We start from the raw sequence: 71,382 nt of genomic DNA on the forward strand, positions 1-71,382 counted from the left end.
TACTAATGAAGACACCAGAAAGAACTCCCAAGAGCAGGAGGAACGCCAGGGAAGAGAACCAACGTGCTGCCCTGCCCAGCGGCCTGCTCACAGGGCTTATGGTGGGAACTGAATGTAGACTGAGGCCATCATTTTTGTTGATCTATCATGGATTTAGTCTGCAGTGGTCCCACATACTTTATGCATGGCCGCTCAGCCCAACCAAAGAATCAATCAAGTACATTACTGGTCACATATGCAAATGACTAGCTCACGATCTACCCCCATTACTGTCTGAGGGGAGCTACCTCAGTGAGACAGTAAAACTAGTCCTTTTCCTGAGGATAAAAGTGTTGACAGAGCCTCAGGTTACCTCCAGTCTCAGAGAGTTTTATGTTGCTAGAAGTCATGCTGTTACAGAGACTTCTTTTTTTTTTTTTTTAAGATTTATTTATTTTTTTATTTATTTTTTATTTTTTTGGTTTTTCGAGACAGGGTTTCTCTGTGTAGTCCTGGCTGTCCTGGAACTCACTTTGTAGACCAGGCTGGCCTCGAACTCAGAAATCCGCCTGCCTCTGCCTCCCAAGTGCTGGGATTAAAGGCGTGCGCCACCACGCCCGGCTTATTTATTTATTATATGTAAGTACACTGTAGCTGTCTTCAGACACACCAGAAGAGGGCATCAGATTTCATTACAGATGGTTGTGAGCCACCATGTGGTTGCTGGGATTTGAACTCAGGACCTTTGGAAGAGCAGTCGGCGCTCTTAACCACTGAGCCATCTCGCCAGCCCGAGACTTCTTAATATACATTTTAAAAATTAATTTAATTGATTTAATGTGTCTGAGTGTTTGCCTGTATGTATGTTCATGTGCCACATGCCTGAGCCCAAGGAGTCCAGTGGACATCAGATGCCCTGAACTGTAGTTATAGATGGTTGAAAGCTGCCGTGTGGGTGGTGGAATTGGATTCAAGTCCTCCAGCTGTAGAGCCAGGGCTCCTAACTCCTGAGCCATGTCTCCACACCCTCTTTTTATACATTTAACAAAAACTTCTTATTTATTTATTTACTTACTTATTTATTTACTTGTGTGTGCACATGCCACGTGCACATGGGTGCCCAAGAAGGCTAAGAGAACATCAGATCTCCTGGAGCTGGACTTCGAGGCATCGTGGGCTGCCCAAAGTGTGTGGGAGGAGGCATACTCGTCTTCTGGAGGAGCGACAAACGTCCTTTGCTTCTGAGCCATCCCTCCAGACCTAGAGACATTTTGATTTTCTGCTAAGTCCAGGCCCAAGAGAAATGGGAGAGTTCTTCTGCTTCAGGTATTCTGATTAGAGAACACTCTGAGGGAACAGGAAGGGATTTGGCATTAGATAAAGGCAACACTGTAGGTTTGAGAGGGTGCCGCTGGGGCTGGAGATGGTGCAGAGGTTAAGAGCATCAGCTGCTCTTGCAGAGGACCTGAGAGTGGATCGTAGCATCAATGTCATGTGACTTCCAACCACCTGTAACTCTAGAGACTGCAATATTCAGGCTTCCGTGGGTGTTTGCACACGTGTGGAGCTGGAGAGTACACACGCTCACACACACATCAATGATTTTTTAAAGTCTTTTTGAACTGGGTGTGTAAATACAACTTCTTTAATTAATTAATTAATTAATTAAAGGCACATGCCTTTAATCCAAGCACTCGGGAGGCAGAGGCAGCTGGATTTCTGAGTTCGAGGCCAGCCTAGTCTACAGAGTGAGTTCCAGGACAGCCAGGGCTACACAGAGAAACCCTGTCTCGAAAAAAAAAATACACAAACAAACAAACAAAACCAAAACAAAACAAAACAAAAGCCCCACAAAATCCAACTGACGAGCCTGCATTAGAGACATGAAATAATGCCTCATATCCGTACCACTTAACTTCCGTCTCCTGACTAGACACATGCTGTGATTGGTGGGATCCGACTGTGCTGCTTAGAATTTTGCTAGCACTTTCTTTTTGTTTTTTGTTTGTTTGTTTGTTTTTCGAGACAGGGTTTCTCTGTATAGCCCTGGCTGTCCTGGAACTCACTCTGTAGACCAGGCTGGCCTCGAACTCAGAAATCTGCCTGCCTCTGCCTCCTGAGTGTTGGAATTAAAGGCTTGCGCCACTTACAATTACTTTTAAAGATAAATAATAAAATCATTGCTTCTTTCTTTGTAACTGCACATTGTTGCCTGCCAGTAAGAGAAACTGGCTGAGGCAGTCTCCTTGCTCACACTTTGTTAATGTATAACAAGTTGCTTAGTTACAAATGTACCTGGGTTCTTGGGAATAATTTGTTTTCTTTACCTTTACTGTGATGTTATTTCTTGTAAAGGTACTGGGAACACACTGTTTTTTCACAATCAGTCACTAGAAGAAAACTAAAACGTAATCACATTGTAATTGTATACTGCTTGAAAGATTTTGTTGGGATATATAAGCTGTGGGAGAAAAAAATAAAATGGTTGGGGCTTGTTGAAGCTTTGCTCCATTCACCAAACGTGTTTATGTGTGTGTGTATGTGTGTGTGTATATGTGTATGTGTGTGTATGTGTGTATGTGTGTGTGTACGTGTATGTGTACGTGTATGTGTATGTAAAATGGTTGTAGCCAGCTCATTGGGAGTCTGCTCCATTCATCAAAAGTGTGTAAAATGGTTGGAGCTTTGCTCCATCCACTCAATATGTAGATGTGTATATGTCTGTCCATCTGTCTGTCTGTTCATCTGTCTGTCTGTCTATGTGTGAAGTTGTCAGTGCTTTGCTCCATCCATCAATCTGTATGCATGTATGTGTGTGCATATGTATGTATGTAAAGCTGTTGAAACTTGTTCTTTGGAGTTTGCTCCATCCATCAATTGTGTATATGTATATATATGTGTGTATGTATGTATATATAATATTTATATACAGTATGTATATATGTGTGTAAATACTATACACACACACACATATGTAAAATAATTGGAGACTGCTTGTTGGAGCTTGCTCCATCCATCCACCTTATCTGTTTGTCTGTATATATGTATATATGTGTGTATGTGAAGTTGTTGGAGGTTGTCTTGCTTTATCTACTCAGTGTGTAGAATGGATTGTGTGTGTGTGTGTGTGTGTGTGTGTGTGATCCTCCCTCCCCATTTCTTTCTTCTCCTTCTTGTGAGCCCCCAAAGAATTTAAAGAGTTCAGAGAGTTTCTTGCAGGTCACAGGGAGTGCCGGCCCCAATGAATCAAGCTTGATTCCCTCCGAGAAAAAGTCTGCTGGGTGATTACTCTAGCTGCTGGCTGCCATTGGCAGCAGCCTCCTTCGGTTGCTATCTGACCTGACCCCATCAGCTTTAATGCTTGCCCCAGCTGGTGGCTATTAGCACTGACCCCAATCACTGACTCTATACTCACCCCTCCTCACTTAATCCTGTGGTGTCAAAGCTGGCCTTCCACATACATGCTTATTAATTTTTTGTGTATGTGTGTATACATGTTTGTATGTGAAGATTCACTGTCTAATTGGCACCTACCATCAAGGTTACTGATCAACCATTTTGTTCTATGATAAATAATTCAAGGAATAATGATTTATTCCTATGGGGCTATCTTCTAGATCACTTAATATCCTGCCAGCACATAAGAACGTCATATACCACCATGGTCAGCCTAATTTGGTTTATTTATTATAAACTGTTAGATATTCAAGATTATTGGGAGACTAAAAGAAATGTGATAGGCCTTAGGCCATGAGTATTCCCAGGACCCACACTTCATCCCAACTGCACGAAGATGATTTCAGTTGGTAAAAATGAACTTCCACCTGCAGGAACAAATCTTAGGAAGTTAAAGATGCAAAATCTAGCATCTTCATTCTAGAGTTCCCCTTTCAATGGCCAATGTAAGACAATTCGAGGAGGGCTGGAAAGATTTACAACTTCCTGTACCTCCAGCTCTAGGGATCCAATGCCTCTGACTTATGTGCACAGATATATATGTGCACACACACACACACACAAGATAATTAAAGGTAAAATAAAATCTTTAAAAATTAAAAATAAAGACAATGCAAAGAATGTTAAATCACTTTGCACTGCACCTAGCATGTTTTTCACAGGGTCTTGAGCATATCATCATGGCCTGTGAGCTCACTTGGAAGAAACTACGTGTAATTCCATCTCTCTGTTGCATAGCTGATGAAATACTGTATATGGGCTGTGATCAGATCATTAACCACTAGGGCCAGTGCTGTTTCGTGGCTGCTCCTAACTGAAATTACCAAATAGGTGGTGTGAGATGACTGGGTATTACTGAGGTCAACAGGGTGGGAAGAAAGAGAGAGCAAAGAGTCTGCTGACCTGGATAAGCGATGGAGGCGACTTAAAGCACAAATAAAAACCACACCCTTCTTCACAGGAGATGGATGGGGACCATTATGAAATACATAAATATTATCCAGAGAGATTTAGTATACTGGGTCTCACTATATTGGACAGTCAGCTATATATTTCAGGGGAAAAAAAGCTTCAGAAAGTGGCATTGGGTCCCTCAAACCCTTAAATACAACTTCTAGATGTAGCTTTACCATTCTTAAACTGAGATCAAGCAGAGGAGAAAGATACACATCTGAGTTGAAAAGGCTGATCAAAGGCTAAGAAGAGGCCAATAAAGTTTTATCCTGCCTTTTGAGAAACCATGTCACCTCTAAGGCAGATAGGAAACACAGCTCTGAAGGCACCAAGGAAGGAGGTCACTTTAACTCCCAGCAGCCTAGACATCGGAGGAAGGACTACCTCAAGGACAGCCGTCACCAAAGACCTCTGCATCACCTTCAGGCAAAGTGGGGGCACGGTAAATAGGACTGCATTTGATTGTGAAAAGCTAGAATCAGCCCTAGAGGGGTAGTCATTAGCCACGTCTGACTGAAGTGGCCAAATGCCCTCTGCACCGAAGCGTCTACATTGTGGGGGGTTGGAGTGGTCCCTAGATAGTATTGTGGCCTGTTCAGTAGGTCTCCTCAATTCCTACCTATACAAAGGCCACCCAGTTTTATTCTCTCTGTTTTCACCTTATTATTAAGGGGTCTGAGGCGGGGCTTTGGTGGAATTTAAGTCTATCTGTTTACTGTGTCTGGAGTGATTACATAGTTACCCATCAATTTCTGATCATTCCTGAATGTTCTGTTCCCTTACCAAGGAAAGGCTTCTTGCAGACTGGCTATTAGCTTTACCCTACCAGTCAGGGATCCCATTACATAAACTTAGTTAATTTATGTGTAAACACTGCTGAGCCCGAACACCCTCCCCTCTAGTGACAGATGAGCTATTCCAAGAATTATGGAACACCATATGCAAATACACACAGTTCACTTCCGTTCTTGGAAAGGCCTTCCAGATGGGTGGCCTTTAAACACATCTGAAGGCCGGAGTCCCTTTGCTGCAAAACCAAATCAAACCAAACCAAACCAAACCAGAAAACAACAACAACAACAAAAACAACAAAACAAACAAAAACACACCCTCCAAACCCAGTACTCTCAACAGCCAGAAACAAGGATGTCAGCTATTAGTAGGATATCATCCATTAATTTATACATTTCTCAAATATATTTTAATTGGGTCTTGTTTCTGTCCATATAACATTCTCATCCTTTTCCTGTAAAAACGTAGTGGGGATTATCACCAAGCATAAGACCTTGCTGTATTCATTCTTCCTGGAGAAAGACACAGTTGTCCAGTCACAAGCTAGAGAGATGGCTCAGTGGTTAAGTGTGTTGGTAGCTTTCCCAGAGGAACTGGTTAAATTCCCAGTACCCACATGACAGCTTACAACCATCTGTACTTCCAGTTTCAGGGGATCTGACACCTTCTTCTGGCATCCGCAGGCATCAGACATGTATGTGGTATGGTGCACAGACATATATGCAGGCAAAACACCCATGTACATATCATAAAAATTAAATCAGACGAACAAACCAAAACAAATAAATGCCTGTTCACCTCAGATAGGCACAAAAACAGACCAAAGTGCTTCATATCAAAGTCTAGGTTGGTGAGGCTGTAAGGTTCCAAGGAGACCTAGAAAAGTCACTCAGCACCTGTGGTTCTTTCCAGCCCTTCCCCCTCCCCTACCGCTCCCGCCCCCACCCAGGGACTGGGCTTCCCAACTTCTCTTTCATATATAACCCAGCCATTTGGGCCACATATTCTCTTGGTGTTTCTTCCTCCCTTGGTCCTCCGCCCCTGGCTCCCAACTTGGTCCATTTGTCCTCTCTGTCCCTGCCCTTTTCTTCTGCGCTTGCTCCCTCCTCCTCTCAGGTCCATTTCAATCTGGGCCCTTCCAGATGCCTCTGGCTGAACTCTCCCTCGTCATCTATAACAAAACTGTCTCCTCATGTCCTCATTTTTATTCAGAGACTAAAGAGTTTAATGGACTTACTTATAGATGTAGGGTGAAGGATTACCTACAGAGTGTGGGTGATCAGCAGCATCACTCCCAAGTCCCATCCCATTATGGACAGTGACCTTCTAGAAACTGCACCATTGGGCCCTGCTGTCAATTAATCTTGTGTTTTCTATATAGCCTTGTGGCTCTTGAGAGAGCTTTCAGATGGGGAGGAGGCAAAACAACAGCTAAGACCTTAGACAAGGGTCTTTGACTCTCTTTATCTCCATCTACTTGAGGGAACTAATAGTTCCATAACCACCACCACAGACCTGGCTACCACTGTAATGCCCTGCTGTGGCTGTCATGGCTACCAGGGCAAAGTCCAAGATGCTGTCTTGTTATGACCCGAGAGCAGTAAGGAAAGCGGTTTCCCCTGGAGTTCCCAACTACTATGTATTCTCACACAAATGTTCTTTGACACCATGTAGCTTAGTGTCTTGGGTCTAAAAGAATGGGCTGATCCTTAAACTAACATCATGCAATGATACCTTTGAACAGTCCTCCTTCAGGGATCCTAAGACAGCCTTTCTCTTTTTAGCAATGGCTTGGCTCAGGAACTTGGAGCTGCATCTTAAGGGGTGAGCCTGTCCTGATTTAGTTATACCAGAAACATAAATGAACTTATTTGTGCCTTTCCACAATGCCAGAATTTGTTGAAAAACAACATATTCAAAACGGACGGCTCTCTGCTTCCTGTATTCTAATGAAATGTGATCAGCCAGCTTGCTCCTGCACGCTGCCTTCTCCGACTATTCCCATGTCTTCCTTACTATGATGAGCTCTGTCCCCCTGGAATTAAAGCCATTGAGGCCAGGGAATGTATGGCAGGGTTACACTCCCTGTGAGGAGGCCCTGTAAGGTCACTGTATGGCGCTATAAAGGTGGAGCCTTGGTTGAAGTGAAGACCCCCAAGATGTCATGAGACCCCTGCCAAAAACTGCATAGAGGGTAGAATCAGATCAAGAGAATGAAATATGTTACAGGCACTAAAGTTGGAGGGCCAGAACCATCTAAACCTTTGATACTGAAACCCCAGACACTGGACATGGAACTATAGGATTTGGTGTTTGCTCTAAGTTTTGGTCTTGCTTTGGGTCAATATTTCCTCATTGTACCTCCATCTCTCCCCTTTGGGATGAGATGTGATGTAATCGTATGTTGGAAGTATACAATTCGCCTTTTGATTTTACAGAAGGATCAGAGTTAAGAAACTGCCTTGACTTTCAGAAGAGATGTTGGACTTTTGAAGAATGTTAAGACTATTCAAAACTATAGGGACTTTGAAATTGAACTACGTGCATTTTGCATCCTGGGATGGCCATGCTTATGGGGACCATGGGTGGAATGTGGCGATTTGAGTGAGAAATGCCCTCCCTAGGCTCCTCACGCATTCAAACACTTGGTCCCCAGCTGGCGGTGCTGCTTGGGAAGATTACAGAATCTTTAGGAGGTGGAGCTTGACTAAGAAGGTGTCTGTCAGGAGTGGGGGAGCTTTGAGGATCACAGCCTAGCCAGTCTGTCAGGAGTGGGGGAGCTTTGAGGATCACAGCCTAGCCAGTCTGTCAGGAGTGGGGGAGCTTTGAGGATCACAGCCTAGCCGGTTTACTGTTCTCTCCCCACACCCTTCTCCTCTGCTTCCTCCGTGTAGATGAAATTTGACCATCCAGCTTCCTGTTCCTGCAAGCATGCTTCCCTGCCTACTGCCTTTTATTCCTCTCCATTACGGACTCTTGCCCCTATGAAACTCTAAGCCAAAATACATCGTCTCCTCTGCCCAGTAAGTAACAAAAACAAAACAAACAAACAAACAAACCCCCAAACCACAGTGCAGTGGTTTCAATGACAGACATTTTCCAGAGAATTACACTTACATTAGCAATCTGGCTGAGGCTAATGCAGGTTTTAAAAATTCTATTCATAATTATTAATATTAACTATCAATTAACACAGGAAAACTCTCTTTATAGGAAGACCTATCTATCGATAGAGATAGCTATAGATCTACCTATGTATCTATTATCTATCTATCCACCTACCTATTTGAAATGAGTCCAGCTTCGAGCTGAAAGGTTAGAACTGGGTTGGAACACGGTGAATGGTGTGTTCAGGTCCAGATGGGCAAGCAGGAGGGACAGTGAAATAGGCTGTGTCAACAGTGGGAACCCAGCCAAGCAGAAGCCTTGACGACAGTGGGGGGTTCTCCGACTGTCAGTCCTTGCTTACACACCAGGTGTCAGATGAACAGTCGGTGGGGGCGGGGCTGTACTACGTAGCCACACTTTATGGGGTCCAGGAGAGGAAGCTACATTCTTGTCATTCTGACAAGTCTGATAAAGTCTTGATCTTAGTTTCCCTTCTATGATTTTAAACATTCCAGGTGTCCCTACAGTCCCAACTCAACCTGATAGGTTTACAGGGTGGCCCCTATTCTATTCCCAGGAATAAGTCATCTATCAGCAAGGGTGATACTGGGCAGGTGGTGGTGTTTACATGTCAACCCAGGCATGCAATTATTTTCCACCCTCAAGTGAAGTCTAAAGCTGCTTATAAAATGGAGGGTCTGAGGACAAGGTGTGGCCTGAAACTCCACTATTTTTTACAACATGGAGTAATCTAGATGACCTATTCTCAGCATGACCTTACTTAGTATGAGATAATATTCTTTTCTGAGACCTCTCAAAGAAGGCTCCACAAACTAATACAGTCGTGGTCTCTATTTTCTTTTAAAGCTTTATTTATTTAATGTGTGTGGGTGCGCATGCCTTAATGTATGTATGTGTACTACATGTTGACAAGTTGGATCCACCAGAGTTGGAGCCACCCGTGGGTGCCGGGAACTGAACCCAGGTCCTTTGCAAGGTAAGTAAGTGTTCTCTTGGATGCTGAGCCATCTCTCCAGCTAGCAAACACACAGAGTTTAAATTTACAAGAGTATAAATTCTTCCCAGCCAAGTTCCATATACTGGGAAGAGAGCTGTCTTCCAAAATTGTATCAGAGATCCTAATACCAACTCCTCAAAAACTAAAAGGCAGTTACCATCATTCTTGGAAATAGTGGGATTCTATTAAATCTGTAGCCCCAACTTGAAGTGGCTGCTCAGATCCTTTATCAGGCTCTGGATGGGAGAGGCCAGGGATCTTTTCTTTTGGTGCAATTTCGTTCTGTTGACACAGGGTCTTTCTACGCAACCTGGCTGGTCTCAGCCTCCTGCCTTAGCTTCCTAGCTGGTTGTTTCCCATATGTGCTACTACGCTGGGCCTGATTAGTAAATCAATGCTATAAGCAGCATTTACTAAGTTAACGCATTAATAAGTTCTTCCCCAACCCTTGGGCTGCCAGACTCAGAGTAGCCCTGCTTTGTAGTGGAGACACAGGAAGTGGGACTAGGGCTGCTCACTCCGAAGCTGGGCAGAACCCCCAGGCTTTGACTTATTTCTGTAGACAGCTAGATTCAGTTGTGTAAGGATGGCCTAGATAATGGAGAATATTAACCACCAACACTTTAATAGTAGAAATCACTAAGTTAGTCTTGACAACGACACTAGAGGTATTACGTCCATATCAAAAATCAAGCTGTGATACAGACTAAAGGACTTCCATGGATGACTGGGGCGAAGCGAACAAAGTCATAGGCCTTGTTATTAGCTATCTGTGAAGCATCCTCGTGGGGGTGGGGTATACACCGGTGAAGGCTGCTTGGACATGGGTTTAATCCAGAAGAAAGTCTTCATTAGCTGGCCATGGACTACATTGGGTGTCTGGGATCCCAGTGTAGCCCAAGCCTTTCTCAGGCTGAGATTTTTTTAAGCACAAGAACCATGTCCTAGGTTAACATAGTCACTTAACAAGAACAACTGTTCTTGTTAAGCCAGAAGTGGAACCAGGGAAGCCAAGAAGCAAGGTTTGTGCATTTAGAGATTTTCCCATAACTGTGGACTTTGCCTTTAGAGACCTTCCCATAACTGTGGACTTTGATGGATTGGGTCGTTGTCTTGGTTTTGGCCGGCGCTGGCTGCTGTTTACCTGCTGAGTTCTACAGCCTGACTGTAAACCTGTGAAGCGGAACGGAGTTGGTCAGTTGTGCTAAGGTCTGGGGCCTTTTACCTTATGACAAGCTCTTCCTGCCACTGTCAGACAGACCTCTCTCACTCCTCTGTGACAGCTGCAGAGTAGGTTCCTGCAGGAGGTGAGACTTAAAGGGCCAGCCTTTGAGCAGTCTGCAGGAGGTGAGACTTAAAGGCCAGCCTTTGGGCAATTCATCTCTTATATGGCTTAGGATGGAAATAGTGGGATAAAATACAGTTTAAAAGCTTACAGGAGGCTGGGCGTGCTGAACACATCCTTAATCCCAGCCCTTGGGAGGCAAGAGGCTGGCAGATCTGTGAGTTCAAGGCCAGCCTGGTCTACATAGCTAGTTCCAGGGAAGTCAGGACTACATAGAGATCTTGTCTCACAAACAAACAAGGAAAAGAAAACTGAATAAATAAAAACTAGCAGGCTTTGTGCTGTTTGACTTCCATCTTTCTATGGAAACAGGACCATTACCACCTGGAGCCTCGGCCCTAACCTGTCTCTGGCTTTGAAGCTTGTGGTGGGTTGAATGAGAATGCTTCCCCACAGGCTCACGTATTTGAACACTTGATCTCCACTTGATGGCACTGTTTGGGGAGGTTTAGAACAAATGCTCTCGCTGGAGGACCTGTCACGTAAGGGTGGGCTTCAAGAGTTCATGCTTTCTGCTTTGCGCTGGCAGTTCAAGATCTGAGGTTTCACAAGCTGCTCTTACAGAACACCAGAGTTCAATTCCCAGCACCCACATCAGGTGGCTCACAACCACTTGTAACTCCAGTTCCAGGGGATCTGACTGGCTTATGTGGGAACACATGCAACATGCACACACACAATAATTTAAGATAAATAGAACCAAACCAGATGTGAGCTCTCAGCTCTCACGCCTGCTACCTTTCTTGGCTCCTAACTAAAAAAGCTGTGGTTTTCTCCATTCCCTCCCTCCTCGCAGCAACTGCTGAGGTTTACAGCTTGTTTGTCTTGTTGTTTTTCTTTCAAACTGTAATAAGCTGTCCTTGAACTTCCTTCCTTCTCTATTAATATTAACAAGAACCCCAAAGGGACTCTAATTTCCCAAGTAGGATGTGGTGATCATGAAGGACCCTAAAGAAGTTCTTGAGAGAACTCCGCAGGCAACCATCTTCCAGGACCTTAGGCAAGTGCCTTCTGGTGGACTCCACGCTAGCTCAGCAGAAATAGCGAACACTGTCAAACATAGTTAACACCTATTTAGAACTGTGTGTCTCTTGTGCGGTGCTCCTGTAGGCTTAGCTTTTTCTAAACCTACTTTGTTTAGGTTCTAGGTTCCCTTCTAGGCCACCAACCGGAGGTAAGGAAGGAGGTTAATAGGAAAAGATGGTCGTGGACCCATTTAGATGTAGCTCTATGGGGCGATTACACTCTTTGTGGTCAGGATGCCAGTCCAATAGCAAACACCAAAAAACGAATCAGGAGCTGTGGCTCAACTCAGCAGAAACCACAAATCAGCATGAGTCAGCAGAAGCGGCCAGAATCAGCTGGAATGTTGACATGTTTCTGCCTACGAAGTGAAGACCAGCGAACATAGAATGCAAGAGCAACCTCCCACTTAGACTCTTTCCAAACATCACACCTCTCTCGTGTCGGCCCAGTCAAAGCATCACATGTCCTCTCACAAGACAGCTTCCAGAAGCTGCTGAAAAAAATAATAATAATAAAAAAATAATAATAAATAATAATAATGGAAGTTCAAGGACAGTTTATTACAGTCTGAAAGAAAAACAACAAGACAAACAAGCTGTAAACCTCAGCAGTTGCTGTAAGGATACACAACTGAGTTTCCAAAGAAACCAGAAATTTCCACTTCATGCTTCCATTCAGAAGAGCAACTTCCTGGGCCCCTTGGGATGAGGCCCTCATGCCGTGCCCTCCATGTTGGTCAGAGCTGAGAGCCCAACCTTTCTAGAGTATTTTGTTGCCTTCTTTTCCCCACCTTGAGCAGAGCCATCTCAACATTAAGCAACGTTATTTCTGCTGAGCCAGCATGGAACTCTTCTCGTCTCACTTTGCCCAGGCTGCCTCATGATGGTTATGAGGTGAGGTTGTCCCTGGGGGAGCTTTCTCCTTCCTGGTCCGTGTGTGTGTGTGTGTGTGTATGTGTGTGTGTGTGTGTGTGTGTGTGTGTATCTGGGCCAGGATCATAGAAAGCCCCAGTGTGCTGTGAAGGTGGATGTGAGTGTTCAGGGGTTAGGGTTTGAAAAGTGCCTGAGTAGACACAGAGTGGAAGACAAAATGGCATTCCCTCCGTCACTTCAACCCGTTGAGAGCTTTAAATTTTATAAGGTCACGAGTACATGGCAACCAGACCAACTGTTTGAAAGCCTGTATATAGAGCTGGCATGTGTTTACAAGTGGAAGTGGGCAGCCTGAAGATTTTAATACATGAGTGCTCTGATCTATATAAAAAGACAATGCTGTGTTCAATGTTTCCCTCTGAGGCTACTTTTTCCATCCTCCAATCTAAGTTCAGGCTAGGTTTGAGTGCAGAAAACATCAGATGTTTCTGTTTTAAGGTCTGGGTCACTGACAGTCTAGGGGACTGTCTTAGATACTGTTCTGTTGCTGTGAGGAGACACCATTCGCAGGGCGACTCATAAAGGAAAGCATTTAACTGGACTGGCTCGCAGTCTCAGAGGGTCGCTGGCAGCTGGTTGGTTGCATTGGCCCTCAGAAAAGGTAGCTATCAACTATCTTCTTCAGGTCTACAGTTACAAGGTGGAGCACACATTATATTGTTAAGTTGTCAGATGCTGTTTAAGCTCACTAAAAAGTTGACTCTCAGTGTACAGTTTGGCAACCCCTACTTCAGATCTGAGCTTATTTGCCCCAGAGTGCCCTCCAAAACTTGTCCTAAGTCGGGGGGGGGTGTCCCCTGGCCCTGTAACAGGAAGAACAACAAGCAGCCCAAGCCGCACTGTGTCCTTGAGAACAGCTAAACGGTAAAGCATTTCCACAGAGGCTACTATTGTTTTCCCATCATATAAAAATGCCTGTCATGGGAATAGCTATGATGGGATGCATCGAATGAGAAGATGCAAGGCGCCTTCTGCCTGGACATCTCTCAAGTGGTAATACCAGCATGATGGTTTGAACAGGGTTTCCTCAGTTGGCTGCTGATCTGATACTTTGCTGTCTACCTGTGACTTGCTATTTACTTATTGTACTTTTGCTTAATAAGTTATACTTATTGTACTTATATATGTGTATATGTGTGTGTGTATATATATATATATATTAATTATACTCAGACAAAAGGCCTATAAATGAACAATGTATATACAGATAATCTTAATTTATATTAAGCCATGTAGTTTGGACTCAACTCTCTTCTAATATGATGGTAAATGCATTGTTATTATGTCTTATAATTCCAAAAAAGGAAATGAAACAAAAGGGGGCCAGCAAGTAGAAGAAAAAGTGTTACAAGGATGTAGGAATAAGGATAGTTTTGGTAAATAAGGATTTCTGAATGGTAAGACTTTAACCTAAAGATAAAGATCCTAGATTCTTCCAGAAAAAGAAAAATAAAGCAAAGCTAGAAAGCCTACACACGTCACGAAATGTCTGAATAAGTTATATAAGGTATGTGATAGCTGAGACTTGGAGACGGTATATGAGTGACATTAAAATATCTAAAGGCAAAGTTCAGCACAATAATGACAAATTGTTATTGAAATCAACAGATTTCTCTTATTGATTTTTCTCTTGGTAACATTTACCAAATAAAGTCTAGTAAAAACTGTGTTTAATCAATATAACTCCTTGGGAAACTGAATCTTAATAAAACTAAGATTAAAAAGTGTTTGGTTATTATCAAAGCTTTATCAAAATGTTCCATGTACTGGCTGATTTTGTGTGTCAACTTGACACAAGTTAAGAGTCATCACAGAGAAAGGAGCCTCAGTTGAGGAAATGCCTCCATGAGATCCAGCTGTAGGGCATTCTCTCAATTTGTGATCAATGGGGGAGGGCCCAGCCCATTGTGGGTGGTGCCATCCCAGGGCTGGTGGTCCAGGGTTCTGTAAGGTGGCAGGTTGAGCAAGCCATAGGGAAGCCAGCCAGGAAGCAGTACCCCTCCATAGCTGCTGTATCAGCTCCTGCCTCCAACTTCCTGCCTTTTCGAGTGCCTGTCCCGATTCCCTCCAGTGGTTGGGTATAAGTTTTGTGTGACTATGGACTTCTGGTACCCCTAACTCCTGAGTTAAAGTCCCATCCCAGGAAGGAGAGAAAGCTTCCATGAAACTGTGGGACACTGATTCTCAACCTGTGGGTCAACAGGTGTCAACTATCCCTTTCACAGAGATTACCAAGACCATAGCAAAACATACTTACATTATGATTTGTAACAGTAACAAAATTAGTTATGAAGTAGCAACAAACTAATTCTATGGCTGGGAGTCTCCACAACATGAGGAGCAGTATTAAAGAGTCACAGCAGGCAAGCTGAGAGTCACTGGACCTCACTTTCCTTTGTCACCTAGAAAAAAGGCTCCTTTCTTCTTCTCAAGTCTCTAAATGTCCTTTTGTCTTTCTATCCCGCCTCAGGTCTTTGTTGGGGGGTGGGTGGGGGAATGGGTCTCATGACCCAGACTGGTTTTGAACTCCTAGGTTCTGTTGTTTCCACTTCCCAGGTGCTGAGATTATAGGCTATGCTAGGCAAACGCTCACTTTGGTACAAACTACGAACACTGGCACCCCATAAACCACAAAGATGTTGGGGTGGTGTGCTCAATGCAAAGACAGGAGAATCCACTCCAGTGGGGAGCCACTTACAGTGGGGAACTGTTGGGGCTGCATGAGGAAGACAGGAGACCTTACAAGGGATCCACAGTGGCTCTCTATGAGGTTTTATAAATGGAGAAGGGCTTTGAAAAGCAGGCTGGCTGGTTTCCTTGGAAGGTGGGGACATGCTTGCTTCAGGAAAGCTAGCTTCCTGTTAGCTCCTTTTGTGTTAAGGATTAAGACAAAACTTTTTATCAAGTAGGCAAGTCTGGGAGATTTTGGCTGTTACCACTTTAATTCAGATCTGTAAGAGCAGATAGACATTTTAGTTTCATGTTGGTGACTTTGATTCTCGTTTGATTTTTATTATCTTCTTCATTTACATTTCAATTGCTATCCTCTTTCCTAGTTTCCTCTCTGAAAGTCCTCTATACCCTCCTCCACCCCTCCCCCCTCCTGCTCTCCAACCCACCCACTCCTGCTTCCTGGCCCTGGCATTCCCCTGCACTGGGGCATATAATCTTTGCAAGACCAAGGGCCTCTCCTCCCATTGATGGCCAACTAGGCCATCCTCTGCTACATATGCAGCTAGAGACACAGCTCTGGGGGTACTGGTTAGTTCATATTTTTGTTCCTTCTATAGGGTTGCAGACCCCTTCAGCTCCTTGAGTACTTTCTTTAGCTCCTCCATTGGGGGTCTGTGTTCAATCCAATAGATGACTGTGAGCATCCACTTCTGTATTTGCCAGGCACTGGCATAGCCTCACAAGAGAGAGCTATATCAGGGTCCTGTCACCAAATCTTGTTGACATATGCAACACTGTCTGGATTTGGTGGTTGTTTATGGGATGGATCCCTGGGTGGGGCAGTCTCTATTTTTAACCTGGCTTTTCAGATAGTTTTGAAACAATGGCCTCCTGTAATTCTTAAAACCTTAAAACCACAAAAACAAAACCCTGACACTGTACTCCTGCTCTGCAGTTGAGGGTCATTTTTTTCAAAAGTTTATTTGTGTGTGTTTCCTCAGAGGCTAAGAGGTCATTGGATCACCTGGAACTGGTGTGACAGATGCTGGAAGTGAACACTGGTCTTCTGAAAGATGCCTCTTCACTGCCGTGTCATCTCCAGCCCTGCTGAGCATGATCTTGAACTCAGCCCTCCTGCCTCCAGCTCCTGGGATTAGCGGCATGCATGATCTCACCGCTAAGCCTGATTTTATGCAATGTTTGGGATTGAACCTGGGGCTTCATGTATGTTATTAAGAATTTTACCAACTAAACTACATCCCTAGCCTGGCCTCCTGCATCTTTCCTTTTTTCATCAGAGGTTTCATTTGGGTTTATAAGGGAAAACGGTGTGTGGGTTGCTGGGGATCGATTCCAGGGCTTTGTGCATACTGAACACATACTTTACCAGTGAATACTTGCATCTCTCCCACCCCTCAAGCCCTGAAAGTTCATGAGAAGTTTTTTGAAGTGTCGTTTTAAAGATGGTTTAATCTGAGTGTAAGCGCCAAAGTGATATATACACAGGGGAAGGCAGTGGGCATGCTCAGTCAGGACTGTGGTTGGAGGCAAAGCTGGAAAAACCCAGTGGGAAAGCCTGGGCTATAAGGCGGCAGAGTACTGGGCTACAGGTGCGGTAGCTGGCAGGTAGCAGGTCTCAGTAAAGCATTACCGCTCCACGTCCCTTTCAACTTTGCCCTGTGTTGACGCCAGGATGATTTACTTATAAAGGATGATGGTTGGGGCCAGTGAGTGTGATTCCTGCACATTCACAGATCTCTGGCTGGAAGAACGGACAGCAGAAAGCCTTCTAGGAGTTTGTTTTGACCAACCTACTCTGCCCTCTATGTTCTGTGACAGAGATAAGACACCAATGGATATGTGTAAATTCTAAAACCAGTGCAGTGGAAAAGCAGAGTCAGTTATGTAAGCTTAAGAGAAATAATGCCTGTGTGTTCTTACACGTTTGGTGAGTCCCTTTCCACATGGTCTAAGTCATATGTTGATTGGTTAGATTCATCCCATTTTATGCAAAATAGAATTGGATATATATATATATATATATATATATATATATATATATACATTACAAAATTTAAAACATGAGATACATGAAAATATCAAAGTGAGGTCATTGTTTTGTATGTTAATTGAAGAATAAGAGTGAGACCAGGTATGGTGCTGCACACCTTTAATCCCAGGCAGAGGCAGGAGGATCTTTGAGTTTGAGGCCACCATGTATGAGCAGAGCTAAATGCTGGCAGCATCTTAGTATTGTTATGTCTGTGACTCATCACCTGTCTATTTTGTAATTCTTCCTCACATGCCTAAGGCAATCTAGAATTGTATCTAACTGCTTCTAATAAAGAGCTGACAGGCAATAGCTGGGCAAGAAGTGGAAGGCAGATCTGGGCAGAGAGAGGGATGCTGAGGGAATATTTATACTCTTTATGACATAATCAACAATTTGAGGTTGTTTTAGCAATTTTGGCCCTTTAAAGTTGGCACAGGTAGAGAGTGAGTGAGTGTGTGTGTGTGTGTGTGTGTGTGTGTGTGTGTGTACACAAAGGCATGGAAGGCAGGTTAAAATCTTTTGCAACCCAGAAGTCATTGTTCAGTATACGTTTTGATAGATATATAAGAATGGACTATGACACATAAGACAGCTCCGTGATGGTGGGACACCCGCTCCCGTGTGGATCCTATTGCTAGTGTCCTTCAGTCCCCTGCATGCATGGGACAGCAGCAGCGCAGTGCACTCCATGAGACTGTGTGACTGTCAACTCCCTCATATGACTTCTGCTAGTTATTCTGCTAGGACTTCATCTTCGAAGAATCACACGTCAAAGGAGCAGATGTGTATCACACAGGAAGCCAGAATGCAGTGCTCTATAGGACTCCTCCTGGAGTCCCATTTTGTGTATGGTGAACCTATATAAAGTAGGTATGCTTCACCTACTGTGTGACGGCCCTTAGTTGTGCCTTCACCTTATAAACCATTTTATACATTTGAAAAAATAAAAGAAAGAAAGTTAAGTATGGGACATTACTCGGCTTCATTGGGGACTCTGGGCAGCCTTAGTGATTTTGAAGGAGACATTAGGCAAGTTTGGTGAAGAAAAACAGAAAGCTCAAAAGCAATGGGAGATGGCCAAAGCAAAGGCTGCTGTGTTTCAGGAGAGAGGAGGAGGAGAATGGCTGCATTTTGGTGATCCCAATGGGGAAAGCCTGTTGCACCAGGCTCTGGGTTGGCTCTGACAGATAAGCTGCAGATATACAGACAGAACACAGGCATCTGGCCACCAACATGGTGAATAGAGCATGGCACACACAGCTACGAATGTGGAAGAACCGACAATCCTGGAAGGCAGGAGGCCTTGTCACAGGCACGGAGCGGACGGAGGGAAAGGCAGGTCACAGTACCCTGGACTTATGCCAGTATGCTCAACTCACAGATCTAGACGAAACACCGCTTAATCCTTCCTCCTCCTGTTGAGGCCTGTTCCTTTTAACACAACTGTAGCCATTTGCATTCAGGCTCCATGTTAGTCACAAGGTGAAATTAAGGTCATAGTGATTAGTGTAACTGACACTGAAAAATGCTACTAATAAGCAAAAACAATGTGATTAAATCACTTGTACCCAGTTATCTCAGTGTTCTGAAATTCCCTTGTTCACCGCCTGACCACCATCTTTCTTACCTCACTCAGGACCAATCGGCTTAAAGGTTAGCTAACAATACTTTACCTAGTAAGCCAGCGGCTCCTCTCCTTGACCTTTAAACCTGGTTTTTCCTATAGAAAGCCTACTCTGAGAGCAGACTGGTGCCACAGTTGGGCTTTTCCTTCTCATGGACCTGGACTTCCATATTATAATGTGCGTTCACAAAACTATTCTTGCTTAACTGAGATTGGTGTACATATGGTTTGTGTGGCAATTTCCTAATCCCCAACATCTTCCTTGCTTTTCTGAGACAGGATTTCTGCAGCCTAGGCTATCCTCTAACTCAAGATAATTCTCCTGCCTCAGCCTCCCAAGTCCTATGATTGTTATAGATGAGCCACCACACTGGGTTAAAGAGGTTACTTTCATTCCCTAGTGTTAGTCAGAATATTAATATTCATAGAAACATTTATTTCAAAAGCTCTAGGTGTAGTTTTAGGTAGGTGTTGCTTTGTATACCTCCACCCCATTTATTAAGCCAAAAAAACTTCAAGAATTTCAAGTTCATAAACTTAACTCAACCAGAGAGACAAGGGGACAGCATGGCTCACAGTCACATCTCCCGCACAGCGCACGTGCTGTTGTGGTGTGGGCTTTCTTCCCATGTTTCCGAGTCTCTAGAGTCTCCAAGGCGGCTGGTTTAGTATCCTAGTTCTAAGGGCTGCTGCTCTCTCTGCTGCACAGGAAGTGGAGTCAAACTCCCAGGTTCCTCTCTTGCAGGAGAGCTGAGCCATCTAAAAGGTGGGGCAATCTGCTTAAAGGAGGAACCCCAGCATCAACTGGCCTTATCGGATCAACTGCTGCAGAAGGTCTTTACCTAAGGGATGGCAAGTCCTTGAAGATATCCTAAGTGGCCTCTGCCGAGGGTTTATCCAGGAAGAAGCCGTCCGGCCGCCTGCCTTGAGTTACATTTCTAAGAGCTGCTCCATTTCCTCTAGGATTATTGTGAAGTCACTGGCTTCGTCCTTACATAAGGTTTGCTGTTCCAGGAACTGGACACTCTCCTCTTCTTTCAGCTTCAACTTCACCTTCAAGGCCTGAAAGGGAAATCATCCCAGAGGGAAACCCATAATAAAACTCTTATAAGAAAGACAGCACCTGGACCAGACCACTAGACCCGTGCTACATAGAGGGGGATGACCCCAGTACCAGACAGCATCTTACTTCCCACCTTAAAATTTATCTGTGCTGGCTCGGGGAATTTCCCCACTCTGTATTTAAACTGGAACAATGAAACCGGCTGTGTCTCCTGCCCCACCGTTTGTCTGACAATCTAAAGGAGTCCAAGAATCTCACCATGTAGATCAGGCTTCAACTTACGCAGACCCCTGCCTCTGTGATAGAAGGTGTGTGCTACCGTGCCTGGCTTTTAAATTATCTTTTCTTGTTCATTTGTGTGTGTGTGTGTGTGTGTGTGTGTGTGTGTGTGTGTGGATACCCTTGGATATCCATGGAGAGGAGAGAAACAAAAGGGCATCAGATCCCTAGAGCTGGAGTTATGAAGGCATGAGCTACAGAGTGTAGAACTTGGGGCCTTTGCAGGAACAGCAAGCACTCTCAACCGCTGACTGTCCCTCTAGCCCTACAATCTGGACAGTTTGCTCAGGTCTCCTGAGAAGAGCTTTTTAGCATGGATTTCAGTCTCAGCTCTCTGAGCACACTGTGGTGTGGCCCATGGGAGGTGTGGAGACTTTGCTCCCCTGGGCCTTGCAATGGTTTTATCCCCAGGAACCTTTCTAGGGTCCTCAGGAACATAGAACGAATTTGTGAAAGAAAAGCATCTAAAAAAAAAAAAAAAAAAAGGGATTCAGTACTAAGTCTGGGACTTTAGTTACCAATGGCATGCCAGTGAGGACAGCGCGAGGACGTGTGAGGACAGCGTGAGGTATTATCCTAGGGAAACTGAATTTTCTATATTAGATATGTAACTCTTCTATAAATCTAAAATTATTTCAAAATAGTTCATTAAAAACAAACAAGTATACTGGGCCCGGTGCTATGGGCTGCCTTCTATGGCACATGTGGGACTTACCCACCTTACCCCAAGTCGTACCAGCTGTTGTTGTCCCTGCTGGGCGCCCTGGCCCTGTTCCCACCCCGACCTCAACCCTAGGCAGACCCTTGCCTTCATCCTTTTTGCCCAGCTATGTGAATGGTTCCATCGATTGGGACGTCAATCGTGGTGAGCTCTGATGGGCTGCTTGCAGGGAGCCCAGACTGGAGTGTAGTCTCTGTCTTGGACTCCTCCAGAATGGAAGGAGGGAGTTGAGCCTTAACCTAGTCTGATCTAGGAGTGTGTTATTTATTATATCCCTAGAGAGTTGATCCTTGTTGCTCCGTGGCTGCTGACCCGAGTCAGCCCTACCCGGGCAGGGAGCCCTGGTCATTTGATGTCCCCCCTTCTCCATCTTTGTCCCCAACTCAGGACTGTAGGAGCCGTCCCTTTCCCCTCAGCCTCTTCCTCCCCAAGGAGCAAAGTCATAACATGGTGAGGGCCACTCCTGACTTGGGGGTTTGTATTCCCAGAACTGCAACCATGGTAGGGAGTGGGTTGGCTCTCAGCTCTGCAGTTCTTGGAGGCAGGGGCAGTCACACACACACACACACACACACGTACACACACACACACACGTACACACACAAGCCAAACATGATCCAGGCAAGGATGGGGGGATGGGGGCAGGTGAAATCGCTCCAAGGGTAAAGGTGCCTGCCACCAAGCCTAATAACCTGAGTTTGAGTCCCATGAACTGGGGCATGGACGCACTATGCACCCACATACATTCACACCGAACTGTAATAGGAAGGCAGGGGAACTGGAGATGTCTTTGCAGTTGACTATCCCTTGCTCCTTCAGACGACTAAAGTTCAGTTTTTAGTACCCGTGGCAGGTACCTTACCAATGTCTATGACTAGCTCTAAGGCGTCTGAAGTCATCTTATGTCTCCCATGGGTACCTGCGCATACATGACATACATTCACAGAGACACAGAAGTAAAAATAAATGTTAAAAAAATAAGTAAATAAAAAGCAAGCCAAGCATGGTGGCTCACGCCTATAATCCCCATGAAGAGGATCATACTGGGGCTGGATCTCTGGGACAGGGAAAAAGAAAAGAGGAAGGAAGGATAAACCAGAGAGGTGTCTCAGCAGTTCAATGGCTGCTCCTGCAAAGCTGACCCAGGTTCAGCTTGCAGTGCCTAACACGGAGGCTCACAACTGCCTGTAACCCAGCTCTAACCTCCATGGACACTGTCACAGTCTGTACATGTGCACACGTAGGCAGAGCATACTCTAAAAGGGAAGAGTAGGAAGAACGATTTCCCCGAATCCCTACGCTGTGGTGAAATGGCAGGTGCTGCCATGGGTGTGTCGGCCTTTACCTGTAGCTCCTCCATCTGTTTCTTGGCGGTTTCATTGAAAACCTTCAGTTCGTCTTTCAAAGTTTCGAGCAGCAGCTAAGAGTAAAGAATATACACAGAGTTGAGCTGGGTGTGGTGGCACAAGCCTTAGTCCCAACACTTGGGAGGCAGAGACAGATGGAGATCTCTGAGTTCAAAGCCAGCTTGGCCTACTTAGTGTGTTCCAAGATGGTGGAGACTATGTAGTGAGACCCTATTTCAAAAGTAAGAGAGGTAAGAGAGGTAAGAAAGGAGAGGGGGGATGGGAGATGTGTGTGCATGAGCACGCGCGCGCACACACACACACACACACACAAAGAGACACAGAGAGACAGACACATAGATTAGATAAACACACAGACAGACAGACAGACAGACATGAATTAGATGGTGGCTATCATCCTTTCCGTTCATGACTGATCTGAAGCGCTGATCCCAGGCCACTGGAGAGCCAGATTCTGAATGGGCACTGCTCTTAGGAACTGTTTCTCTTTGCCATAGACTCCTTTATCTAGCGCAGTGAGATTCCCTACATCTAATCCAATAACCCATCCTTTATCCCGGCAGTCTCAGCAGTCCAGTCCCAAGAAGCTTGCTTTCTTACTACAGGCTCGCTCCTTGAGGTATCAAATTTATCAAATTTACAGTGTGCTCTGTACTGCACAGACCTCAGGAGCCAAGTCACAGCAAACTCAGAAGCAAGCCTTGGCTCTCTTGGCTGGCACCGTGATAACTGATCTTCCTTGGGGACAAGATGAGACAAGTTGGGGAGCCGTTATGCCTCGAATAATCTACCTTTCTATAGGGAAAGAACCAAAAGGAAACTATGAATTCAAACAGGCTTGGCATTACGGAGTTCTCAGCAACGGAATAGGGAAAAGATTTGGTGAAGTGCAGAAGAGGGAAATCAGACAGTCTCTATACAGGCTCTGCCCATCAAAAGTTTTTGTGTGTACACACACATGCATGCGTGGTGTGTCTGAAGTGCTGGCAGTCAACCTTAGATGTCAGGCATACTAGGTAAGCACTATACTCCTGAGTCATATCCCCAGATTTCTATTATATGGGTTTCTCTCTCACCTCCACCCCCTGCCCCGTGTGTGTGTGTGTGTGTTTGTACATCTGTGGCATATGCACACATACATGCAGTTATAAATTCTTGTGGAGTTCAGAGAGGTAGAGTTTGCTTTCTACCTTTAAAAATGATTTTATTGTTGCACGGCATGGCACATAGGTAGAGCTCATGGGACAACTCTGGAGTGGATTCTTTTCATCCACCTTTCCCTTCCAGGGATCAAATTCAGTGCTTGTGTGGCAAGGACCTTAATCCACCGACCAGCCATCTTAAGCCTCTGACCACCCTCCCCCTCCAACCTAAAACATTAAAAAAAAAAAAATCTAATGTGCATGTGCAGACATGTGTGCATGCACGTGAGATGTGTGGAGGCCAGAGGGTGACTTGGGGAACTGGTGTTTTCCTGCCATCACTTGGGTTCTGGGATCAAACTTGTTTGTGAGACTTGCAACAAGGACTTTTACCTACTGAGTCATCTCAATAGCTCTCTACTATTTAAAAAAAACAAAACAAAACAAAACAACCATTTATTTACTTACTTGTAGGGAAGGGGAGAATTTATACCACTCTGTGGAGGTCAGAGGACAAAGTGAAGGACCCAGTCCAGGTTATCAGGCTTGGTGGCAAGACCCTTTACCTGCTCCTCCATCTCAAATGTCCATCTCCAATTTAGTTGCTGAGACAGGGTCCCTAAGTTAAGCAGCTGGTTAGGCTGGCTGGGCAATGAGCTCCAGAGATCCACCTGTTTCCTCTCCTCTACCACCCAGCTTTTACCTGGGTGCTGAGGATCTGAACCAAGGTCTTCATGCTGTGTGGCCGGCACTTTGCTAACTGAGCCCTCCCCGCAGCCCCATTCTGTGAATGTGTTTTCAGTTCACATTCACTTACAGCTACCTGAGAGGATTAAAAACCACCTTCCAAGTAAAATATGCTGTAAGTACACAGACCATTTCTCTCTACTATTATCAGGGACATCCAAAGGAAAGCATCTTAGCATCTCTGCGAAGCACAAAGCAGAGGCCTTGGATCCCGCTTGGGTGATGGGCTAGCCTGATTCCATCTTAAGATTAAAAGACACCTTGTTAAAGGTCAATATAAGTTAATTCTTGCTCTTTGTAAAACTTGGATTTGACCAGGTCTTGACTCATTTTCTGGAATTTGACATGTTCCACACCCTATACCCTAACCTCCACCCCTCCTCCCCCCAAGTTAGATGTTGTGCCAAATAATTTCTGAAATGTTCAGCCAAGTTCCTCTGTAACCAAAATTCCTCTGGACGTCCTTCGATCCTCGAAGACCCACTTTTTCGGGGGCTGCATAAGCCCCACTGTCTACATTCAGTGATATTTTCTTGAACCCTGCTGAAGGGGGCAGCCCTGTCTGAGAGAAATGAAGCTTGCATAATTTGACCAGAGAATCTGAATGATGATCTTCACTCTTACTTGGTGGGTTTAACACTGAGCCCTGGCTGAGGGCCCTACCCATCTATACCCTTGCTCTCACCATGGAGTCCGTGTGATCCGTGGTGGGTTCCTGCTTTGATGCCAGGGTCTCTTGGCCTAAAATGGATGGATAAAACAAAATGAGCCTCATGTGAGAAGACATCTTGAGCCAGAGGAGAAGCAGCCCTCCATGGACAAGCACACGTGTATTCCTGGAGAAGCCTCTTCAGTGCCTGATCCTGGAAGCTCTCCCCTGAGCACGCCTCTCATGGTTGCCCTCCAGAGCTGTGTTTTCTTCAGAGCTGCCTGGGGGTGGGGGTGGGGTTCTGATGCTAAGGTCCTGTTCCCTAATTGGTTTTTGATCTGTTAGTAGAGAAAGCCATGGGCTAACTGCTGGGTGGAAGGAATAGGTGGGACTTCTGGGGCCCTGGAGGGAAAGAAGAGAGAGACAGATGCAAGGAAGGGAGGGTTCGCCATGTTTTGGCAGCCATGTGAGGTCTTGGGAGGAGTGGGGGCCTGAGGCCGGTAGCTCCTATAGGCAGGTGGTCAGGGATGTTGGGAAGGGACTAAATGTGTCTTGCCAATTAAAGTTTAGGGCAGGTGGGAGGCACAGAGATAAGAATATTGTTAAGGGCATGCTTGCTTTTCCAGGTGGGAGACAGTATCGTCCAGCAATCGTGTCAAAGGCAAGTTGAAAGGAACAACTGTCTGAGTCTTTTATCCATGGACTCAAGGGAAGCTGAGTGGGGGCTGGTAGCTTGTCCGTTCCTGGAGCTTAGGTGGGGTAACGAAAGGCTAATAAGCCCTGAATTTTCTCAGTGCCAAACAGTACCATAAGTACTATAAACTATATAGCAAATGCTACAGCTAGCTTTCTTAAAAGTGACCCATACCCCAATTTTTAGGGGGCCCCCAAAAGGAAAATGATGCCCCAAACCAGCAGGAAGCAACTTTAAGAGTGATGCTTTCATTCCCAAGAGGTGGGATGGACGCTTCTGGTTGCTCAACGGATGATGGACATTTGTCATCACTTGAGGGGGTGGTTACAAGTTGTTATAGTCTCGATCAGGGAGAAAACAAAATGAGGGAGGTTAGAGCCAGGGATTCCTTTTTCTTTGCTCTTTCCTTTTTGTTCCCTATCTTTTTGTTTGGGGGAAAGGCGGGAGAAGGGATGAAAAGAAAAAGGAGAATAGGAATAAGGAATAAAGGATAGATTGTTGAATATACTCTTAAACTATAAAGCTGCTACAAGCAAAAAAATAAAAATCTTACATTGGTATAGATCTTTGTATACTGACACAAATTTAAGGTTATACTTGGTTACATTTGTTGAGGTTTGGTCTGTTGCTATGCACTGTCATGCTAAATTCTGTATCCCAAGGTCTAGGTGCCTCAAGATGAGTGAATTCTCACATATGCCAACTTCTGTGGTTGCAAACCTTGCTCCTTTATTTAAAACTACTGGTTGAATAAAGATACCTGTAGTTGGGCAGAAGAGAGGTTGGCAGCGCTTCCATTCCTAGGCTTGGGGTCTAAGGCACAGACCATGAAAGAAAGAGGGGAGAAGGAAGAAGGTGCCATGGGGTAGGTGGATCATAAGCTCATGTCCATGAGGGTCAGCCAGTTAGAGTGGCCCAGGCAGAATATGGCAAATGATATTTTAAGATTATTGATGAAAAAATAGACAAAATAGCATAGAGGATTGATATCTACTTAGCTCTAATGCTTTAAGGTTTATTATAAATATAAAAGTTTTGTCTTTTACTTGGGAACTAAATGATTAAAGGTGGGGTAAAAACCCCTAAATAACATTTACTGCATCATACACTGGTATAGATCTTTGTATATTGATACAGATTAGGATTATATTTGTTACAACATACTATGTATTATTTTTCAACTTTTGTTTAAGGTATTGCACTTATACAATGTTAAGAGAGAAATGTTGCAGAATATTTGATCAGACTGTGAAACCTAAGATTGTGTTGTTTACTGTTAAAGCTTGTTTTTAAGATGGGCAGTGGTGGTGCACGCCTTTAATCCCAGCACATTGGGAGGCAGAAGCAAGCGGCTTTCTGAGTTTGAGGACAGCCTGGTCTACAGAGTGAGTTCCAGGACAGCCAGGGCTACACAGAGAAACCCTGTCTCAGAAAATCAAAAAAACCCAAAAACCAAAAAACCAACAACTCTGTTTTAAGTTGAGGTATGGTTCAGCCTTAGCACACACATTTAATCTCTGGGCTGGAATACAGACATGTCCACACCTTTAATCCCAAACATTCAAGGTCAAGTTAATTTGTCGAAGGAAGCACCCAAGTTTGAAAGTGATGTCTAATTGAGTGGCAGACAAAGTGATGAATCAGAGACAGATTTGATGGAATAGATTATGCCTAACTCTCATGAGAAGAAAGAGGAAAGGGAAGCTACTTACAGGGAGACAGAGAGGAGGCAGTTTTACTGGGACAGTTGTGCAGAGACAGGTTGCAGAGAGCGAGTGAGCACGTGCGAGCTAGATACAGTTGAAGACAGAAGGAGGCAGAGAATGACAAGGATCCAGAACTTTAGAATAGACTGCCAGAGTTAGTTTAAGGTCAAGCAGAGCAATTCAGGAGAAAGCAAAAGAAACCAGATTGAATCAGTCAACTTTGAGAAGAGTTTTGAGCCAAAAACAGTTGAGTTGACCAGCCAGCAAGAGTTCAGAAAGAATTAGGAAGCTTATTCAGCAGTAAGTCTCAGAGGCTGAAAATATTCTAGGTCTTGATAAGATTGTATGGAGGCTAGAAGCTTCCAGGGCTAGGCAGAAGAGGCAGAGGTTAGCAGACAGAGGCAATAATCTTTAGAGACAATAATTACTTATAGGAGAATAAAAGTTGTGTTTACATAGATGGTCTTCAAAAACCTCAGAAATCCAGAGAATATGACATTTAAAGATGTTTTATCATTGAAAGGTTTTCATGACAATGAGACAGGTCTACTTCTGGCAGCACCCCCATTTCTACTTCAAGGAAGATAAGTATTAAAGAACCTCCCTATGGAGTTTGCTTCACATGTAGCAAGCTGGCCACTGGATAAGAAGCTGCCCTGCTTTAACCGCTGACAGCATGCTGTCCAAACCAGACAAAGGAGGCATAGGGAAGTCGACTGCTTAGCTTTGCCAAGACAGGGTAAGCAGTCCTTTATATTTCCTGCTTTACAGAAAAGTCTGCCAGATATACTGAGCCAGAAGGGTGAAGATGGATCGATAAGAGTCTATTCTCTGCTCTGCTTCTTTTTGGAGAAACTTTGTCTACAGGAAATACCCGTGCTGGTTTTCATTTTGCTTACAATACACAAAACTACTTTAAAAATCAGGCCTTAGAAGTCATTCCCTTTGATAACTTTGATGGCTTGAATGGGAATGGCCCACACAGACTCATTATCTGAATGCTTAGTGTGATGGTTTGTATATCCTTGGACCAGGGAGTGGCACATCTGAAGGTGTGGCCTTGTTGGAATAGGTGTGACCTGGTTGGAATGGGTGTGTCACTGTGGGTGTGGGTATAAGATCCTCACCCTAGTTGCCTGGAAGTCAGTCTTCCACTAGCAGGCTTTGGATGAAGACATAGAACTCTCAGCTCCTCCTGTGCCATGCCTGCCTGGATACTGCCATGCTCCCACCTTGATGATAATGGACTGAACCTCTGAACCTGTAAGCCAGCCCCAATTTAATGTTGTTTTTTATAAGACTTGCCTTGGTCATGGTGTCTGTTCACAGCAGTAAAACCCTAACTAAGACACTTAGTTACCAGAAATGGCACTGTTTGAGAAGGATTAGGAGGTGTGGCCTTGTTGGGGGAGGTGTGTCTTTGGAGTGGACTTTGAGGTTTCAAAAGCCCATGCCAAAGCACAGTCAGTCAGTCTGTCTGTCTGTCCATCTCTCCTTTATTTCCCCTTACTTCTCCCCCTCCTTTTTCCCTCCCCGCCTCCCTCCAGATCAGGATGTATCTCTCAGCTTCTGTTCTGGTGCCTGCCTGAATGTCACCATGCCTCTAGTCACGATGCGGGCTTAGCTTCTGAAACTGTAAGTAAACTCCCCAAATTAAATGCTTCCTTTTATGAGTTGCCTCAGTCACAGCAATAGAACTAAGATACTATCAGTGTATGTGCACCTTAAAAAGAGTGGGCCTTTTAACTCCAGCACCTAGGAGGCTGAAGCACTAAGATCCAAAGTTCAAGGTCAGCCTGGATTACCTAGTAAAAACTTGTCTCAAACCCTCCCCCCACTCCGCCACCCCCCCACAAAATTTAGTACCAGGAGATTTAATACCTTCTTCTGGACCCTAAGGGCACCAGGTATGCATGGAGTACACACACATATATATGTAGGCAAAACATTCTCATAAAATAAAGTCTTTAAAAAGAGAAACAAAAAACTTGCCCAACCACCAACCCTAAGATTGTATCTGTGGGTGTAATAAACCTTAGCATGTGGCGGCCCTGGGTTCCAGTTCCAGTACAGAGTCAGCTTTCCTTAACCCAAAGAGGTCAAAGCCCCATTCTTGGACAGTCTCTGGCTCTTCAGTCCAGCCTGAGGTTATCTTAAAGCCTTTGGACAAATTCCCTTCTTGGGGGTATAGTATTGGGGATAGGACCCAAGATCTCAAGACTATATCCTAAATACATATTCTTCCACTGAGCTATATACCCTTACCCAGGCATCCCATTGCAGGAACTGGGATAAAGCCAACTTAGGAGCTGTTGAGACTGAATTCTCCCTCCTGTCACCTGAGCAAATTACCTTGTAAGTTACCTTCTCTACCGCCCTGGTGAAAGAGTTAATTACTGGACACCTGAACTCTCCATGAACTCTTCAGCTCAGAGTTCTCTTACCCCTCCCATCCAGAGATAGTTCCCGGAGCACTCCTGAACTTTTTACCCCAAGGTACCCCCTCCCAATTGGAAACTGCTCCAGGAACATTTTTTAGATAAGGGGTCTCCTGGAAAAAACCTAGTCCTACCCCTCCCAACTGAAGACTATGCCAAGAACATTTTTGAGATAGGGGCCTCCTGGTACTGTCCCAGAATGTTCCAATAGATCGAGTACATTGCCAAAATATAGGACACGACCCCTTGGTTATGTAAAGCCCCTTGGCAGAACACCTTGGTGACGTAAAACTTGTACTTTTTACCTGACTATTTCCTATAAAAGCTTGTGAAAAGTTTGGGCTAATTGCCGAATCTCCTCTGCGAGTTTCGACCCCAGATATCTGGTATATGTGCTTTTTATGTTCTTTCTTGTCATTGCTATATTAAATCTTACTCTCTATACATCTTAAGTTCGGTCTCAGTGTCTTCTTGGGTGCGCGGCTGACCCGAGGCTTGAGTAAGTGCCTCCCTTTGGGAGTTTTGGAGTCTTTCATTTGGTGCATTGGCCGGGAATCAGCGCGTTTACCCAGAAGTCCTGGACCCGCTCAGAAGTAAGATTTACTGTTCTGCTTTGGTCTGGTGTCTGTGTTCTGTTAATTTCTGAGAGGCCAGGAAGGCCATTCTGTATGAGCGATCGCTGTTCTGGTTTTGCGTGACGCTCTGTGCTCAGTAGGAGCACCAGAGATCGCACTCCGGGAGGGAATGCGAAGTGGGTAAGGAGCAGACGTGCCCAGGTGCCCACCGTCCGATCTGCCCCTGGGAGACGTCCCAGGTGAGATAGGGGAGGACTAAGGACGCTTAGTGGACCCCTCTGTGCGAGATCGTGGGTTCGAGTCCCACCTCGTGCTTCAGGTCGCGAGATCGTGGGTTCGAGTCCCACCTCGTGCTTTGGTTTTTTTCTTTTTGTCTCAGTCTCGTGTCTGCTTTTGTCGTGTCCACTCTTGTTGTGTCTCTTGTAAATTATTCTAGAAATGGGACAGTCTGCTGGGTGTGTAGGTGTGGAACTGCTGCATTTGTGTATTCTGAGATTGTGGGTTTATTCTGGCAGTGGCTGTGGGAGGACGACTGTCTATGGCCTCACGGTCCGCACCCCAAGAGAGATGTTCCAAGGGAGACCCTGGAAGGAGTGCCCAGGGTACAGAACAGTCAAAAAGACCTGGCTGTTGCCTGGCAGAGTGAAAGGGAGAGAGTGTTCTCTCTGCCAGAGCGGGAGTGAATGTGGAATCCGACCCCGTCAGAAAAAAGTGTTTGGCTGGTTGTGTAAGTCCAAGCGTGGACGAGTGTGCTTGTTTGTGGCCACATGACAAGACTGTGTGTGTGTGTGTGTGTGTTAACCCTTTGTCGACTGTAGACTTGGACTGACGTCAGGACAAAATTTGTCAGCAATGGTTTTAAAAAAGGAAAAAAAGAGAAAAAAGAACCATCAGGCCGGTCTTGCCCACTGCGCTCTCGGCGAGGCAGTGCCAGCGGCTCGCAGCGGGCGGGCAGCGCCGGCCAGCCTGGCTGCGGGGCCATCGAGGGGCAAGACCAGCTGCCACCGGCCGACAAACGCAGCACACGGTCCGCACTCGGCTGGGGAGCCCCAGGCTGCTCAAAAGAGCTCTGAAATGCAGAGCTGGGCTAAAGATTTCCGGCTTTGGTGGCGCAGTTAGGGCTTTGATAGCAGCAGTGGTGCTGAGGTTCTGGCTTCTGCAGGCACGGCAGAAGCAGAGGCTGTCTGTGCCCCGAGTTGTGAAATGCTGATAGTGAGTGCAGCGGCCTGCCGGCCCCCGCCTGCCGGTCCCGGAGTGGCCGTGAAGCCTGCCACAGCTGGGGAGGGGCCGACTACAGCCGCCGTCCCTCCTTTGGCCCCCCCAGAGTCTGCCCGCACTCCCTTGTGCCTGCCTGGCTGCGTGCTCCCTCCCCAAAGACAGTGCAGAGAGCACAGGGCGTCTATCAGGTAGTTAAATAGTTAAATTGCTGCCTCTGCCTGCCTGCCAGCGTTTGTTTGCCACTCCCAGGAGTTTACGCCGCATTCCGGCGCGTAGCGGAGACTCCGCTCTGGGCTCTTCGCATCAAAGGGTTTGTTTTCAGCCTTTGCCTGCCTCTTGGGTGGGAGAAAGGCTCATTCTCCTGCCCCCTGTATCCTGTCTCTTGTTAACAGAGAAAAAAAATTGTGTTCATTTTGAAATATCAGTGGTCTGATGTGAAAACTGCACTCCCTTCTCTGCCCCATGTGTTTTCTCTTCTCAGGCACTGCCCTGAGCTGTGTGAGTTTGTTCTAAGCTCCGGTGAGGGAGACATACAAGGTAAGGAGCACCTGACTGCCAGGCTCTGTTGAGGGTCTCATGTCTGTGGGACTAGAAAATGTCCCATTAATCTGACCTAGGTTATGAAAAGTTACAAAAGTTAAGTGACAGAATATAGATGTAATAATTAGATCCATTGCAGTTAAGAAACAGGAGCAAAGAGAGATAAATGACAAAGATTAGAACTTAGCACAGTGATACTTGCTAATAATACTAGCACTTAGAGATGATCTGTAAGAAATAAGGAGCCAGAAAATTTTCAAAAAAAGATAAGAGAAATGAAATGCTGGTCACAAAAGTCAGGGAGACTAGAAAACTTAGTACCTGGCAACAAAAGCAAGCCTTTGGCTAAAGATCAAAGTGTTTACTGTCCTAACAAAAAGAAGAAGAGCCCCCCCTCAAGACAAAACCCTTCACCTGTTTGTGGCTGAAAGTAAAGAGATAGCAGAAGGGGTGCTAACACAGAAGCTGAGTCCTTAAAAGAGACTGTGTTTTCATATTCCTCCACTAACCAATGCAAAGCAAGTTTAAAAGGTTCCTGGACACTGCAGGCCTTTGCAGACTGTGGATTCCAGGTTTTGCTGAATTAAAAAGATGAACAGCCCTTCGTATAAGAAATAAAGAACAACCTTGGATGGCCTTAGATGCTATTGAGACTGCCCTAATGTTGTCCCCAACTTTGGGACTCCTAAATGTGACTGAGAACAAAAGTATTGCCAAAGAGGTTCTTACTCAGAAATTGGGACCCTAAAAGACCAGTGGCACTTGAAAAATTAGACCTGGTGACTGAGGGATGGCCTGCTTGTCTGCATATAGTGGCTTCTGGTCAGGGACACATGATTCAATTGTTTCCCTGGCTGATGGACACATTATTAGAGCATTTTGTTACCTTCGCTTCCCCTGCTAACCTGCTGAGTCTTCACCTACTCATCGAAGGAACTTTGGCTCAGAAGGCTGAACTCCTGGCGCTAACCCAAGCCCTGCGGTTGGCTGAAGGCAGAGACATCAAAGACAAAGAAAAAATTCTGGCCCTCCTAGAAGCTCCTGAATGAACTGGGTGAGTTGGGATATCGGGTATCGGCTAAGAAAGCTCAGCTATGTCGTACCGAGGTGCCGACGACGGAAAGCGGTGGCTCACCGAAGCCAAGGAAAAGGCTGTGATGCTGATCCCAACCCCCACCACCCCGCGCCACGTGAGTTTCTGGGAACGGTGGGCTTTTGCAGATTCTGGACTAAAGAAAAAGTCCCATTCACCTGGACTGAGGAACACCAAAAAGCCTTTGACAGCATAAAGGCAGCCTTGCTTGCAGCCCCCGCTCTGGCTTTGCCAGATCTGACTAAGCCTTTTACCCTACACGGATGGCAGTAGCCTCATGGTTAAAGGTAAGCGGAAGGCGGGGACAGCAGTGCAGCAGTGGACAAAAAGCAGGTGATCTAGGCCAGCAGCTTCCCTAAAGAGACTTCAGCCCAAAAAGCTGAACTTGTGGTTTTGATACAAGCTTTATAAATGACACTGACAGCGGGTATGCTTTTGCCACTGTATGGAACAATATGCAGACAAAGAAAGCTGTTGACATCTGCAGAAAAAGACGTTCTCAATATGGATAAATGATACTGCTCACATAGTCATCAAGAAGACTATTAAAGAAAATTTTTTTTCCAAGGTTCAGAGTGCCAAAAGCAATAGTTGCCCAGGTAAGTCAGGGTGTGGCCAAGCATTTAGAGGTCAAATAAAAATTACATTGTGTGTATAGACCTCAGAGCTCAGGATAGATAAAAATTAGTTTAAAACTCTAAGACGGACCTTGACAAAATTAATCGTGGAGACTGGCATGGACTTGGTGTTCCTTCCCTATGTCCTATCTCTTGATTCAGTTTTACTCTGTTTAAGATCCTTTATGAAACTCCTATGCCCATCATAGTCTCAAATGATGTGTTTAAACCTATGTTGTTAATAATGCTCTGTATGCTAAGTTAAAAGGGCTTGCAGGTGATACAGAAAAAAGTCTGGTCACAACTGGTTACAGTGAACGAGCTGGATATCCCAAGGACATCTCACCAGTTCCAGCCAGAGATCTGATCTACGTGCACCTGCGTCATGCCCAGACCCTAACTAAATTAGTTATTGAGACTGGCGGTAAAGACTGGGTGACCCTCCTTCCCTTTGTGCTTCTCAGAGTCCGAAACACACCTGGACGTTTTACTTCTTTGACTGAGTCTAGCAGGATATTGGATCCCTGTGTTGACTCTTTCTCACCCTCTGCTCTGTTTACCCATTTAAAGGCCTTGGAGGTTGTCAGAACACAGATCTGGGACCAGATCAAAGAAGCTCATGCACCTGAGACTACAGCAGTTCGGTCCTTGTCAGATGACATCGCACCGGCACTCTTGAGCTTCGGTGGAAAGGACCATATCTGATACTGTTAACAACTCCACGCCTCCCACGTCAAGAAGGCTCCTAGCCAGGGTAGAGGCAACCATGAAGACAACTGGACGGTGGCAACTACTGACAATCCTCTTAAACTTCGTTTGTGTCGTGGGGGCCACCCTAAGCCTAGGGAACGACAACCCTCTTGCCCCGATTCAACAGTCATGGGAAGTGCTTAATGGGGAGGGAAACATTGTATGGGCAATCACTGCAGCACATCCCCCTTGGACTTGGTGGCCTGATCTCACACCCGACATTTGTAAGTTAGTAGCAGGATCTCCCAATTGGGACCTCCCTGACCATACTGATCTTAGTAACCCACCCCCTGAACAGCGGTGTGTTTCAGGTGAAATAGGAAACATGTATGGGTGTTCAGGGCAGTTCTACCGAGCTAATCTTAGAGCTGCACAGTTTTATGTTTGCCCTGGTCAGGGTCAAAACAAAGAGCTTCAACAAAAATGTGGGGGGGCATCAGATTACTTCTGTGGCAAATGGACATGTGAAACGACAGGGGATGCCTACTGGAAGCCTTCCTCTGACTGGGATCTAATCACGGTAAAACGAGGTAGTGGTTATGATAAGCCATATCAAGGAGAAAGAGATCCCCATAAATATCCAAACTATGGCAACCTCCATCCAAATGAGGCCGCCATAGGAGCTTATGGGTGTGCTACTGAAAACAGCCCCCCAGGACCATGCAAAGGTAAATACTGCAACCCCCTACTTATAAAATTCACTGAAAAAGGAAAACAAAATCGTTTAAGTTGGCTTAAAGGAAATAAGTGGGGTTGGCGTGTATCCAGTCCACCAAGAGACCCTGGGTTCATTTGTACAATCAGGCTAACAGTGAGACCTTCCCTATCGACCTTAGTTTCCCCACCGCCCCTAGATACAAAAAGCCGTCTGGTCAGTCTAGTTCAAGGAGCTTTTTTGGTGTTGAATAGGACTAATCCTAATATGACTCAATCATGTTGGTTATGCTATGACTCTAGGCCCCCTTATTATGAAGGAATTGCTCAGATCAGGACTTATAATACTACTTCAGATCATTCTCAATGCCTTTGGGGAGAAAACAGAAAGCTGACTCTGGAAGCAGTTTCAGGAAGTGGACTCTGTTTAGGCCAGGCACCTCAGGATAAACGGCACCTTTGTAATCAGACCCAGAACATCCAGCCTAGCAAAAGTGGTCAGTATCTGGTGCCTCCCATAGACACAGTATGGGCTTGCAATACCGGTCTCACTCCTTGTGTATCTCTATCTGTTTTTAATAGTTCCAAAGACTTCTGCATTTTAGTTCAGCTTATTCCTAGACTCCTGTATCATGATGATAGCTCCTTTTTAGATAAGTTTGATCATCGGGTCCGTTGGAGAAGAGAGCCCATTACCTTAACCCTGGCAGTACTTTTGGGATTGGGAGTAGCAGCAGGAGTAGGTACAGGGACCGCTGCCTTAATTCAGACCCCCCAATACTATGAAGAATTACGTACAGCTATGGACATTGATATTAGAACTATAGAACAGTCTATAACTAAATTAGAAGAATCTTTAACTTCCCTGTCTGAAGTAGTGCTGCAAAATAGGAGGGGATTAGACTTATTGTTCCTTAAAGAAGGAGGACTTTGTGCTGCCCTAAAAGAAGAATGTTGTTTTTATGTTGATCATTCAGGAGTAATCAAAGACTCTATGGCCAGACTTAGAGAACGCCTAGATATGCGTAAAAGAGAGAGAGAAAGCCAACAAGGATGGTTCGAAAGCTGGTTTAATAAGTCCCCTTGGCTTACCACTCTCCTCTCCTCCATAGCAGGACCCTTAATTATACTTATGCTTTTGCTCACTCTCGGCCCCTGCATTCTTAATAAGTTAGTGGCTTTTGTCAGAGAAAGAATAAATGCAGTGCAGGTTATGATATTAAGGCAACAATATCGGGTCTTTCAGGAAGCCGGTACCCAGCTCTAAGATTAGAGCTTGTCCCTAAAAGAAGGGGGGAATGAAAGAGTTAATTACTGGACACCTGAACTCTCCATGAACTCTTCAGCTCAGAGTTCTCTTACCCCTCCCATCCAGAGATAGTTCCCGGAGCACTCCTGAACTTTTTACCCCAAGGTACCCCCTCCCAATTGGAAACTGCTCCAGGAACATTTTTTAGATAAGGGGTCTCCTGGAAAAAACCTAGTCCTACCCCTCCCAACTGAAGACTATGCCAAGAACATTTTTGAGATAGGGGCCTCCTGGTACTGTCCCAGAATGTTCCAATAGATCGAGTACATTGCCAAAATATAGGACACGACCCCTTGGTTATGTAAAGCCCCTTGGCAGAACACCTTGGTGACGTAAAACTTGTACTTTTTACCTGACTATTTCCTATAAAAGCTTGTGAAAAGTTTGGGCTAATTGCCGAATCTCCTCTGCGAGTTTCGACCCCAGATATCTGGTATATGTGCTTTTTATGTTCTTTCTTGTCATTGCTATATTAAATCTTACTCTCTATACATCTTAAGTTCGGTCTCAGTGTCTTCTTGGGTGCGCGGCTGACCCGAGGCTTGAGTAAGTGCCTCCCTTTGGGAGTTTTGGAGTCTTTCACTGGAAAGAAACACAATATTCTGGCCTCTTTGCAAGCTCACGGCTGCTGGCACTGAATGAATGGACAGCGTTTAGCTAAGAACAAAGTGTCTTTCTATAGTTATGTCATATTCTATTAGTCAGGTAGAAATCATGCTTTGGATAGGGTTATCTAGAGTCACAGAACTTACGGTAGGTCTCTCTATATTAAGGGAATTTATTGTGATGTCTTACAGTCTGTAGTCCAACTAACCTAACAATGGGTAGCTGTGAATGTAAAGTCCAAGAATCTAGTAGTTACTCCTGAGGCTAGTTGTTTAAGTTGGTCTTCTGTAGAAGTAGGTTACAACAGATGTGCTGGCAAGCAAGTGCAAGTTGTGAAACTTCCTTCTTCCAGTGTCCTTATGTAGGCCTCCAGCAGAAGGTGTGACCCAGATTAAGGTGTGTAACACCATGCCTGTATCTAAAACTTGATTTGTCCCAGGCTGACCTTGAACTCAAGAGATCCGCTTGCCCCAGTTTCCTGGGATTAAAAACATGTACTACCTTGCCCAGGCCTAAGCTTTTCATGGCCACTATGCCTCACAATCTCCATGTCAAGATCCAGGTCAGAAATCTATCTTCCAGCCTCAAGATCTGGATCACAGGTGAGCCCTCCACTTCTGGATTGTAGTTCATTCCAGATGCAATCAAGTTGACAACCAAGAATAGTTATCCCAAGTCAGAACATTAAGAAACTGAAAAATCTTTAGGGCTTGGCTAAGCAACTCCTTCGCTCACATGGCAAAGACCCCATGTGGTCAACATTGCCCTATGTGCTGTCTCTTACCTGGGTTGAGACCTTTGCTCTCCAAAATTGCTAAGCAGTTATCCTGAAACTTCTCCAGTAGCTCCACTTTCTGTGTCAGGTCCTTCAGCTCTCCCTATGGAGTGGCAAACCGACAAATCAGGAGCCGTCCTACCAGTGGTAGGTCTTCCCTGCCTGTATTCTTGGTGAACCACAGCAGGAGCTGGCTTCTCTTCTGTCTGCAAGGGTCACTTTGCTCTCACCAGAGGCATCCAATGAGTCAGAACTGGGTGGGCGTCTTACCTGAGTCTCTGTCAGCTTCTGGTGTAACTGCTTGTTGACAGCCTCCAGCAGCTCATTTTTATCCTTTAGTTCCTCCTCCGGTTTTTGCTTATTAAATGGTTTGTAGCTAAAACAAAAGTTACAGTAATATGAATAGGTGCCAGGTACATACATGCTTTTGAGCTGTTTAAATGGGTTCTAGTCTTGACTTCCTGATAGTGGTATGTTTCTTGATTTCTAGAATTAAGACAATACCTCCATTTTATAATATTACTATAAATAAGAGGATCCATGGACACTGTTTAACCTGCCTGCTGACACATGGCGAACATGTAATCAGCTGTCATCCTTATCATTAAACCTTCACTTTGAATGCCCTGAGTTTTCAAAAACACATGTGTGCGTATGCATGGTGCTTCTATGTGCATGCAGAGGCCAGAGCAGGACTTTAGGGATCTTCCCTGTTGCTCTCCATTTCGTTCCCTTGAGACAGGAGGACTTCCTGAATCTGAAAGCTCACCTAGATCACCAGCCAGCAAGTTCCTAGGTCCTACCTGCCTCCCACTCCAATTCTGGAGTTACAAGCAGGCGTGGCCATGCTCAGCTTTTTAGGAGGGTGCTGGGATTCTAACTCTGGTCTTTATACTTGCATAGCAAGCACTCTTGCCCACTGAACCATTCCCCAGCCCTGAAATTGTTTTCTCTCTTCTCTCCCCCCAGTCCCTCCCTCCCTTTTTGGTGGGGGAGAGTGTATATTTTTTAAATAGGGTTTCTATTGCTGTGATGAAACACCATGACCAAAAAACTTGGAAAGGATTTTATTTGGCTTGTGTTTCCAGATCATTCTTTGTGGTGGTTTGAATATGCTTGGCCCAGGGAGTGGCACTATTAGGATGTGTGGCCTTGTTAGAGGAAGTGTGTCACCATAGGTAGCATGCCTGCCTAGACACTGCCATGCCCCACCTTGATGATAATGGACTGGACCTCTGAATCTTTAAGCCAGATCCAATTAAATGTTGTCCTTTATAAAAGTTGCCTTGGTCATAGTGTCTCTTCATTGCAATGAAACTCTGAAGACAGAAGTTAGTTCCAGGGAATAGGGTATTGCTGTGGGGTATAGGCCTGGCAATGTTTTTGTTTAGAAGAATGTGGATTTTGAGACTTTGGGAAGCAGTAGAAAACTTTCAGTGGGGCTTAATGGGCCATTCTAATAGAAGACTGTGGTACTGAGGGCAATTTGAACTTTGCAGACCTGGGCCAAGAGAGATTTCAGAGAAGTGTTAGTACGTGGCCTAGAGACTGTTTTTGTTGTATTTTGGAGAAGAATTTGGCTATTTTTTTGCCCTTGTCTGAAGAGTCTGTATAAAGCTAAGGTGAAGAGACTCAGATCAATTGCATTGACAAAGGAGGTCTCAAAACAATCCAGTTTAGACTATTTGCTGTTGTTTAGTCTAATGAAGAGTGTTCTGATGAAGTATAGCAAGCTTAAAAAGAAAAATATAAAATGTACAGTTCAAGCAATAAAGGGGCACCAGGAAGTGAAATGGAGCTGCATCCTGGGTTTGAGGAGATAAACATATTAAGAGGGTGGTGACTTTGGGGCAAGATCCAACCAGCTAAGCTTATTGTTTATGTTTGCATTTGAACAAGAATAGTTATGTCATGTTAGGTGTTATTATCTGGTTATAGTTTTCATTTGGACTTTTAATCTGGAATGACTTTTAATCCAGAAATGGAGGGCACACTTGTGATCCAGATCTTGAGGAATAGTGGCCATGAAAGCTCTGGGCCAGGCATGGTGGTACAGGCCTTTAATCCCAGGAGACAGAGGCAAGCAGATCCCTGAGTTCAAGATCTGTCTACAGAGGAAGTTCTAGGACAGCCAAGCTTAGGCAGTGAAGGGGTTGAAAAACAGAAAGCTAGTGATAATGTAATAGAAGAGGGGGGCCATGTTCCAGTTCTAGGAAGCAACAGAACTCAGCAGTTTCAGCCATGTGGCTCTGGCTTTAGTCAAGAACAGAGGGAACTACTGGGATAATTGATGCTGGTTAGCTGGAGCTAAGAAATTAGTGTTGAGAGACCAGCATCACTGTGGTAAAATCTTCTAGGAAGTTCTTTCTGAGAGCACAAAGAAGCTGGTTCCAGACATAGCCAAGGTTGTACTTAGTGCTGCAGCTAGACTTGGCAATGTGGAAGAATCACGCTAATGGTACTGGTTTTGAAGGCATGAAGGGGTCATGGAGAGCAGCTGAGGCTTGGCACTGTGAGAGGCCAGAGAAGGCCATTGGTGAAGGTGTGGTCTCAGTTGCAGTTGACAGCTGTAGGCTTAAATTTGTTAAAACCTACTTTAAAAGTGTACTTAAATACTTGAACCTCCTTTCTACCCCACCACTCAACAGAAGTAATGGAAAGGAAAGGTCAGTAGGGCAAAGGAGGATGTGGACCTGTTTAGAAAGAGTTCTTTGGATGAATCCAATCTTGGTTGTCAGGATATCAGCAGTTCAGTTTATATGAATCAGCAGCAGTAGCTCAATTCACTTGCAAACACCACTCATGAATCAGCAGTGGCAGTTTGATCCAGAAAAAAAACCTGCAAGGCTCTGAGAATTGGCCCATGAGTCCCCAGAAGCAAGAACCTTCTGGAACACCACCAGAAGTTCTTTGGTACATTTTTCTCTACAATCAGCAGAGAGTGGCAAGGCGAACCAATACCACCCAGCATCAGCCATCTGTCTGTTGGGTTATCTTTATACTCTTCCCAAATATCATGTGTTCTCTCAAGCATCGGTTCTAGCAAAACAGCCCATGCCTTTTTCCCAGGCAGCTTTCAGAAAAGCACCATGTGTCTGTTCTCAGCAAAAACATCCTCTCATATGGCAGTTTCCAGAAAAACAAGCCTATGGGGGCCAGGGAGTGGAAGGTGGTTTAAATATGCTTGGTCCAGGGAATGTCACTATTAGGAACTGTGTCCTTATTGGAGGAAGTGTGTCACTGTAGGAGTGGGCTTTGAGACCTGCCTAGCTGCCTGGAAGCCAGTCTTCTGTTTGCCTTCAGCTCCTCCAGTGCCATGCTTGCCTAGACACTGCCAAGCTCCCACCTTGATGATAAATAGACTAGGCCTCTGAACCTGTAAGCCAGCCCCAATTAAATGATGTCCCTATGGGGCCTAGCAAACACAGGAGTGGATGCTCACAGTCAGCTATTGGATGTATCATTGGATGTATCACAGGGCTCCCAATGGAGAAGCTAGAGAAAGTACCCAAGGAGCTAAAGGGATCTGCAACCCTATAGTTGGAACAACATGATGAACTAACCAGTACCCCGGAGCTCTTGTCTCTAGCTGCATATGTATCGAAAGATGGCCTAGTCGGCCATCACTGGAAAGAGAGGCCCATTGGACTTGCAAACTTTATATGCCCCAATATAGGGGAATGCCAGGGCCAAAAGAATGGGAATGGGTGGGTAGGGAAGTGGGGGGGGGTACGGGGGACTTTTGGGATAGCATTGGAAATGTAATTGAGGAAAATATGTAATAAAAAATATTAAAAATTAAAAAAAAAAGAAAAGAAAAAAAAAGAAAAGAAAAAATGATGTCCCTATAAGAGTTGCCTTTGTCACGGTGTCTCTTCACAGCCATGAAACCCTAAGACACTGTCCAGCATTGAAGGAAGTCAGGACAGGAACTCCCTTGGGACAGGAATCTGCAGGCAGGAGCTGATGAAGAGGCCATGGAAGGGTGCTGCTTACTGACTTTGTACACATAGCTTGCTCTGCCTGCTTTCTTATAGAACCCATGACTACCAGTCCTGGGATGGTCTCACCCACAAAGGGCTGAGACCATCCCTCATTAATCTTTAACTAAAAAAATGCCTTACAGGCTTGTCTGTAGCCTAATCTTATGGAGGCATTTTCCGAGTTGAGGGCCCCTCTTTTCCAGTGACTCTGGCTTGTAGTGATGTAAGACTAGCCATAGCCAGCACATCCTACAACCCTAGTTGACCTAGGATGACCCTGAACTTATGAGAATCCTGCGTCAGTCTCCTAAGTACTTCTATTACAGGCATAATTCAACACCTCTACAAAGAAGCCCTTTCCGGTTACGGGGGCTGCTGAGATGGCTCAGTGGTTAAGAGCATGCACTGCTTTTCTAGAGGACCCAAGTTCAGTTCCTAGCACTCACATCAGGCAGCTCATAACTGCCTCTGATTCCAGCTTCAGTGGAGGTCTGATTCTCTCTAGGCATCTGCACTTACACACACACATACACAGGTAAACATTTCAAAAATCATGTCTTAAAAAGAGCTTTTGGGCTTCCTGCTAAGACTATTGCTCAAGATGATGGTACCACTGATCTTTACCCTGATGGTGGTGCAGTCTTAATCCCGAAAGTCCTCTCAGGTACATGGTATGGCACCCAGACTTACACACATCACACATCACAGCCTAATGTGATTGTCCTCTACACCCACAATTGCAAGCCTCCACCCTGAATCGACCGCATGCTTACCTGTTTCTGAGGTTCCTCCTGCTCGAAGCCTCTGCAGCTTTCACCTGCCTATGGAAGCAGAATCAAAGCTCATCAGAGAACCACAGTAGCTGGTGCTACAAATAAGGTGCAAATAAGGGCTTAGTTTCTTTGCTGTTTTGGGACAGGGTTAGAAAGCCCAATCCTCCTGCCTCAGCCTCTTCAGTTCTGGGAGTGCAGGTGCATGCTATCACACCTAACTTAAGATAGTTGAGTTTCTGAGGAAAAAAACAAAGAGTACACCCCAGTAACTAGCGCAGGCTGAGAGCTGAGCATGCGTGCTGGTTTCACCCCAACAACCCGACAGACCTCAGCTTGCTTCGGATATTATGACTATCTCATGTCAACCACATTCACCTGGAAGAGGGTCACTGCCTAGAGTCACATGTACATGCTAGGTCCTGAGGCTGGACCCCGCTCAGGCCTATGAATGAGGCTTACAGTCGGCCTCACCTTTCAGGCTATGACTGTTTGGCCAGATTATTTTATGAGGATGGGTGTTTTTCCTATGTGTGATATATATACACACACACACATACATACACACACATATATATATATATATCTCACATCAAATGTGTGTGCGCCTGGACCCAAAAGAGGTCAGAAGATGACACTGGATCTCTTGGAGCTAGGTTAGAGATGGATTTAAGTTACCATGCAGGTGCTAGGAACAGAACCAGGGTCCTCTCCAAGTCAAAACTGCTAAACCATCTCTTCAGTCTCTAATAAAACATTTCTGGTGCTCGGCAATTTCTAGAAAAATCAGTATCTCTCCCTGTCCCTCCACCTGTCTGCTGGACAGTCCACCCAGGCCCTTGAACACACCAGGGTAAGCTCTTGGGCTCTCTCTGGCAAGCTGCTATAACCAGATGCCAGCGATCTGCTCTCACCCATTCTCTCGTCTTGATTTGGTGACTTTTGTAACATCAGGCTCTGGACCTCCTGGATGAAGATGTCTAAGCAAATCAGCTTCTTTGGATTTAACAGGTAGTTTAGAAGTGGCTCGAGTTTGTGTATCTGAAAGGGAAAACAGGAGTGAAGCCACAGCACAACCCACCAGCCTTCTTGCTGTACCACACAGAGCCCCACTCTGAGCTACCATAAGCCCTCATTTTCATACTGTCCAATCGTAAGATAGGAATAGAGGTTGTTTCCAAAGAAAGTCTCTACACCGACTTGCTTCAAAAATGGAGACGGTTCTTGACTCTGCCTCCAAATGCTGGGGTTTGTAGGTGTACTGTTTATGAAACAAAATCACCAATGTTTGATTTACCTATGGGGACTCAGGAGCCAGTCGCTGTGGTGAAGGCCTGCTAGCTCAGAGGCAGAGAAAGCACCAGCTGGTGACCTAGAGGGAAAAGCACCTTCTCCTTCCCCACACTGTCTTCAATCCCCTTCGACTCAGACCCTCCTCTCTCTTCCCTGGCTTTTCTTAACTTGTCACTCCCTGTCAACTGGTGGCTGCTTTGTTTCTTCCCCTGTCACTGACTTCACTTAACTCTTGTTTACAGGAAGCTCTTGGGTTAAATATGTGTGCCAGGGCTGAGTCACACCACAAGAAACAGGTTTTTCCAGGTCACAATCTCAGGGGTCACAATGTGAGCTTGCAACAAGGCGTGCACGAACACACAAAATTCATTGCTCCGAGTGCCTGATGAGACCCCAAGCTTGACAGGCTGCAGTTACGTGACAATGGAGGCAGAAGGAAAAGCCCAGCTGGAACTGCCCCTCAAGACTCCCAAATCCTTTCTCCCCAGACAGCTTCTAGCTGTTTTAAGTGTTGCCCACTTTCACCAAAATGTCCTCCCAACCACTTTGAGACATCTTCATGTCCCGGTGGCTAGGGAAATATCAGGTATATGTCCAGACTTCAGGAATCAGCCACAGGTGGAATAAAAGGAACATGTCAGCTCTGGTCTGTTTCACTGCCCTGGACATATAAACTCTTTCCTCTCCTCTTCCCTATGCCAGGCTCTCGACCTTCCAGTTCTTGTCCTTTATTGACCCCTTGTTAAGAGATTCCTACTTGGCCCTCTTGCTGATCTCCTGACTGGGCCAGACCAGGTAACCCATCCCCCTCCCCACCCACGGTGTAACACACACATGCCATAGCACCTATCAGGCCCCAACCCCTAAGCTGTTCTTTCTTTCCAGCTCAGAAGGTTTTAGATTATACGGACTCCACTTTCTTCACTGTAAATGGCTCCTTTAAACTGGATGTAGGTTAAAAGGCATAATAATTAAATAATTACTAAGTTGAAATGAGGTATAGTGCTGAATCGTACTGTAGTGCACTTTGTATTTAATAAAAAGTTTATTCAAATAACTTGCTGCACATTAATTTGGAGTAAATATAGTTCTTCAACACATTTTGCTTATAGGTACAATTTACAGGGCATTAGAAATTTAGTTTCAATATTCCTAACACTATGCAATTATTAAATGGGTTCTTCCGAGGTATCTGTTAGAAGACGTAACTTCATAGTATTATCTTGTCAACTCAAGTAGTAGTAAGTTAAATACAGTATTATATCTAGCCCATGTAATTAGAGTTCATAATAAATTGAAAACTAATTCATTAACTGCAACCAGCTTCAACAATCTGTATCTGCGGAACCCTGAGGACTACGCTGTAGGGGAAAGCCATTAGTAGAACTTAAGATGGTCTAAGAAGAGAGATGCTAAGGAGAATTAGATGGCTGGTGTAAAAGAAGAAAGTTTGTCAAGCCCCTCCTCCCAGGGTCTTGCTGTATAACCTGCAGCTCACTACATTGACCAAGCAGGCCTGGAGCACACGTGCATTCTCTTCCCTGGATATCTAGAGCGAGCGAGCGCTGGGATGACAGACTGACAGGTGTGTACCACACCCACCTTCATTTCCTGGGGGGTGACTGACAGGTGTATACCACACCCACCTTCATTTCCTAGCTCTGTTTTCCCTTTGTAGGTGGAGACAACCTAAAAACTTCACAGCTAGCTATTGCACTACACGTGACGTGAAGCTGGGGCAGGGATTGCAAGCAGAGAGATGAAAACTTTGGTTTGGTGAGGAAGGCTGTCACTGCCAGCTATCCAGGGCACTGTGAGGAAGGGGTGTGTGTGTGTGTCGGGGGTGGGGAGTGTGGTGGAGAAGCAGCAGCAGAAGGCTGCAGAGTCCTGCCTCCACTCCTTAAGCAATGCTGCTGCTAATGGCACTAGGATGTCTTGAGACACCCAGGGCAAAGAGAATAAACCTTTAAGCCTGGTGGAAAAGCCTGTTTTACTTCACTTCAGAGGCCAAGCCTGCCTGCCGCTGTTCTCCAATCCGCTGCGCGGAGTCATCTGGAAAGGGATGGTAAAAGGATGCTCCTAAGCCCTCCTAACAGGCACCCAACACCGGACCATCTTCTGTGCTATAATCTCCACGTGAGGCAGTACAATCACTACAGACCTCACCTGATGACTGTCAACCACCAGAAAAGCAGCACAGACCAAGACAGAAAAGCAACTACAAATTGTTTTCAGCCTCTTTCTTCTCTCAAGGTTCTCAGTAACTCTGTCTGGGCCAGGCTCATCTCTCTCATTCCACTCAACATATATTGATGGTCTGCTCGGGAGAGCCACTGTGCACCTGTTAATGTGAACAAGGAACCCTGGAGTTTTCTCCACAATCTTAAGACAACCAATCTTTACCTGGAAATAAAAAGGATAGCTGCATTAAAAGCAATTTCTAGGGTTAAAGAGATGACTCAGAGGTTAAAAGGGAAAATTACTCTTCCAGAGGACTGGAGTTTGGCTCCCTGCACCAATATAAGGTGGCTCACAACCACCTGTAACTCCAGGTCTAGGGGATCAAGGCTCCTGACTCTCGATGGGCACCTATGCTTATATGCCAAGCCTCCCCTGCACCACATGCACACAATTTAAAAAAAAAGGTTCTAGAGAGGCAAGTGTGGTGGCAGTGAGCCTGTAATTTCAGCATTCCGGAGCGGAAGTGGGAATGTTGCTGAAAGCTAACGTTACACAGGGCTAGAGTGAAACCTAGCTTTTAAAAAAAGGCGGGCGGGAGGGAAGGGCTGGGGCGGGGGGAGAAAAAAGGAAAAAAGGGAGGCCAAGCACTGAGCATGGTGACACAAGCCTTTAAGTACTCAGGAGGCAGAGGCAGGATCTCTGTGTGCTCCAAGCTAGCCTGGGCAGCATAGCGCTGCATAACCTTGGTAATCGCAGAATGGGGCTGGGTCTGAAATAGGAACAGGGACTCTCTTACACAGCCTAGTTGGGGTGAGGAGCAGGAGGATGTCAGATCTAACCGAACGCCGCCCCGACATACAGATTTCGTCCTTCTTAGTCCTAGCATATAGACTACAGACCCCCGGCTGGTGGCGGTGTGGACACCCACCTGCGGGCAAGCCGCAGCTCGGCATCGAGTGAGGCTGCGCATCGCACACCGTCTTAGCACTGGCCATCGTAGCCGGGTGGCTTGGCTGGACCCTGAAAGTGCAAGGCGGATATTAGCAGCGCCAGAGCCCCGCCACGCCAGCCCGCCCGTCCTTCCACCCGCACACATCCCGCAGAGCTTAACCCCGGTGCCGGCTGCTCCCATCCGCCGTTCTCTCCGCTCCCTTTCAAATAATGCTCCGCAGCAACTGCCCAGTCCTCGTTAGAGTCTGCCGCCGCGCTTTCAAAAGGAAACTTCCGGGAGCTGGGAGGGAAGGGGCGCGGCTCCGAGTCTGTAGGCGGCCCTGTTGTACGGAAGGCTGTCTCCTGGGCCTCGGCCTCGGGAGCCGCCATGCTGTACGGAAGGTTCGAGCAGAGTTGCTCCAGCCTGCTGGTCGAGGCTGGGCCAGGGACTCACTGGGCTGGCTTGAATGGAGCTATTGAGCCAAGCTGTCACATTCCAGCCAGAAGGCAGACACGTGAACTCGCCTAGCGTCAAGTCACAATCCTCTTTATTTGGTCTGTGATTGCTAAGGATCCTGCCAGGAATACAGGTGGCCTGAATAGAAACTACCAGGGGAAGAGCAGGAGAGCCTACTTGAAGGACACCAGTGGGCTGAGATAGCTAATGTGCTTAAAAATCCGCATGCAGATTTAATTACAAATTAAAGTTACTCATACAAAACGAGGCAGATTTTCAGTCGTCACGTTAAAAACACAAATACCAAAGGAGCAGCAGCCTGGTGCTGGACATTTAAGAGGGTGACGGAGTAAGGGGAGTATATAGAAGGGCTGACTTTAGCTCTGCCCTCTTGGAGATTATAATCCAGAAAACACACTAAACAGACAACTGCAAACACACATTTACCATCCATGGGAAGACAATGAAGGGAAAACAAAGATGTTATAAGAGAGAAAAGCAAAGAACCAGTATAAATTGGAAAGACTGAGGTCCTGGTGGTCCACAGTGGTGATTCTAGCACTCAGGAGGCTGCCACGGGTGAATTGCCCTGTCTTTGAGGTCAGCTTAGGCTACATTCCAGGCCAGTAGGAGCTACAGAACAGCAAAACCTTATTTAAATAAATAAGATTTAGGTGTGTTAGATTCAGGAAAGATAAGGAGTTGTTAATCTCAGGAACAATGAGAAGTGTGAAATTTTAAGGTAGAAATGGATCTCTCTCTCTCTCTCAGTGACAATTTTGGCATTTTGATTTCTTTTATGAGAATATGTTTTTGTTTTAATCCCTGGTGTGGGATATGGGGCTGCTTCAGACAGTTCACAGCAACTGACTATGATGTGCCTTGTGCTCTATCAGAGTGTGATGGTGTTATGTTTGGATTTTGGGAACTTTGTAGAGGGTATATAAATGCTAGGGCACTGAGAAATGGTGTGGGTTGTTGGTTGCTTGCTGTTGGTTATGGTTAGTCACACTTTGTTAAGTAGTCATGTGCAAAGAAGAAAGAACAAGAAGAAATTACATACCCTGACAGTGAAGATTATACTTGCCCCCAAGGAACTCAATGCCCCTAAGCAGCAGGAAGTGGTCTAAAGATAACGTCCTTTCTCCTCTTTCTTTTATTCTCTCCTATCTAGTGTTAGGGGGTTGAAAGGGTGGCGAGGGTGAAAGAACCCACACAGTAACCAAAGACAGTTAACTTGCTCTCTCTCTCTCCCTTCCCCCTTTCTCTATCCTATCTTCTCACTCCTCTCTCCTTTTTCTCTCTCCTATCCTCTGCCTCCTCTCCCCTCTCTCCTTTTTCTCTCTTCTTTCTCTATCCTATCCTCCTCTCTCCTCTCTCCTTTATCCTATTCTCTACCTCCTCTCTCCTCTTTCATCCCTCCTCTCTCCTTCCTTAACAGGTGCTCACTATGTAGTCCTGGCTGTTCTGAATTTATTACATAAACCAGGCTAGCCTTGAACTCACAAAGATCCAGAACTACCTACCTATGATCTATCACAGAGATATACTTGTACCTTGGGAGTCCTGGGATTAAAGACATGGACCAGACTTTTTTCTTGGTAGAGCCCTTAAAGTCATTTTCTTCCTATTCTTTTGGTAACCATTTGGAATTTTCTATGCCTGCCCCAGTACCCAAATAATGACACTGAGTCCTATTTATTTATGAATTAATGCCTATGGGATTAATTAATGTGATGGGAGTTGGTCTGGTACTGCTGTGTATTCAAATGCTAAATACTAGCCCCCAAGATGTGGTTACCCCCAATGAGCAGATTCTTACATACACGAATTATTGGTTGAATGAAAATGGCTACAGTCAATTACTCAGGTGACTAGAAATAGACAAGAGTTTTAGTTACTGGGCTGGGGATTGCAGTCAGGGATGATGAGGACGGAGAGGGAAGAAAGAAGAAGACGGATAGAACAGGAGGTCTCCATTAGATAGGATGGACCAGGAGCCTGGGTCCAAGTAAAATGGACCCTGGGGATAGTTTAACATTGAGTTTGGGCTCCTGACAAATGGCACCCATGCATCTGCCCACCTACCTGCCCAGGAGTACACGCGCACACCAGTTAATTTTAAGATGCCTTGGATACTCAAAGGCAGGACACTTCTAATCCTCTGCCTGCTACTCTAGGCCCAATCCTGGAAGTGACCAGTGGCCACTTATCTAAAATCTCCCATGGCTGGTTGGCTTTATCTCCTACAATGACCATCCTTCTTCCACCACTTCATCGACTTTTCCCTGCTGCGCCCTAGCCCTCGCAACTCTAAGGGTCTCGCCCTGTCTCCCTTTGCCCAACCATCAGATGCTGGCATTTATTGGTCAAACCAAATGGGGACAAGGACCTTTAGCGTTTGGACATGCAGATTTCCCGATTGGATCAAAGCATTAGAACCAGTCTCCAACAGGATAAGCTGGTGGAACAGAAATTACCCAGGAAGTCATAAATGACAAGTCTTTGGGAGCACAGCTGGGAAAGTAGACAATCTAGTATATAGGAAAATAGATTGGGGGCTCCCCCAGTAATTGCCCCAAAACTATTATAAATAAATCGTAGTCTGAGTTTCTTTAATTTGGAAGCAAGACAGGGGTAGAAATAATTTAATAATTTATATTTGGAGCATCTTATGTGGGGCATAGAAGAACCCAAACAACCCGAGAGAAGTTACCACACCAACCCTCCCCACAAAACAAAACAGCTTCCAGCTATAACTCTGTCATTTTAATACTAAGAGGTTAAGAAATGCAGCTGCCAAACAAACAACAACAACAAATCTCCTAACAATCACATACAGCCAGTTAACTAGTCCAAAGGGCATGGGAAGGCCTCTCTCAGAAAGAAATTTCTCAATGCACTTCCCTGGGCTATATACAGCAAAGGGCACCAGCAGCAGCTGCTAACTGGAGCCTCAGGCACTTCCCATGTGTGTGACAGTGCTCACCGGGGTCTCTCAGTCCCAGGCACTGCAGACCCTGGGAAACCAGAGTATACCTGCAGGAAAAACCTGCCTCTGTGCAGAGAGGCATGGTGCAAAGGCTGAAAATCAACAACACAGCCCTGCGTGGCATGTGGGCCTGGGACAGGTGGCAGGAAGCAGGCTCCATACCCCCTGCAGGGACCTTCAGCATCTGGACAGGAAGATTCCTGATCTGGGGAGCAGAATTAAGACAAAGCATTAGAAGCACTTCCAAATGGGGAGAACGAATAGAAGACAAAATAACTAAAATGCAAGCCATCTGTGGATCTAAATAGTCCACGTGTGAATCTTGTAAATTTTTCTACCAGACCTAATTCTCAATCAGCCTCAGCTAATAATTTTGAACTTAAACTCTTTAAGTCTTTATAAGGTTTGAGATACATTGCGTAACTCTTGAGTAATTGAGTAATTGATCTAATTGTAAGCCACAGCCAATTAATACCTTCCAACAAGCTTTGAAAAACACCAAGAGTTCGTAATTGGTCTCTCCTGGTTTGTATTTTCTGTGGTCGAATCTTTTGTAGAACCATTTTATAGTCTAGATAATTAATAGAATCTTTGTAGATTTTTCAGGAGCAATCTGTAATCCCCAGCAAGGTAAAATTCTCTTTACCTCATCAAACAACTTTCTTAAGGTATTTGCATCTTAATCAGCCACCAAAATATGATCTATATGATGGTAAATTATGGATTGAGGAAACTGCTTATATCTAATGGTTGTTGTGAAAAATATTGACATAGGTAGGACTGTTTAAAATTCCTTATGGCAAGACCCTCCCACAGTATTTTATAACAAGTTTGCAGTTATTATAAATAGGCATTGAGCAAACAAACCTTTCCCTGTCGTGCTCATGCAAAGGGATTGTGAAAAAGCAGTCTTTTAAGTCATTCACTATAGTTGGCCATGCCATTAGGTAACAAGGAAGGCAACTGGCTTCCAGGCTGTAAAGAGCCCATTGGCTGAACGATTTTATTAATTGCTCTCAGATCTGTTAACATCCTCCATTTTGCAGATTTCTTTTTAATAGGAGAGTTCCAAGGGCTTGTGGACTCTTCTATATGTTGGGCCTCCAGCTGCTTTTGGACTAGCTTTTCTAGTGTCAGTAACTCCACGTGTCATAGGCCATTGTTCTATCCAGATAGGTTTGTCAGTTTGCCACTTGAGTGTTAGGGCAGCTGATGATCTCTCAGTAGTGGCTTCTCAATATAAAGCTGAGGAGTCTGTCGTATCCTGCGTATGAATAGCCTTGTCAGTTTGTAACTGTCTTCAATAACATTTTTAAATTTAAAATTTTCCATATTAGGAACTTCTCCTTTTTTGCAGCCTGTTTCTCCTCCTCCTCCTCCTCTTTTTTAAAGATTTATTTCTTTATTTTATGTATATGAGTACACTGTAGCTCATTTCTCATTTTCAGACTGTAGCTGTCTTCAGAAACACCAGAAGAGGGCATCAGATCCCATTACAGATAGTTGTGAGCCACCATGTGGTTGCTGGGAATTGAACTCAGGGCCTCTAGAAGAGCTGTCAGTGCTTTTAACCACCGACCCATCTCTCTAGCCCTTTACAGCATGTTTCTAAAGTTGGAGGAATGCCAATCTGTGCCTCCCACTGTTGCAATAGATTTCTTCTCCATAGATTTATGGCTATATTAACCACATATGGCCTTAATTTTCCTAATTGACCTTCTAGTCCTTTGTATTTAATCCATTTTAGATTTTGTTTTACCTGAGGCAATGTCCCAATTCCTAGGAGCTGTATTGATACCCCTTGAAGTGACCAAGTTAGATTCCAGGAATCTCGTGAAGTTATTGTTACATCTGCTCCTTTATTCACTAAGCCTTCAGTTTCAATTCCATGTAACTGTAATTTTAACTTTGGTCTCTTATCATTTATAGTAGCTTGCCAAATTATCTGGTTTTCTTTCTTTCTTTCTTTCTTTCTTTCTTTCTTTCTTTCTTTCTTTCTTTCTTTTTTTTTTTTTTTTTTTTGTATCTTTAGAATCTCTCATTTTATCCATAGGAGCTACTCTGCTTCTATTAAATTCTTATTTACACTTTGAACAGCTCTGTGTGTCCTATCAGGCTTTGATTTTTCTAGCTGTTTTTCAGAACAGTCTTTCCTTGGTAGACAGGAAACAGATGAATGGCTCATGTTGTCTTTTTTTTTGGGGGGGGCGGGGCTTGAGCAAGGCACCTTTGTCTATTTTCCAATGTTAAAAAATTGCCTCAAATATCTTTAGATAACCTACACTCATGAGCCATATTACTGTTCCTCCACATCTTCTACATTTTACAGGACGCTTTCTTCCTGAATTATTATTATAGAATTTATCCTTATGATCTGCTTGTCTACAGTCCATGGGGAATGACCTGATGTTTTACAGCCACTGCAATGGGCAGTTTGTGGTTTTATATCTTCTGTAATTATTTATCCAACCGCAACTGAGTTGTAAGCATGAGAGTCTATAGCCACAGTAGTTTTAATCCATTCATAAAGGCTGCTCTGGTCTTTAAAGGTCAAATGGCCTTTTTGCATTCAGCATTAGCATTTTCAAAAGCTAGAGATTCAATTAAACCTTCTCTAGCAATTGGATCTGATATTGCTTTATTTAGAGCTGAAGCCAATCTTTGTAAAAAGTCAGTGAAAGATTCATTTGAATCCTGGGTTTTCTTTGTAAATTATTCAGATCATCTCTGTTGTTCAACCTTGTCTCAAGCATTTAAAGCTATTATAAGACATTGTTCTAGAATGGCATCATCAAGGGTAATCTGTATTCTCAATTCAGAGTTCCGACCGACCTTCACCTAGTAATTGATCCTTGACAATATCAATGCCTCTTGTCCTATTTCATTGCTCCATAACTGAAGTCTTGTCTCTCCACCATGGTAGCCATTGTAGTCAAGGGCCAGGCTCTAAGGTGGCTATCATCAAATCTCTCCAATATTCTGGAATTATATGATTTTGAGTGACCCAGTTATTAAATATCTATTTTACATATGGCAAATGTAAGCCATAGGTCATTATTGTTTCCTTAAGTCCCTTTAAGTCCTGGGCCTCTATAGGCTGCCACCTAAATTCTTGATAACATTGTAGACTTCCCTCATCTCTCTCTGGTTGCCTTAGCATGGCTGATTTTAGGTTTTTTAATGGATATAGACTGTCTTTGTGCAGTCTTGTCACAATGTGGTGCTGGAGGCTTTGGATTGGATTCATCTGAAATTTCTTCATGATTCAAAGACTTGTTTAAATTTTGTTCTATCGTTGCAAAGATTTTTCAGTCCTTTCCTTATCTAAGTCTGTTTTCTTCTTATATCTCTTTAAAAGAATATATAAACTTGCAATCATTATTGAAAAAAATAATTATTTGTGTCATTGGGTTTTTCTCCATTTTTTTAATGATGTATTTATTATTATATCTAAGTACACTGTAGCTGTCTTCAGATGCACCAGAAGAGGGTGTCAGATCTCATTATGAATGGCTGTGAGCCACTTTGTGGTTGCTGGGATTTGAACTCAGAACCTTTGGAAGAGCAGTTGGTGCTCTTAACCACTGAGCCATCTCTCCAGCTCTTTTCTCCATTTTTAACACAAAGTTATTTTCTTTTTAGTTTTACTTTACTCTTTTTTTAAAGGACTTCCCATGTATCCTAGCAAGTCTGGTGTCTTTTTATCTTTTTTCAGCTGTCTCCACATGTTTGTGGTTGGCAACCATCATGTCTCTCTGCAGTTCAGCTAGCACTTTGTGCAGGCTGCTGGCTCTGGTCAGCTGCAGGCTTTCACTCACGTGTCCACGGGCACTGCCAGACTGGGCTGGGCCTGACTCTGGGAAGTTGGCTCAGGGCTGCATCCTGCCTGCTGCTGTCTATTCTACCTCCAGGCCTCAGCTCACAGAGTACTATGACACCTAAGCCTCCTTACTCTTTGGGAGTTCTTAGGCAGCTACTCCTCTTGGCCACATAGTGCAGGCTACCCCAGCGGCAGACTTTTCTAGCAGGCATAGGGTGTAAGCTGGTTTCCTGTGGGCCACAGTTCTTGAGAGCTGATGGACCCAGCTAAGCATTGCTGAGTCCGACTGGTGTGCCTGGGAAGTGCACTGGGCTCTGGTTTGCTCTTTCTTAAAAGGACCACTTTCTCCCTGGCTAGGAAACTGTTCTGGGAAGTGTTCGTTCCCCACCTTTCCACCCTGGGCTTTTGCTTAGGCTCTAAACTTGTAGGAGCCCTTATGTTGGATACCAACATCTGTAACCATCTGTAACCAAGATTTGAAACCATCTGGGCTTTTTCATGCCCACCCAGCTCCGGAACAGAGACATGGAGGCTTATTTATTTATAAATTAATACCTAAGCCTTAAGCTAGGCTTGCTCTCCAAGTAATTCTTGACTTATTTTAATCCATTTATATTCATCTATGTTCTACCACATAGCTGCTTACCTCTCCTCAGTTTCATATGTCTGACTTCCTCTGAGTCAGGTGTGGGAAATAGAGATAGAGAGAGATAGAGATAGAGATAGAGATAGAGATAGAGATAGAGATAGAGATAGAGATAGAGATAGAGATAGAGAGAGAGAGAGTTCCTATCTCTCCTGGAACTCCCACCTTCCCGCCATCAGCTTTTTATTTTATCCAGTCATAGGGTGTCTTCATACAGTGCATATAAACATTATCCCTACATCTTTTATTGTGTGTCTGAGTGTTTTTGCCTGTGTCAGGGGCCAGATGAGACCATTGGCTCCCTAGGAACTGGAATTACAGAGACAGTTGTCAGCCCCAAGGTAGATTCTGGGAATTGAATCCTGGTCCTGTACAAGAGCAGCAAGTACTCTTATCTGCTGAGCCAGCTCTCCAGTCCGTCATTAGTATTCTTTAAACAAGATAATGGCAATAAAACTGGGGATGTGACTCGGTAGAGTGCTTGCCAAGTATACAGGAATACAGAAACCCCAGGCTTGATCCCCAGAACTGCATAAAGCTAGGGATGACGTCCATACCTGTAATCCTAGCTCTCAGGAGATATGGGAGGGGAGGAATTCAAGGTCAGTCTCAGTTTCAAGTCAGTTTGAGGCTAGCTTGGGCTATGTAAAACTGTTTCAATTTTTTTTCACAAAAATATAGCAATGATGCATATGTTATTTATATTGTATTAAGCAACCTCAAGATGATTTAAAGTATATAGGAGGATATATGTCAATTATATGCAAATACTCCGCTGGTTTACACAAGGGATTTGAGTATTCTGGGTTTTGGATCCTGTGGAGTTTTGTAACCAGCCTATTGCAGGTACTTAGGGGTGACTGGACTCTTGAGAGTTATTGGTGTACAAATAAATTAAAGTTATCACACTTGGTGAGATTGTCAAAAGAATTACAAAATGAGCCTTGAAGCTAACAGCAGAAACTCTGTCATTAGAAGTTGTGATGATAGAAGGTTCCTGTCAAGGAACTTGATAAGAAGGCACAAGAGAGGCCCGGGAGGAAAGGAAAGCAGCACTTGACCCAAGAGCCAAGGAGGAAGTGGCAAGTATTTATGGAGAGGATGGCCAACGATGGGAAAGGATGGAGAGAAAAGGGCTTTCAAGGTCAAGGTCCTCAGGGTGAAGAGGTCAAAGCCAGACTGTGTATGACCCTGTCAGAGAAGGCAAGGATTTGAGCAGTGGTACTAGACCCGCCCAGTATATGTGAGCCCCTAAATTCAATCCTACTAATGTGATAAAATTAGTAAGATAAAAAGAGTAAGCTAAGCCAGGTGGCAAAGGCGAACATGTGTAATCCCAGCACTCAAGAGGGAGAGGCAGGCAGATCTCTGTAAATTTGAGGCCAGCCTGGTCTATCTACAGGTCCAGAACTGTTACTCAGAGAAACTGTGTCATGAAAGAAAAAACAAAACTAAAACCAACCAACCAAACAACAACAACAAAAAAACCCAACCCAGCAAACTAACAACAACAACAAAAGATCAAGCTAGATGAGATCTAAAAAGAATCCATTTAACTTGGTACACACAGGTCATGGTGAGTCTAGCAAGAGAAACTGTGGTTGGTAGAGAAGCTGGGATGAAAGCCACTGTAGAGGCTGCCAGTGAAAGAGGAGGAAGTGAGAGTCAGGAAATGGAGAATAGAAACCAAGGATGAGCTTCAATGGTGTTCTCAGAGATGTAGATACCAGTGCGTGCGTGCGTGTGTGTGTGTGTGTGTGTGTGTGTGTGTGTGTGTGTGTGTGTGTGTGTGTGTGTGTGGTGATAGGAGCACAGCAGTATAGACAGCATGCTTTTGGGGGTGGGGGTGGGGAAGTGGGATGGTCAGAGAGCAAAAGGAAGGAAGGTGGATCTAGAGTAACATCTGCACACTCTTTTCTTCACATGTGCCCACAAAATAACAGTGCTGCTGGTATCTTTTTGTTTGCTTTTGAGGCAAGGCTTCAAATAGCCTAGGCTGGCCTTGAACATATGATCCTCCTGCCTCTACCACCCATGTACTGGTATTACTAACCTGTGGCACTATGTCTAGCCCAAAACAAGTTTTAAAAATGATAAACTAAGCCGGGCGTGGTGGCGCATGCCTTTAATCCCAGCACTCGGGAGGCAGAGGCAGGCGGATTTCTGAGTTCGAGGCCAGCCTGGTCTACAAAGTGAGTGCCAGGACAGCCAGGGCTACACAGAGAAACCCTGTCTCAAAAAAACAAAACAAAACAAAAAAAAAAAAAGATAAACTAGCAGTGTGTGGTGATTCAAACCTGTAATTCTACCCCAGAGGATGATGTCATGGTCAAGGTCAATCTTGGCTGCATAGTGAATTCTAGGCCAGTGTCTTAGGATGCTGTGATGAAACACCCTGACCAAAAACTACTTGGGTGTGAAAGTGTATATTTCAATTATACTTCCATATTACATCATCACTGAAGGCAGTCAGGGCAGGGACTCAAGGTACAGTAGGAACTAGGAAACAAAAGATGCAGAGGCCACAAAGGAGCACTGATCCCACAATGGGCCCTCCCCGTTACTAATTAAGAAAATGTTACAGACTTGTCTGTAGTCCGATCTTATGGAGGCATTTTCTTAGTGAGGTGCCCTCCTCTCAGATGACTCTAGCTTGTGTGACATTGATGTAAAAGCTAGCTAGCACAGCCAGAGTGGATGACAGGATGAGTCCTTGTCTCAAAAAATAATTGTAAAGGCCAGTGAGCTGGCTCAGTGAGTAGAGGCACTTGCCTACAAGCCTGCTACCTGATTCATATTATGGAGAACTACTGCCATGGTCCCGTCTCCAACACAGGTTATTACATATATGTTCCCAATAAACCATAAATAAACAAATTAAGAGCTTATTTTTTTAATAAATACTTTTTTCTTCTCTCTCTGGCCCAAAGATTTATTTATTTATTATGTAATTACACTGTAGCTGTCAGACACACCAGAAGAGGGCATCGATTCTTATTACAGATGGTTGTGAGCCACCATGTGGTTGCTGGGATTTGAACTCAGAACCTTCAGAAGAGCAGTCAGTGCTCTTAACCGCTGAGCCATCTCACCAGCCCAAGAGCTATTTTTAAAAGTACCCTCTTGCTTGTTTTTAGTTGATAACTAGGTATTTTGTTTGTGGGTTGGTTGGTTGGTTGAAGACAAGGTCTCTCACTACTCTGCAGCCCTGGCTGGTCTGGAACTTACTATGTAGACCAGGCTAGCTCCTGCCTCTGCCTCCCAAGAGTTAGAACTAAGGGTGTATGCAATCATTCCTGTCCCTTGTCTTTGGGTTTCTGTGATTGTTTGTTTGGTTTGGTCTTCGCCCATGATTTTAGATAATTATAAGGGTCATAGTTTCAGTGTGGTATATATTTTGTATGATTCTATAAGTTCATATATTTTTCTTGGTGTTCTGTTTGTATAATTTCTCTTATTATGTCCTCATGGGTGGGGATTGAAATCCAGAATTTTGAGTATGCCAGGAAGTATTCTACCCTTTATACTATGACCTCAGACCCTATTGTTATGTCTACACACACACACACACACACACACACACACACACTGCAATTTCTAAACTGTTGATTTCGTCCACTGATTTTTTTTTTCTTCTTTCAGACATTTTAGTTTTCATGACCAGGTGGATATTTTTATACAGTCCTGTAGTGGTGAATCTGTTAATCGGCTTTGGCTCCCGGCTGGTTGCACGCAAGCACCCACCCAAGAGCTCTCCGGATTTGAGAATGAGAGACACACATGTGCAGCTAATTTTGATATACCTTGACTAGCTTAATGGCATACATTATCCCCTTCAACTTTCCTGAGTCAACATGCTAACTCAGCATTTCATCTCTGCTGCACCAGACCCAGTCTGGGAGTGGCTGCTGGGCCACCTCCCTGGGATTCTTACTTGGCTGGTTATTTTCTTTCCTGCAGCTCTTACATCTGATCTTTCTCCCTCCAAGTCATGGTGATTCTCTGACTTTCCTCCCTCTCCTGGCCCCTCGCCTGCTCAATCTCAAAGTTCTGCTTCCATCTTTCTGACCAGCCATTGGCTGTATGGCAATTCTTTATTATCAGTCGAAGCCATCCAGGGGCAGGGACTTTCAGGTCTGGAAGCACAGCTTTTTTGGAGCTAAAATAAGACAAAGCATTAGAGCCGATCCCCAACACATTCCAAATTTCTACTTATGACATATGGAAGAGGGCTGGAATAACCATTTGTCTTTGTCTAATTATCACTTACGTGTCAATTTGGGCTTTATTTCAATTGATTTTCTTCCCTCATAATGGGTCATTTTTGACTTGCTGGTAATTGTTTTGCTAGAAAATCCTGACATTGTGAATGTTGTGTTTTGTTGGGCTGGTTAATTTGGGGTTTATATAAATATTCTTGTGCTTTCCTGGGATGTATTTAGTTGCTTAATAAGAATTTACTCTTTCCTAGTCTGTTTTAAGATTTGATAGGATAGGAGCTGAGGGTGCAGCTCTGTGATAGATTATTTACTTAAAATGTGTGAAGTTGAGGGCTGGAAACACAGCTCAGCTGATGATAAAGCATTTGAGTCTTCTAGAGGAAGCTCCTACCACCCGTATGGGGAGGCTTACAATTGCCTGCAACTCCAGCTCTAAGAGACCTGACATGCTCTTCTGGACCAGGGGCTCTCACACAGATATGCACATATCTATATACAAACAAACACAGATACACACACAGACACATACATACACACAATTTAAAGGATAATTACAAAACAAAAAATAATGTATGGAATCAGCTCCAAACACAAAACAGGAAGAAAGGGCCAGGTCAGGTCGGGAGACTTTTAATCCCAACTTTGGGAAGGCAGGGGCTAGTGGATCTCTTATGAGTTTGAGGCCAGCCTGTTCTGCATAGCAAGTTCCAGGCCAGCCAAGGCTATATAATGAGACTTTCATGAGAGCCAGGGATAGATAGATAGATAGATAGATAGATAGATAGATAGATAGATAGATGTAATGGGGTTAGGTAGAACTGAGTCGTGTTTAATCTGGGTCTAAGGACCTTCTCCACAGCTGAGGGAGTGTCCCATCTGGCTGGTGGAAACAGGCACCCATCAGGTCTTCTGTGAGTAGTAGCATCTTCATTATAGTTGGTGACTCTTTCCTTGGACTCAAGCAGTTTCTTTACTCTTAGATGAGGGTCTGTGGCTGGCTGGTTGGGTGAACACTCCAAAAGATGGGAGATGACATTTTTTTCAGAGGCCCCCAAATTCTCTCTTTGAGTGTTTTCCAGTATTATGTCCTGAGCCCTAACTGTTCCCTGGACTCTGAACTGACCCCCAAGGCTCTGCCGTCCTTGCCCAGGCTCTCCCAACCTACGCTACACACTGCAAGCTCTCCCCAGTAAGCTGGGGCACTCCTGAGCCTGGCCTTATTACTTTCTTGTCTGTCAGTGGTCTCTGGTCTTTGCTGTCTGATGTCCAGGGTCATGAAATCCACCATTTCCTGGATTTTGCTGTTTGGTTGGTTGGTTGTTTCAGACAGGGTGGTAAATTTGGTTCCTGATCTTCTCCAATTTTGCTGGAAAGGAAATTTTTGTCAAATTTTATTCATTTGTATTTATTGTTGAGACAGAGTTTCACTAGGTAATCCTGGCTGGCCTAAACTGCTCTTTATACTAAGCTGGCCTTGACTGCACGGAAAGCCTTCTGCCGATCTGCCTTCCTCAGTCTCCCGAGTTCTGAGATTTAAGGGTACAAAACACCACACCTGGCTCTGTTTTATTTTAATTTTTAATATTTTTATGTGTATGAGTGTTTGCTGGCATGTATTATGTCCACCACACGTATCCCTGGTGCCCAGGGGTCAGAAGAAGGCATTAGATCCCCGGTAACTGTAGTTGCGTGGCTGTGAGATGCTGTGCTAGAAATGCAGTTCCTATGGACGAGCAGCGAGTGCTCTTAAGCACCGAGCATCTCTCTAAACCCATTGACTTGTTTCCTTAGAGCACTGAGGATCAAACTCAGGGCCTTGCATGTGCTAGATGTATCAGACTTTTAAATATGTTCTTGCTTAACTCTGGAGCAGATTGAGGTTTTTCTATTTTGAGGTAAATGATCACCATATGTCTTCTTTACAAGCTGAAGATAGAACCCGAGGCCTTGCATACACAGATGGGCTGTCACTCACTCACAGCTCTTGTTGTTTTGAGACAAGTCTTGCTAGGTATCTTAGCCTGGTATTGAACTTGTCCTCCTGTCTGGGATCACAGGCATGAACTACAATGCCTGACCCAATTTTCCTTTTCTCATCTATTAGTTAAATCAATCTAACTTTCTATAAGAAAGATTTTCTTTTTCTATTCAGATAAATGTGGCTGATAATACCCTCCATTAACCTTACTTATTTTTATTATTTTGATTATGTGAATGTATGTGTGACTAGGTGGGTATTTGATACACGAATGCAGGTACCTGCAGAGGCCAGAAGCACCGATTCCCCTCAGACTGGAGTTACAGGTTATTGTCAACGTTCAATTTCCCAGACTTCAGGTCCTCTGAAAGAGTAGTATGACACTCCTAACTGATGAAGCCATCTCTCCAGCCTTTCGACCTTGCTTTTAAAATTGAATTATTTTGAAAGTATGCTGGGGATTTGAACCCAGGGATGCACACATGCAGACAAGCACTTTTCTACTGGAAGCCATCATCAAGTTGAATGCTTTTGGCATAGGTCTCACTCTATATGCCAAGCTAGTCCAGCACTGAGACAATCTTCCTGCCTCTGCTTCCTAGTGTTGGGACTACAGATGCTCTCTACCATCCCCAGCAAAACTAAATTTTTTTTTCCCACAAGGGGGTCATTATGGATGTGCAGACACACTTGGTTTGTGGTGTTTGTGTAAAGGTCAGAGGACAGTTTTGTGAGTCTCTTCTCTTTCCACCTGTATGTAGGTTCTAGGGATTGAACTCTGGTTGTCAGTCTTACCCATCCAAAACTGAAGCAAGTTTTTTTTTTGTTGTTGTTTTCTTAAATCACTTACATGTGTTCATATGTGGGTATGTATAGGTGCCAGTGGTGGTTTGGAAGAAAATGGACTCCATAGGCCCTCAGGAAATAGCCTTGTTGGAGTGGGTGTGGCCTTGTTGAAGTGGGTGTGGCCTTGTTGGAGGAAGTGTGTCACTGAGGGTGGGCTTTGAGGTTTCAGAAGCTTAAGCCAGCTCACTTACCCTTCCTGCTGCTTGTCCATCCAGATGCAGAACTGGACTTACAGACAATTGTAATTCCTGCCATGATGATAATGAACTAAACCTCTGAATTGTAAGGCAGCCCCAGTTATAGTTACTGGGAAGTGGTGGCACATGCCTTTAAAATATATATATTATATGTTCATGTGTTTGGCTATTTTGCCCGCACCTTTGTCTGTGCACTGCTTTTGTGCCTAGTACTTGGAGGCCAGAAGAGGGGGTCATATCTCCTGGAACTGGAATTGCAGATGTGGTGAGCCTCCATATGGGTTCTGGAACTGACTCTGGATGTGTCCTCTGGATGACCAGTAAATGTTCTTAACTTCTGAGCCATCTCTCCAGCTCCAGCACTGTGTGCTGTTAACCACATCTCTCTGGCCTCTCTGAAACTGTATTTTTATTTTATGTGTATGTGTATGTGGAGGTAGGTACCATGTGTGAGCAGGAGCCCTTAGAGTTCACAAGAGGTGTCAGATCCCCTGGAACCCACCTTATAGACAATTATGAGCTGCCTTGCTGGTGCTGGGAACTGAACCTGGGTTCTCTGGCAGCTATGTGTGCCACCATCATTATCTTCTTCTTCTTCCTCTTCTTCTTCTTCCTCTTCTTCTTCCTCTTTTATTTATTTATTTATTTATTTATTTATTTATTATAAGCATACTGTAGCTGTCTTCAGACACACCAGAAGAGGGCATCAGATCTCATTAAAGATGGTTGTGAGCTACCATGTGGTTGCTGAGATTTGAACTCAGGACCTTTGGAAGAGCAGTCAGTGCTCTTAATCACTGAGCCATCTCTCTAGTCCCCAACCCCTGTATTATTAAACAGAACTGCAGTAACAGCCACAGAGCTGCCGCTTTGGGAGTTCTCATGAAAGTTCTTCTATACTTTGTTTCTTCATAATCTTGCTCCCAGAGCTCATTCACATGCAGCTACGGTACAAAGTGGCTGCCAGAGCCAACTGAGTGAGAGGGACAAGGGGAAGTTCTGTAAGAAAGCAGGCTGAGCAAGCCAGTGAGTAGCACCTCTCCATGGCCTCTGCGTCAGCTCCTGCCTCCAGGTTCCTGCCCTGCTTGAGTTCCTGTCCTCACTGTTTGTGATGTCGAACTTTTATATGGAACTGTGAGTGAATTAAACCCTTTCCTCTCCAAGTTACATGTGGTCATGGTGTTTCATCACAGCAATAGTAACCCTGACTAAGATGATGCTAAAAGTTAATTTCCCGAAAACTCGGTGTTCCTGCCTTCCCAGGAAGTTCTCTCACACCCGAAGAAGAGCAGCAGCTCTTTGGTGAAAGGCTGACATGAAAAGTCCAAGAGGACATTGGGCGATGATGCCCTCATCATCATAGTTAGGATGGAGGGAATCCAGGCTTGGGCGGAGACAGGGAAGTCAGGGGTTTGATAGCCTGTGTGGGACGGGTGGGTTGTTTTTTGTTTCTTTGTCTTTTTTTTTAGGATTTACTTTTATTATTTTTACTTATGTATATTTGTGTGTTTCTGTGTGGGTCTGCATGTAGGGCAGAGGCACCAGATTCCTCCAGAGCTAGAATTACAGGCTGCTGTGAGCTGCCTAACACGCTGGGAATCAACAGGACCACTTCAAGAGCAGTCTATGCTCTTAACCACTAAGCCGTTTCTTGATGGTTTTTCTGACAGGTTTTCTCTAGGTAAGTTTTCCTGGCTGGCCTTGAACTCTTGGTTTTTGAGTCTCAGTTTGTGATGTATCCCCTAATTCAATTCCAGTCCTGGGATAATAGGCATCAGCCACCAAGCCCAGAGGACCGGAGTTTTCCTTGGGAAGAATGGGTTCTTCTGTTCTCTGAAGCAGGGGTGGGAGGAAGAGGTTGAGGGGAGAGCACCAGATGCTGGAAGAAGATGGGAGAAACACTTAACAGCCATCTCAAATGATGGAAACTAGTATTAGATAGAACTTCTAGCTAGGCAAGGCTGAGGGTGCAGGTGAAGATGACAAATTCAAATCTGCACTCAAACACTTCCTAGGTCTGCTCTAGTGTGTGACTTTTTGTTTGTTGTTTGTTTTAGAGATGTAGCCCAGGCCGACCATAGTAGCCAAAGATGACATTGATAATTTCTGCTTCCATTTCCCCCATGCTAGGCAGGCACTCCTCCAGCTGAATAAATCCTTAGGCTCTATTGTTTTATTTTAGACATGGTCTCATGTAGCCCAGGCTAGCTCTAAAGTTGCCCATATAGCTGAGGCTGCTCTTGAAAATTCCTGTCTGCCTACTTCTACCTACCAAGTGCTGGCTACAGACCTGTGTCACCTTGCTCAGCACCCAGATGGGTGTTAGTTAGTGCACTGTGGCTTTACAAGTGCTCTGTAGAGAGAAATTATTTTGTGAATTTTGCAGAGCACACATGATGACTTGGATTGCTTTTTACAAGCTTCAACAGGATGCTCTTAAACCTCACATGTCCAGGGCCACACACTGAATTCAACCGCCCCAATTATAAGGTAAGTAAGCAGATATACAAATGCAAAACTTGCAATGCTTTAGATCTTCGTTGCAGCATCAGGGTTAGAGGATGTGGGTTGCCTATTAGTCTGACATACTCTAGGCATGACATTATATTCATGTTTTTCTCTCTTATTGTTTGCTTTTCCAGCACTGATGACTGTACCCAGGGCATTTGCACATGCTGGCAAGCTCTCCATCACTCCACCAGTGACCTATGCCCTCAGCCCCAACATGACAGTCTAGGATATCACTGGATTTTCCCAGTCCTCTAGGCCTGGTGTCCTGGAGAGCAGATATGGTTGAACCGTCAGCTGCTCTTACTCACCTGCCTCCCTGTAGATCTGTGCAACAATGACTTAGAAGAACTAGACCCAGAAATCCTTAAAAGGAAGGATTCTTAGGTGTACCTGAACCCCTGATGCCAACACATGCACCCTTCCCACACTCTGAAGATTGTGAGAGAGGGAAGATGGGAGAGGGGAGAGCATGCTTGCAGATTCTTTGTGGGAGAGCTTCTTGAGGCTTGAGGCAGAGTATCCTGTAGCTGGCTTCAAACCAGCTCTAAGAGGACGGCCTTGAACTCTTGATCCTCTTGCCTCCCTTTCCAAGTTCTGGGATCACTGGCATGCATGACTACACCCAGCTGAAGGAGCAACTTTTCAGGGTCCATGAACTGTAGTCTTCCCACAACACACAGTGGAAAAGCCAAGGTCAACTGCTGAGAAGTTACTGTACTCTCCTCTTGAGTTAAGGTAAAGATTGCGGAGCTGGGTGCTGGAGATGGACCACAGTGTCTCCTGTACGCTAACCATGTGATGTACCACTAAGCTATACCCAGCCTGAGACAGACTGCTTGTGCTAAGGAACTTAAGTCACTTTATCCTCTCTGTGACCCATCTTCCCAGCCCAGCTGTGTGATGGAGAAGCACACAGTACATGGTGTGTTTAAGCCAGGATTCTGTTGAATAGCTGCAAGCTGGAAAAGTGGAATGCTATTTGGGTACAACCTGAGGAATGTCCCCCTACTCCCCACTCATTAGGTTTAAATTAGATACTTGTGGCTGCTTAGGCTTCCAAATATAAGTAGTTAACTCCTCTGTTAACTCCTCTCTCTCTCTCTCTCTCTCTCTCTCTCTCTCTCTCTCTCTCTCTCCTCTCTCTCCTATTTTTTTTTTTTTTTTTTTGGTTTTTTTGAGACAGGGTTTCTCTGTATAGCCCTGGCTGTCCTGGAACTCACTCTGTAGACCAGGCTGGCCTCGAACTCAGAAATCCCCCTGCCTCTGCCTCCCGAGTGCTGGGATTAAAGGCGTGCGCCACCACGCCCGGCCTCTCTCCTCTTTTTAGACATGGCCTTGCTATGTTGTCCAAGCTGTACTTGGTCTTCTAGGCTCAAGTGGTCCTCCAGCTTCAGCTTCCCACGTAGCTGACACTACAGGTAAACGAATGGAGCCCTCCTTGATCAGGAGACATTTATCAAATTAGTTACCTGATAAGGAGTTGGCTTACACAGCCCTTTCTGTGGCCTTACCAGCCACACAGACCCAGAATATTCGGTGTGTGTGTGTGTGTGTGTGTGTGTGTGTGTGTGTATAAACCACACCCAACCTGAATACATTGAAAAAGAAAAAAAGAAAAGAAAAACAAAAACTCACCACACACATATTATTTTTCTTGTCATTATTACAACAACACGGGGTAAGGACTGACATAGCATTTACATCATATTAGGCATTATAAGTACTCTAGAGACGATTTAAAGTATATAGGAGAATATGCATCATTATATGCAAATACTACACCATTCTACACGAGGGACTTGAGCATCCTCAGATTTTGGTATGCTGGAGGGTGCAGGGTGTGCTGGAACCAGTTCTCCATGGATACTGAGGGAACACTGTCTTCTGTCTTTCCCACAATCTTATGTTCTCATCTGAGTTTCTGCTCCACTTGTCCTGGGCTACTTGGGTGGGAGATAGGTCTCAATAACACAGGAACTCAACAAAATAAGACAAAAAGTGTCCTCTGGCTTGCCTCTAGCCTTACCTTAGATTATTTGGCACTGGAAACTCCTTTCTGATACTCCTATATAAAATGGCCTAGATTGGTGGTCTTCATGCCACGATCTATGGATCTTCCAGGGACCTGGAGACCCCTGGAGATCTGCACTAGAAAGGGCAGCTGAGCTGGCAGCACCCCTAAACTCAGACCCCTGAGAGCAGGAGTTTTAGACACAGGAGCTCATTGAAAGAACGGTCCTCAGGGGACCTCTGGAGTTGGATCACCACGCTCCCTCCTGTCTGATCTGCTTGATCTTCTGAAGCCCAGCTCAACCCATCCCTCTCCACAAGATCTTCCCGGTCACCTGAGCTCGGCAGTAGCCCTGACCCACTAATGCCTGCTTCCCAGCAGGAGGCCAGTTCTCCCTTCCATGTCTCTCTCCCTTACAACACCCTTTCCAATGCAGGTGTTCAGTAAACTTGCAGATGGTGCCTGGTGTCCTGAGCTGTGTCACATGAGTGCTTTGGGTGGAGAAAACTAATGGCCCTGAAGCAGGCAGTCGGTCAGGAGGAGACAGGGAGCCATAGTGGCAGGATGAGTCAGGAGAGCACTCTGCCACTGACCAGTGACACCGTCAAGCAACCTTACTGGTCTTGAGTCTCCCTAGAATGCTAGGGAGGCCGTCTTCAGAAACTGGGGACCTGATACCTAGAGAAACTTCAGGGTCCTGGACAACCCCACAAGAGCAACTTTGTGTTCTTGTCTTAACTAGATTCTGTTCACATTCTTCCGTCCCTTCGTACCTCTTCTGGCAAAGCCTGTCTGCACTCCTTAGCCATGGAAGAGGCATGCCCTTGAAGCCTAAGCTTCAACTCAGCTGCCTGTGACCCGGTAGGCCCCATGGCTGGTAGGCATCTCAGGGAGTTTCAGAGCGGGGAAACTCAAAGGAAATGAGGAACTCTCCAGTCTACTCAGACTACAACTCTTTCTGGAGGTGGAGGCCCCAAGGGGAGGGAGGGCTCACAAAGAGAGGCTCAAGCAAAGAGATGAGGTAACTGCCAGAAGCAAAGGACCAAGACAGCCAGGGGCTCGGGGCCCTGAAGCTCACACTCAGGAGGAGACAGGGAGCTGTAGTGGCAGCATGAGTCAGGAGAGAATCCTGCTGCTACCCAGTGACATGACTTTGGGGGACAATCAATCAACCATTCTCAGTGTCTTGACCAACTGCAGGCCACTGTGGAGCAACTTTGCAAAGGTCCAAGGAGACTGGCAGGTGTGGCAATGGTAAGGGGTAACCACTGTTCACTAACAGGGGAACATTCTGGAGTCAGCTTCCTATGGGGGAATCTTGGAATTTAGGGATACTCCAAAGCCGACCTTCCTGTTTCCTGCTTCTCTTTTGTCATCCACCTCTGTCCTGCTTTTGGAGAGCTTCTAGTCACACTGGTGAGTGTGAGCAGAACAAGGCAGTGCAGGACAGAGGCCCGTGTTCACTTCCAGCCCAGAGAAGCTTCCCAAGAACTCAAGTGTCCTGATTAAGAGCTGATGAGAAGGGATGAGATTCAATAGGCTGTGGAGGTTCTTAAGGGTTTTTCTAGTCAGTGAGATACTCCAACTGGATCCCAAAGATGGAGTACCTTAGCGTCACTGAACTTCTTGTCACCCGGGAGACAGCTGATCAGCCTCCCCAGTACCTGGAACTGCACATCTGGCCTCCCTCCTTTCCAGAGGAGGGGTCCTTGTTGGCACTGTGGGGACAGATGAGTCCTTAGTTGGTCACAGGGAGAGCCTGGTATTACCTTGCAAGGCCCTCCCACTGAATCCTCCAGATGCAGGGGTAAGTAGCAAAGAGATCAAGGCTAGAACATCTGGCAGGGTTTAGAATCCATACTTGGAGGGTAAGACATCATGTCGATAGGGAGAAATACCTTCAGGCTCTAGGCTAGTGTGGCATCTGCCTTATATTCACCAACAGGGTTCTGGACCCTGGTCTGGCCTTCCTTGGCCTCTCTCAGCTGCTGTAGCCAGAGGTGTAGGTGCTGGGCCTACGGAGCCAAACATCTGGGAGATCTGGCTGACTGTTGGGAAGCATCACAGGGCTGATATCGCCTGGCCCTCCACGGCCCTTCCAGGATAAGCTGCTGTGGTGAGAATTGGTCATGTTTGGGTCATAGATGGTCTCCTTCAGTGCCAGCCAGAGGGTGTCGCGCTTCCCATTCAGCTGGCCCCGCTCAAGTATGGGGTGTCCAGTGTCATTCATGACTTCTGGGGAGGTACCCACAGAATCTGGCACACGGACACTATGCTCAGAGGCACAGGTGTCATCTGAGACGCTGAGTCCCTCCAGGGTGCTGGCTGAGGAGCACAGGCCATTGGGGAGCTCTTCCACTTTGGGCTTAGGGGAGTGGGCAGGGCCTTCTGGCAGTGCCTGCAGGGGCTCAGTTTTCTGTCCCTGGGAATCTTGCCTGATCCAGGTTTGGGGGGTGGGGCCAGCCTGCTTATATGGAGAGGAGGTCTGCAGGGCTGGACACTGGCTGAAGACTGTCTGGTGGTCCAGGAGCAGATCCCTTGGGGAGACAGGGGCTTGGGCATGCTGGAGGCAGCAGCTGCCATCATGTATCTGCAGGTCTTCAGAGAGTATGGAAGGCCGATGGGAAAGCTTGCTGGTGGCTGTGCTGGTGTCGAAGCTGGGACTCCGGCGCCGTGCCAGGGGCTGCAACTCATAGTGTTCGGAGAATCCTGGTGGCCCCCCTCGCCCCTTCTCGTCAGGATCCTCAGTCCCGGCATCCCACGGCAGATGGGCGCAGGGCCAGAGGATCTGGCCACAGTTCTTCTCTGGCCCGAAGAAACAGCACAGGGACTGGAAGAAGAAGCTGGCAAAGCCACAGCCAAGGAACTTGACCATCATGACGATGATGCCCAGCTTCCGATAGAGCAGTATAGTGGAAGGCAGCATGATCACACCAGAGGCAAACAACACTCCAGTCGTCATCGCTGTGGCCCGGCTGATCTGACGTAAAGAGAAGGCCACACGGCTCAGGCGGTCCGGGTGTGGGCACAAGTGATAGGAGATGCAGTAGTTAATGGTTAAGTCTACAGAGAGGCCCACAGAGGCAGAGAGAAAGAGAGCTTCGGCAGTGTTGAGTTGCCACTCAAGAAGAACCAGCAAGCCCACCGTGAGCAGTACGGTGCCAGCCACAGCTGCCACAGAGAACAGGCTGAGGGGGACATTCCAGGTGCTCAGCAGCAGTGTGGCAAAGGCTAGTGCCAGGGCCAGACCAAGCACAACAGCTGGCTCTGTGCTTAGACTATGCTGCAAGCTGTACAGCTCCAAGTTGCTGGTGAACCAACCCTGGTTGAGGCCAGGAGGTGCCTTGCTCATCTCCGTTGACAACCAGCGGCTGATTTCAGTGTAGAAGTGGTGGACCGGGCCGTACTCTGTACTGTAGGGTAAGTTGGTCTGGAACTTTAGAACTAGAGCTGCCAGGTTGCCATGAGTATCGAAGCGGAGTCCCAGGTCACGTGTGCCATCAGGACTTTGCTCCAGAGCCATCATCTTGAGACAGTGCAGGTAAAGCTGGGGGGCCCAAGGGAATTCTGATTGTCCGCAGCATAGATCAGGACCCAGGCGGCCACAGCTGGGACTCTCCATCCACTGCTGTAGGGCTTCCACTAAACACAGCGTAGGCCAGCCCTCTGGCTGATCTCCAAAGAAGCTCTGATTCTGGGCTCCATGGCAGAGAGCCAGGAGCCACTCCTGGGCCTCGGGGCTGCTAGGCGAGAAGTCAGGATCACTTACCACTGAGCTGTTGGTGCGAGGGTCCAGGGGATCACTAGTGTCCACTGGCAGGATTCCCCACACCAGAACCACTGGCAAATTGCCGCCCTCGTTTGGAGGCAGATCCTCGAACAGGAACTGCTGGCGGTACTCTGCGTCAAAGCGTTCAAAGGGATGGCTAGAACGGAAGAACTGCCCTCCAAGTGGCAATAGAATGGGCAGTTGCAGGCGAGGGCTGACGCCGCCGATGTAGGCGCCCCCTGCCGCCAACGCCGCGAACCAGCAGATCCAGATGTACCGAAACTTAATGACACCACAGGGCAGCAGGCGCTGGAAAAGCAGGCGCGAGAGGATGGAAATAATCTTGCGAAAAATACGGATCCGTCTGTGCAACGCCAGCAACAGCCTCAGGGGGTCGCTGCCACCCCTCTGGCCGTGCGCTTGGGCCACACAGCCGTGAGCCAAGTAGCGCTCATGGAGCACCACGGTGGCGGGAAGCCAGAGCAGTGTGAGCCCCATGTGCACTAGTACAGCAGTGCCCATGAAAAGAGCAAAGCAACGCACTGCGGGCAGGCGGCTCAGGTAGCTGCCGTAGAAGGCTGCGCTGGTGGTGAGGCCTGAGACCAGGAGCAGGTAGCCAAAGTGGTGCATGGTACGGCCCACACGGTGTGGCATGCCCCCGGAAGGCACCTGGCCCCTGCTGAGGCGCCACATATCCAAGAAGATGAGCGTGTAATTGACACAGACGCCACTAAGCAGAAGGAGAGACGCTAGATTGACAAAGGGGAAGTAGGCCATGCGGAATGCCACATGGTAAAGAAAGTAGGCCACCATTAGGGAGCCCAGCACCCCTAGAAGTGACATGAACGTGATGAAGAGTGAGCGCAGGTAGAGGG

General features: G+C 45.5%; 2 protein-coding genes across 5 annotated transcripts in view; both read right to left on the minus strand.

The window, feature by feature from the left end:
• Positions 1 to 19,375: 19,375 nt before the first annotated feature.
• Positions 19,376 to 47,540, minus strand: Knstrn (kinetochore localized astrin (SPAG5) binding protein). Of its 2 annotated transcripts, XR_002377337.2 has the most exons (10): positions 47,242 to 47,540; positions 47,059 to 47,150; positions 43,571 to 43,697; positions 42,660 to 42,707; positions 38,174 to 38,279; positions 37,913 to 38,006; positions 24,965 to 25,020; positions 22,369 to 22,443; positions 19,803 to 20,022; positions 19,376 to 19,719 (listed from the first exon to the last, which is right to left on the minus strand). XR_002377337.2 is itself a non-coding variant. In XM_021155482.3 (9 exons), exons 1-9 carry the CDS (start codon positions 47,448 to 47,450, stop codon positions 19,891 to 19,893), a joined length of 939 nt encoding a protein of 312 aa, XP_021011141.1. In that variant the 5' UTR covers positions 47,451 to 47,540; the 3' UTR covers positions 19,376 to 19,890. The 2 variants fall into 2 exon arrangements, 1 of the variants encoding a protein (XP_021011141.1); XM_021155482.3 differs by having other exon boundaries at positions 19,376 to 20,022.
• A 19,313-nt stretch (positions 47,541 to 66,853) lies between these two features.
• Disp2 (dispatched RND transporter family member 2) overlaps positions 66,854 to 71,382 on the minus strand; it is a 15,164-nt gene continuing 10,635 nt past the window's right edge. For all 3 annotated transcript variants that reach the window (XM_085834563.1, XM_021156702.2, XM_029474727.2), the window contains one exon: positions 66,854 to 71,382. This exon is cut by the window's right edge and continues 565 nt beyond it. In XM_085834563.1, the coding sequence (XP_085690689.1) occupies positions 68,720 to 71,382 (2,663 nt within the window). In that variant the 3' untranslated portion in view covers positions 66,854 to 68,719.

This window comes from Mus caroli, unplaced genomic scaffold (genome assembly GCF_978045245.1).
Source record: "Mus caroli unplaced genomic scaffold, Mus_caroli_1 scaffold_2, whole genome shotgun sequence".
In the NCBI taxonomy this organism is placed as follows: Eukaryota; Metazoa; Chordata; class Mammalia; order Rodentia; family Muridae; genus Mus; species Mus caroli.

What these genes read in the sequence shown, in the direction of transcription:
- Knstrn (XM_021155482.3), bottom strand. Translation starts at nt 47,450, where the DNA reads ATGGCGGCTCCCGAGGCCGAGGCCCAGGAGACAGCCTTCCGTACAACA. An exon ending in AGAAGCTGACAGAGACTCAG is followed by an intron (nt 38,007 to 38,173) that starts GTAAGACGCCCA and finishes GCCACTCCATAG; the next exon opens with GGAGAGCTGAAGGACCTGAC. An exon ending in AACAGATGGAGGAGCTACAG is followed by an intron (nt 20,023 to 22,368) that starts GTAAAGGCCGAC and finishes TTTCCCTTTCAG; the next exon opens with GCCTTGAAGGTGAAGTTGAA.